The 72,089-nt window shown below is 39.8% G+C and overlaps 1 protein-coding gene and 1 pseudogene across 1 annotated transcript; both read left to right on the top strand.

The window, feature by feature from the left end:
* The first annotated feature begins 37,500 nt into the window (after nt 1–37,500).
* On the top strand, nt 37,501–41,961 carry LOC107762274 (transcriptional activator FHA1). The gene is made up of 3 exons (NM_001425752.1): nt 37,501–38,201; nt 39,773–39,930; nt 41,506–41,961. Exons 1-3 carry the CDS (start codon nt 37,583–37,585, stop codon nt 41,713–41,715), a joined length of 987 nt encoding a protein of 328 aa, NP_001412681.1. The 5' UTR covers nt 37,501–37,582; the 3' UTR covers nt 41,716–41,961.
* Nucleotides 41,962–45,864: 3,903 nt separating this feature from the next.
* On the top strand, nt 45,865–47,596 carry LOC107762271 (SKP1-like protein 11; annotated as a pseudogene).
* Nucleotides 47,597–72,089: the final 24,493 nt, after the last annotated feature.

Genomic DNA, 72,089 nt, shown 5'->3' with positions numbered 1-72,089 from the left:
AATGTTACACCACCCCGACAAAATGTACGTCGACCCTCTGCACATCCAGGTTCGTGATCAACACGCTTATTGCAACGCGGTGGAAGAGGAAGCAGATGGCAAGCCCTGGTTTCATGATATCAAGGAGTACCTCAAAATGGGGATATATCCGGAACAGGCCACTGGAGACCAAAAAAGAGCCCTTCGGCGTCTGTCGAATGGTTTCTTCCTCAGCGGAGGAGTTTTGTACAAAAGAACCCCGGACTTGGGATTGTTAAGATGTATAGACGCCGGTCAAGCCACGACGGTTATGGCAGAGGTACATGCTGGAGTTTGCGGGCCGCATATGAGCGGATATGTATTGGCAAGAAAGATCCTTCGAGCAGGGTATTACTGGCTCACCATGGAGCATGACTGTATCACTTTCGTGAGGAAATGCCATCAGTGTCAGATACATGGAGATCTGATTCATTCTCCGCCAACAGAGTTACATACGATGTCAGCACCCTGGCCGTTTGTTGCATGGGGCATGGATGTCATTGGGCCTATCGAGCCGCCGGCATCCAACGGCCATAGGTTCATTCTGGTGACCATCGATTACTTCACCAAATGGGTCGAAGCTAAAACCTTCAAGTCGGTAACTAAAAAGTCAGTGGTGGATTTTGTTCACTCCCATATCATCTGCAGATTTGGGATCCCAAAAGTGATCATTACAGACAATGGTGCAAATCTTAACAGCAGCTTGATGAGAGAGGTATGCCAACAATTCAAGATTACACACCGCAATTCCACCCCATATCGTCCCAAGGCGAATGGAGCAGTCGAAGCAGCCAATAAAAACATCAAGAAGATACTGCGAAAGATGGTGGAAGGACCTAGACAATGGCACGAGAGATTACCCTTTGCTTTGTTAGGTTATCGCATTACCGTCCGGACTTCCATAGGTGCGACTCCGTATTTGTTGGTGTACGGAACTGAGGCCGTAATACCAGCAGAGGTCGAAATTCTGTCCCTCCGAATTGTTGCGGAAGCCGAGATTGATGATGACGAATGGGTCAAAGCTCGATTGGAACAGTTGAGCTTGATAGACGAGAAAAGATTGGCAGCAGTATGCCATGGTCAGCTGTATCAGAAGAGAATGGCAAAGGCATACAATAAGAAGGTACGCCCCAGGAAGTTTGAAGTAGGGCAGCAAGTATTGAAGCGGATCCTCCCGCATCAGGTCGAGGCAAAAGGCAAGTTCGCCCCAAATTGGCAAGGGCCTTATATCGTGACCAGAGTGTTGTCCAACGGTGCTTTGTGTCTGACGGATATCGAGGGAAGATGTGTCGACATGGCTATCAATTCGGATGCAGTCAAAAGATATTATGCGTAATTTCTTTGATTATGACAATTATTGGTTCGTTTGTTTGTACTTGGTACTTATTGGATAATGAAATGACGGAGGCAATTCTTTCTTCTATCCAAACACTTTTTACCCTTGTTTCCCCCTTTTGAGCCTTAAGTTATTCTTTCATACCCCTCTTTTGGAATCACTAATGGAAAAGATATGAAAAAGAAAAAGAAAAAGAAAAGAAAATTTTTAAGAGAAAATGAAAAAAAAAGAGAAAAAAAAAGAGAAAAAAAAGAGATAAAAATCACAAGAAATACAAAACCGTTGGGAACTACGTTTGACCTGATTCCTCAAAGAGGATACGTAGGTGCCTCACGGCTCGGTCATAGTGTTCATAGTATGCATAGTGTACATAAGTGTGCATAGTGTGCACAGTGGGCGTAACGCACATAGATCAACATAGTGTAAAAATAAAAATCCCCCAAGCGAGAAAACTGGGGCAGAGGATATGTCTTAAAGTTTCAACAAAGGTTTGATTCCAAGAGTTGTAGTGGCTCACCCGTCAAAGTTATTTCAAATTCTTGATAGCCTTTCTTTTTACCCCACACCAAAAACCAACATCGATGTCCAAAAAAGACCTCCCGATCAACCTCCAAGAGGTGCCAAGTCAGGCAAATAAAGTCGAAAAATAATACGCTGATCCCCGGTAAAGAAGAGGATCATAAAACTGGAAATGAATCGATAGTCCAAAGGAATCTCCAGAAGAGAGGGTCATATCGACAGCACTCCAATTCTCCGCTGAAAAAATAAAATGAGAGAGTCTTGGCGGTGAAAACCTTCGCAGGCACCACAAGGCGGCGAAAGATGAGAGATATGAAACGAGAGAGTCTTATCGGTGAAAACCTTCACAGGCACCATAAGGCGCCGGGAGCTGAGAGAAAAGAGAGAGTCTCATTAGTGAAAACCCCTCGAAGGGCACTATGAGGCGACAAGACAGATCAACAAAAGGGTCCACGTTCGCAAATAAATGGACACCCATTTATCCCCAGCAAGTAAGGTCATCAGGCAAGTTGATTGATACAAATAGACTGGGTCGGGAATCTATGGTGCACGTCATGATCACAAGGACCAGTTATGTCATCCAGATAAGTTTTTCTCTTTTCCTTTTTCCACCAAGTATTGGTTCAGAAAGATTTTTCTCCTTTTCTATTTTTTTTCATTTTCTATCTAAGAATTCGTTTTGAAGAAGATTTTTCAAAGTTAACTACCATAGGCCGAAGGGGTACAGAAGCAAAATACGAAGGAGATAGGCCAAAGGCCGAGGCAATAAGACAAAAGGCGTCAGTTGCAAAACCAAAGGACGAATTGTGCAGAAAGTTAAGGGTGATGTAAAGAGAGCGGAAAAAGACAGGTGAAGGACTTGTGGACCAAATTCTGAGAAGGTTTCCCCGCAGAATGTCGATAAATCATGGACCCAAGTCCGAAATGGTCAAACGCCACAAAAAAGGGAAATTAATCTGATGCGAGATAACCCTAACAATCCTAAAGGTTATCCCCAGGCGATGCAATTCTATGCCTTGCAGATCTGGGAGGAAGTAAACTCCCAAAGGGAGTGGCTTCGGGATGGAAGCAGACTCCCACAGTTTGTTCTGTAAAGAGAAAAGCAGAAAAGGGGGATAAATGGAAAACCATCCCCATCAGACAGGTCACCCCCAGCAAGCAACGTTGTCCCCCAACCAGTGGTGGGGGCACAGAGCAAGAAAAGAAAACCGGAAAATTAACACTAGGATTAAAACTAACTAAATCCTTTTTGTCTGCTGCAGGAAAATAAAGGTTGATGATGGCAGCAGAACGCGATGCCAGAAAGGTCACCAAAACCGGGGCAGAAAATTTTCTGCCGTTGTCAAAAATTTTCTCGGAAGAACGAGGAAACAAATTCGAATACATTCATGTTCTAGGTCGCCCATTAGTATAATGCGGGAATACATTTCATGTTCAAGGTCGCCCACCAGTATAATGCGGGAATACATTCATGTTCTAGGTCGCCCACCAGTATAATGCGGGAATACATTCATGTTCTAGGTCGCCCACCAGTATAATGCGGGAATACATTCATGTTCTAGGTCGCCCACCAGTATAATGCGGGAATACATTCATGTTCTAGGTCGCCCACCAGTATAATGCGGGAATACATTCATGTTCTAGGTCGCCCACCAGTATAATGCGGGAATACATTCATGTTCTAGGTCGCCCACCAGTATAATGCGGGAATACATTCATGTTCTAGGTCGCCCACCAGTATAATGCGGGAATACATTCATGTTCTAGGTCGCCCACCAGTATAATGCGGGAATACATTCATGTTCTAGGTCGCCCACCAGTATAATGCGGGAATACATTCATGTTCTAGGTCGCCCACCAGTATAATGCGGGCATACATTTCATATCTTCACACTCAGGCGCCCACCTGTATAACAAGAGGAATACTTTTTAGTCTTATACTGCAGATTTTGAAATCAGTAACCCCGCTGGAAGGTAGAAGGTTACAACAGGAATCCCCAGCAGGAAACAATAAAAATCTCCAGCACCGGGAAGCAGAAGGTTGCAAACTCAAGTGCATGTGTCAAAAGGAAAGAAAGGATGCGTTTTGAAAAAAAAGCGGCTTGTGAACATCAAATCATGCCCGACATAGCAAATCTGATAAAGAGAGTCGTACCACCAGAGGAACCACTGAAAAGCTTGATGAAGAAAGCCATGTCCTCAGCGGACGAAGAAAAATGATGAGAGCTGGTATTCAGAAGACAAAGGACCAGTGTCGTCCCCAAATTCACGGAAGAAAAGCACCAAGGAAGCACAAGCCGACAAGAAAGCAAGGCAACATGAACAAGTTGAAGATAGACGAGATCCTATGATCCATAGTCTAGCCTAGCTTTTTGTTTTCTTTTTTAGCACAATGTAACAAGAAGATCGGTAAAGCAATAACAACATACAGCAGCATGTAACAACACACAACAACAGCGAACATGACAGTCACACGGTAGTCCCAGCTACCAAAACTTCCCGAACTACATTGACCTGATTCCTGTTCAGCCCAGGATATGTAGGAAACCTCTGAAGCAAAGGTTCGGTCAAATCTTTTTCAAAAAAAAAAACGCTTCACACGGAGTACACGGACAAGCAAAAATCGCTCACTTTATCTTTGCATGAAAACCCTTCGTGTCTTCGGGCAAAGAGGGGCAGTTGTAAGCACGTGATTTTTGCTTCACGGAAGTTACTCCAAAAGAAAAAGAAAATCAAAAAATATATGTTTTGTCCCTAATGGATTTTTATGTTAAATTGTGTGTTAATTATTATAGGTGTTAACTAATATGTGTGTAATTTTTATTTTTATTTTTTATTTTTACAATTTATTTAGGAATTTTGTTTAATTTTGGTTCTTAAAGAAAAAATGGTTGTGGAAAATTGGATTGGGCCCCAAAATGAGGCCCAAAACCAAAAACAAAGACCCAGTCCAAACCAGGCCTGCCCAGGCACGTCCCCAAAACGACGCCGCATAGGGCGTTTAATCTGAGCCATCCGTCCAGGCCAATCCAACGGCCCAGGACCCTTTTTAGCAACCCGTTTCCAAACCCGACCCAGTAACCGGTTAGAACCGACCCCCAACCAAGGCCAAATGGTGTCAATCCGTATTTAGTGAAAGATCCTGACCATCAATCTCGATTCATCCAACGGCCAGGATCTAATTGCCCATTACGTATATAAACCTAAACCTTTACCCAGCCCCCTATCCGAACACCCCCCTTTTATCGTCCCAAACACAAACCCAGACCTCCCGTTCCCAAACCCTAGCCGCCACCCTTCACCTTCACCGTAAAGCCGGCGGCAAGGACGCCGGTGACCACCCCCTTTACACCCTAGAACCACCTCAACCCCCTGAATCCAAATCCACCAACAGCTTGGCTCGAATCCTCCCCCACCTTCTCGAATCTTCATTTGAAGATTCGAGACAAAACTCGATCTACACCAAACCACCCCAAATGCATGCCAGGCACTCCCCCGACCTCCCTCGTGACCAAACCATGCTGGGTTTGGTCCGATTCTACCCACAAATCCAAAAAAATCAAATCTGGAAGAAATCGAACCCTAGAACACAAAGATTTTGTGGGGTCTGTTTAAATTTAAACAAGTTTGGGGTCTAGTAGACCCTAATCGAAGTGTTCTCGGTCGAGAACACCTCGGTTAGGATTTGTTCGACTTCAAACGGGCAAATCAAGCCCGGGCCTAGGGTCAGCTATGTTTAAAGCTTTTCAGGTTTGTTCATTTGTCCCTTTTATCGTCCATTTTGTTATTTAGATTAATTTATTAGAATGTTTAGTTGTTTGTCTAGTTCTGGGATTTCTGTTATCAGTTTGTTTCCCCGTCTCCATAAGACCTTTTGCTTGGTTGTTTGTTTATTCTGTTATGTGGTAGTATGTTTATTTCAATTCAGGATAACATCGTCGAATCAATAATGTCTGGTTTTTCTAATATCGTGCAAAAGTGTCAAAGAACAGTGTTATGCTTCGTTTTGTGTTGTTTGTTTGGTCGACTGCTTGTCCCATGTTATAATTAGTATAGCCGATTCGATAAACGTCGTCGATTAGTTTTCTATGCCTAAATGTTCAAATGTCCTGATTCCTGATAGCTTCATAGGATTTGATCAAACCAGTGTTGATTAGTTGGTTGCTTGAAAACTATCTGTGAATGGCTTGTTAGCTATAATACAATAGTTGGAATTCAGATAGGATAGTTGCTGAATTTGAACTCCCATAGGTTCAGAATTTCATTTTTGTTGAAGTTGGGATAAAACAGTAATGGTCAGGGGTGTTAAAAGGTTTGGTTTGGGGTTATAAAATCTTGAAATGCTTAAAGGCAAGATGAGCTGACGATGAGGTACTAAAACATTGATTCAACTAATGGAATTAATTAACCAATAGTGGAATTAATGACATATTAAGTGTCTTTAATGGCTGGAAATCGGAAAGGCATGGCAATTTGTATTTTTTTAATGAATTAGGGTCAATTGGATAGCATGTGCTGTCAGGAATACATTCCTGCTGCCCATGCTTGGTTTTAGTTTAATAAGTGATAAGGCATTTTAATAGTTTTGTCAGGGGAATCTCATGGGAGGTTTGGTTATTTTAAATAGTTGAGTGGAAAAACAGCAGGGATGGAGGGAATCTGAATGGTTTAACAGGTTTTAAATGATCTGAGGAAAACTATAAAAGGGGGACATTTTTTAGTCTGGAGAGAGGTTTTAAGTGGGAAAAACTGAAAGAAGGAAACATAAAGGAAATTTCAGAATATTGTAACCAAACACTGACCGAAACTGCATAAGAGTTTAAGTTAGTCAAGCTGTCTTTGCCAATTGTTGTTGGTTGTTTGCCGAGTTGTTTGAGATCATTGGATTGCTGTTGCTATTGCATTGAACATTCTGGTTTTCTCGGCTGTTCTACTACTCTGTTTTCTGGGATTGTTTGCTTGGTGCTCGACCACTTGTGAGCTTCATCATTGTGGCTGGTTGTTGTTGCTGTGTTGTTGCTGTTTGGTTGCCTGCTGCTGATACTTTTCTTCTTATCCTTCTTATTGTCCAAACATCCAGGTACACATTCTAAATTCATTGATGTAATGATGAGTTTGGAGCTGAATAAGAGCATAAGAAGTATTGCAGTCCAAACATTAGCATAGTTACCATTTTTCTGCTGCTTGTAGTTTAGAATACTTGTGTGTTCAACATGTAAAGTTCGGCTTTCAAACTATGTAACGAAACAGTTTTCAGTCCTATTTAGTTTGGTCTGGTAATCTATGGTTTGTATGTAAATCAGAAAGAAGCTAGCTGGATAGAAGTGATACTCGGCCAACAATGGTTTCACATAGGGTCTGTTAAAATGAATGCAGTGATCACATTTGTGTCACCTTAACTCATCAATAGATAATGTGTATTTCGAAGGCATACTAGGCAAATCTGGATTATAGCAAAAAGATAAAAATCGTGTAGCTAAACACGTGGTAATACCACTTGTAAGCACGTGATTTTTGCTTTACGAGCAATCGCTCCAAAAGAAAATAAAAATAGTGACAAATGATTTCGCGGTACAATTTTTCGAGTTTTCCGTGACATGTGTTGTTAGTCATTTATGGGTCTGTCCGTTTTGCATCTAGGCATTATCAAACAAAAATACAAAAAATGCCTGTCGTTAAAAGAAAATTCAAAAAATGTGTATGTGTGCATCGTTCGTTCTCAGCTGTGAGCTAACCATTTTTATTTTTATTTTTATTTTTTCATTTATGTGTGTTTATCGTTGTGGGTATCACTCAATATGTGTGTAGGTTTATTTTAATTTTTACATTGTTTTAGGAATTTTTGTTTAATTTGAAAAAAAAAGAGAAGGGAAAAGGAAAATCTGATTTGGGCCCCGAAACAAGGCCCAAAACCAAAGTACTGATCCAGTCCAAGACGAGCCTGCCAAACACGGACTCAAACGACGCCGTATCGGCGTCCCTACCAAAGCCGTTGATCTGATTCAAACGAACGGTCCAGATCAGGCTGTTCAACTCGCCTCAACGACGTCGTTTCAGGCAAGATGATCTAAGCCGTCCAACCCCATTGATCCAACGGATCCAGGCCCTCCTCTAAACCCGTCAACATGACCCGATCCATGCCCTTTACCCGGTCTAATGCGGGAATACATTTAAGTTCTAGGTCGCCCACCAGTATAATGCGGGAATACATTTAAGTTCTAGGTCGCCCACCAGTATAATGCGGGAATACTTTTAAGTTCTAGGTCGCCCACCAGTATAATGCGGGAATACTTTTAAGTTCTAGGTCGCCCACCAGTATAATGCGGGAATACTTTTAAGTTCTAGGTCGCCCACCAGTATAATGCGGGAATACATTTAAGTTCTAGGTCGCCCACCAGTATAATACGGGAATACTTTTAAGTTCTAGGTCGCCCACCAGTATAATGCGGGAATACTTTTAAGTTCTAGGTCGCCCACCAGTATAATGCGGGAATACATTTAAGTTCTAGGTCGCCCACCAGTATAATGCGGGAATACTTTTAAGTTCTAGGTCGCCCACCAGTATAATGCGGGAATACATTTAAGTTCTAGGTCGCCCACCAGTATAATACGGGAATACTTTTAAGTTCTAGGTCACCCACCAGTATAATGCGGAAATACTTTTAAGTTCTAGGTCGCCCACCAGTATAATGCGGGAATACATTTAAGTTCTAGGTCGCCCACCAGTATAATGCGGGAATACTTTTAAGTTCTAGGTCGCCCACCAGTATAATGCGGGAATACTTTTAAGTTCTAGGTCGCCCACCAGTATAATGCGGGAATACTTTTAAGTTCTAGGTCGCCCACCAGTATAATACGGGAATACTTTTAAGTTCTAGGTCGCCCACCAGTATAATGCGGGAATACTTTTAAGTTCTAGGTCGCCCACCAGTATAATGCGGGAATACTTTTAAGTTCTAGGTCGCCCACCAGTATAATGCGGGAATACTTTTAAGTTCTAGGTCGCCCACCAGTATAATGCGGGAATACTTTTAAGTTCTAGGTCGCCCACCAGTATAATGCGGGAATACTTTTAAGTTCTAGGTCGCCCACCAGTATAATGCGGGAATACATTTAAGTTCTAGGTCGCCCACCAGTATAATACGGGAATACTTTTAAGTTCTAGGTCGCCCACCAGTATAATGCGGGAATACTTTTAAGTTCTAGGTCGCCCACCAGTATAATGCGGGAATACATTTAAGTTCTAGGTCGCCCACCAGTATAATGCGGGAATACTTTTAAGTTCTAGGTCGCCCACCAGTATAATGCGGGAATACTTTTAAGTTCTAGGTCGCCCACCAGTATAATGCGGGAATACATTTAAGTTCTAGGTCGCCCACCAGTATAATGCGGGAATACTTTTAAGTTCTAGGTCGCCCACCAGTATAATGCGGGAATACTTTTAAGTTCTAGGTCGCCCACCAGTATAATGCGGGAATACTTTTAAGTTCTAGGTCGCCCACCAGTATAATGCGGGAATACTTTTAAGTTCTAGGTCGCCCACTAGTATAATGCGGGAATACTTTTAAGTTCTAGGTCGCCCACCAATATAATGCGGGAATACTTTTAAGTTCTAGGTCGCCCACCAGTATAATGCGGGAATACTTTTAAGTTCTAGGTCGCCCACCAGTATAATGCGGGAATACTTTTAAAGTCTAGGTCGCCCACCAGTATAATGCGGGAATACTTTTAAGTTCTAGGTCGCCCACCAGTATAATGCGGGAATACATTTAAGTTCTAGGTCGCCCACCAGTATAATGCGGGAATACATTTAAGTTCTAGGTCGTCCACCAGTATAATGCGGGAATACATTTAAGTTCTAGGTCGCCCACCAGTATAATGCGGGAATACTTTTAAGTTCTAGGTCGCCCACCAGTATAATGCGGGAATACATTTAAGTTCTAGGTCGCCCACCAGTATAATGCGGGAATACTTTTAAGTTCTAGGTCGCCCACCAGTATAATGCGGGAATACTTTTAAGTTCTAGGTCGCCCACCAGTATAATGCGGGAATACATTTAAGTTCTAGGTCGCCCACCAGTATAATGCGGGAATACTTTTAAGTTCTAGGTCGCCCACCAGTATAATGCGGGAATACTTTTAAGTTCTAGGTCGCCCACCAGTATAATTGCGGGAATACTTTTAAGTTCTAGGTCGCCCACCAGTATAATGCGGGAATACATTTAAGTTCTAGGTCGCCCACCAGTATAATGCGGGAATACATTTAAGTTCTAGGTCGCCCACCAGTATAATGCGGGAATACATTTAAGTTCTAGGTCACCCACCAGTATAATGCGGGAATACATTCAAGTTCTAGGTCGCCCACCTGTATAATGCGGGAATACATTCAGCTCTAGATTGTGGAATCAGTCACCCCACCTGAAGACGGAAGGGTACAACAGAGATCCCCAAACGGGAAACAATGAAATCCCAGCACCAAGAAGCAGACAACTGCAGAGGCAAGCGCACAATTCAAAAGGAAAAAGGAACGCGTCTCAAAAGAGCAGTTTGGGAACGTTGTAGCATGCCCAGTATAACGATGCTGATGAAGAAACATACCACTGAAGAAACCATTGGAAGATTTAAAGAAGAAAGCCGTATCCCCAGCGGATCAAGCAAAGTGATGAAAACTGGCATTCAAACGTCAGCAAAGGACCAACATCATCTCCCAAAGTCACAAGATAAAGGCATCGGAGGAAAGCGTTAGCCGACAAGAAAGCAAGGCAACAAGAACAAGTTGAAGATGGATGAGATTTCAGGATCCTCAGTTTAGCTTAGCTTCTTGTTTTCCTTTTAGAGCAATGTAATAGGGAGATCGGTTGAGCCGTAGCATCCTACAGCAGCATACAACAACGCACAACAACAGCAAACACTACAGTCACATGGTAGTCCCAGCTACCGAAGATTTCCCGAACTACATTGACCTGATTCCTGTTCAGCCCAGGATATGTAGGAAACCTCTGAAGCAAAGGTTCGGTCAAATCTTTTTCAAAAAATGCTTCACACGGAGTATTCGGACGGGCAAAAATCGCTCTCTTTATCTTTGCGCGAAAACCCTTCGTGTCTTCGGGCAAAGAGGGGCAGCTGTAGGCACGTGATTTTTGCTTTACGAGCAATCGCTCCAAAAGAAAATAAAAATAGTGACAAATGATTTCGCGGTACAATTTTTCGAGTTTTCCGTGACATGTGTTGTTAGTCATTTATGGGTCTGTCCGTTTTGCATCTAGGCATTATCAAACAAAAATACAAAAAATGCCTGTCGCTAATAATGTCGCATGACTAATTGAGCTTTGTCACTGACTGTATGCCCCAGTATTGTTTGAAATGGTTTGTTTGCACTATAAAACTGACTGAAAAGGTTCAGCCCAGGCAGTCTTGAGTTCGAACTTTCATCAGTTCAAAAAATGCCCTGATGCTGCAATAGGCAGGGGCAGTAATAATCAAGGTTGACAGGGGTATTCTGGGGTGTTAAAAAGAACAGAAGTAATTAGTTTAAGTGAGCTGACAAATGGGGTACTAAATTAGGATTAAACTAATGCCAATGGGGGACAAGATACAAGAGTATGGGTTTAAAAGGAATACTAAAATAAGCCCATAATCCTTGATTAAAGAATAAACCAGGCGTGGGGAACAAGAGGGGCTGGCATCAAGAGATGCTCAAGCATGGGTTTAACAGGGTAGGGGCACGCTGCAAGTTGCAGCATGGGGGCAGCTTAGCTGCACTTGGTCACTTTGGCTTATAAATAGGCCATTTGAGAACTGAAAAAGGGCTGGACTTTTAGTCTTCAGAAAAAGAGAAAACAAAAGGTGGGAATTTTTAGTCTAAAAGCAGAAACTTTTAGTCTGAAAGAAGGTTTACTGAGTTTAAAGAAAGCTGAAAAACATAAGTTAGTTTCCAAATAGATTATAACCAAACACCATCTGAAAGTTGAATAAGAATTCATATTGGTCAAGCTGCCTTGGCCAAGTTCTGTCAGCTGCACTGACTGAGCTGTTTGTTGGTTGCTGAACTGTTGTCATTTGCTGCATCGAACTTCTTTTACTTCTGGTGTTCATTACTCTTCGTCTGGAATTATTGGTTTGGCACTCGACTACTTGCTGGTTTCATTTATTCTGGGAATCATTGTTGGTTGTTCGTGGACTGTGGAAAACAATCTTGGTTGTTGGTTTGTTGCTGTGCTGTTGCTGTGTATCTGCTGCTGCTGTATTTACTGCATACTGCCCAGCTGATCATTCCTTTCTTCTTTTGTTCTCTATACCAGGTACACACCTAATACACTGTCAGATGTAATTGGAAATTGAGGATGAATACAAAAATGAGAAAACCTGAAGAATGTCTTTTATACGTAGATTGTTGCATTAAATATCATGTAATGTAGAATGATTTTTATTTTGGTTTGGATGCTGGAAGTAGCTTGCACGCCTAGTAGATGTTAATGCATGGTAATTGAATATCAGTTTGTATACGTATGCTGCTAGTTAAAAGTATTCTCAATAAATTAGTTTGCATCTCAAGTTTAGTTTACTTTGCCATATATGCTGTAATGTAGGCCAAAAATAGGAAAACTATCCACATGAGTTAAAGTTCTTTCCCCTTTCGCTAGTTTGTCACATATAAATTGATAAAGAACAAAGAATCAGTTCTAGGCCTCAACCTCAGGAAGGCCGAGCCCAAATCGAAAGAATCAGCTAGGCCTGTATCGGAAAGGCAGGGCCCAAGTCTGGCCATCTCGCATGAGCTAGTTTGGGCCCATAATTTGCGACTAGTTGTCCATAAGTGCAGTCACGTTTTATTATTCTGTAAAAGCATTTTAAATCCGGTTTTATAATCAATTAAGGCTATTTACCGCTTTCAATAGATAGAGACAAACACGACAAGAAACGTAGTTGCTATAGGACATCCTTAAAAAATAACAACGAGACGAGCCTCGATAAAAAATAAACAAAACGCAGATGCGGGGCCCTTGTTAAATGTATATTAGTAAAGCATTTAGCTTCCAGGACGGGTTGATTAGCAAATCTCACAACCCTCCTAAAATAACAATACGCTAGACTCTTTAGGACGCGCCTTAATAAATCTTACCTTCGTAAACTCGGGTGCACATTGATGTGACCCAAATCCAAATCCCAACGGAATCGAAATGTGTTTCTAATCACGGGTACATTGATTGTGACGTGGTTCGAGATGCGTGTCCATGACGTTGCAAATTCATTAAAAAAAATAGAATGAGATGAGTCTCGCCAAATAAAAATACAAATCGCGGGGCCCTCAGTAAATATTTGCTTTAAAAATTATTTGGACTTCGGGATGGACCATTTAGTAAAATTCCACGGTCTTACCCAAAATAAATACGCTAGTCGCTTTAGGCGCGTCTTAATAATTTATTTTTCTTAATTCGGGTGCACATTTATGTGACCCAAATCCAAATCTCAACCGAGTCGAGATATGTCAATAACCACGGGTGCATTGATGTAACGTGGTTCGAGACATGTTTTCACGACGTTGCAAGTCCTATAAAAATAATAGTGAATGATAAAAGCGGTTAAAAAGATAAAATTGGCACATAAGTTCACGTTTGTATAAAATCAAATAATCAAGCCAAATATAACAGTTGAGCGACCGTGCTAGAACCACGGAACTCGGGAATGCCTAACACCTTCTCCCGGGTTAACAGAATTCCTTATCTAGATTTCTGGTACGCAGACTGTAATATAGAGTCATTCTTTTCCTCGATTCGGGATTAAAATTGGTGACTTGGGACACCCTAAATCTCCCAAGTGGCGACTCTGAAATAATTAAACCAATCCCGTTTCGATTGTCCTTTAATTGGAAAAAACTCCCCCTGCGCCCCTCGGGCGCGGAAAAAGGAGGTGTGACAGCTCTGGCGACTCTGCTGGGGAGCTATACCCAGAACCACTGGTTCAGGGTTAGAAATTCGAGCTTAGATAATTGTTATTATTTGGCTTTATTTATTATCTGATTATTACATGTTTTGAGACTAATGTGCTAAATGCTGCTGTTACCGCTTTGATATTATTTGAAGTGTATATAAACTGTGCCGAAACCTTTCTCTTCTTACCTCCGGGGATGTGCTCACTAGTTGAGACTCCTTATTCTGTTAGTGTCATACCCTAAATAAAAGAGGCTCGGAAAGTTTCTAAGCCGGCTGGCCTTTTGGTTCCCGGAAAGGAGCTCCTTCCTCAACTCGAGTTGTCCGCTCGGGTACACTGTCTAGAACACCGACCCAGGTTTTGAACATAGAATAACGTGACTTCATGCCGGATCCCTAGTAGGAACGCTTATTTGCATCACGTTGCATATGACTTAGGGGACTCAACACAGGGGTTGGGTCCGTCTAGGACTAGCAAGCTGATATGAAAAGACCATTCTGGTGCATCCTATTGTTTTCCGTGTATTTATTTGTCTCATGCCCGCATGCTGACCGGTGTTTGAATATTTGGAATATTGTGAAAAAAAAGGAAATAACGGTTAGGAATTAATTGTTTATTGTTGAAAAAAAAGAAAAAAAAACAAATACTGTCAAAACTCTGCCAAAATTTTGAAAAGTCGTTGTTCTGTCTTTCAAAAAATAAAATATCAATAGAAATATATAGTTTGTCTTGTCATAAAAAATTAAAAAATTAAAATTAAAAAAAAAATATGTAAATAATAGTAAAAAAAGAGTCTTATTTTGTCTTAACTTTTATTATTTGTTGCAAATATATGTATATATATAAGTGAAAAATTCAAAAGTTTTTCTTTACTTCAAAATGTATATATATCTTTATTTGTGGCAAAAGTATTTGTCTTGCTAAAGGTCTAGAAAAGTCCTTTCAGGCTCCCAGTTTTCGAAACAAAAATCCAAAATATTTTCCGTTATTAACTTCTTTAGAAAGTTTTTTTTTTATATATATATATACGAAAATTCAAAATTCACAAAAAATCGCATATATTTTGTTTTTATCAGGATAAGTGTCGTCTGTTAAAATCTTATTAATAAATGTGCAGAATGAGCACGATGCCGAATGAACCCTTTTTAATCATGAGCAAAATTCCCCTCCAATTGCGGCTCTGGTGGAATGATTTGGGCAAAGAAGGTCATGACGAAATCAAGAAGTATCTGAAAGGCCTCACGAGTTTGTTGGATATCAGGCCACGAGGAGATATCATAAGGGCACTAATCCCCCACTGGGATCCTGCGCACAATGTCTTCCGTTTCTCAGATTTTGAACTTACCCCAACTTTAGAAGAAATAGCAGGGTATATCGGCAGCGCTGAGGCTCCTTTGAGGCACAAATATCTGATTGCTCCAAGAGCTGTAGCAATACACCGGTTCCTGGATTCCTTAAAGATAGTCAGAACAATCCATAACCCTGACTTGGCAAAAGGTTTTTGCAGCATGAGTTTCATATATCAAAGATATGGTCACATAGGAGGATTCGACAAGCCAGAAAACCAGTTGTGCAGCAAAGGTAATCGCCAAAAGTGGGAAGAACATAGACGGATTGCTTTCATGATAGCTTTCTTAGGACTACTAGTATTCCCAAGAAAAGACGGGAATATTGACATAAAGATAGCAGGGGTCGTTAGTACGTTGCTCACACAGAGTGATAGTACGTTGGCGCCCATGATAGTATCTGATATATTCCGGGCACTCACTTCTTGCAAAGCCGGAGGAAGCTTTTTCGAGGGTTGCAATTTGTTGTTGCAAATGTGGATGACCGAACACCTATGTCACCGAGCCCAGTTTCTGAGCCATGGATCCGCTGGAAAGACCTGCATAGAGGAGTTCTATACCAGAGTTAATGAAACCTACCTACCAGAAGGAGTCACAGCATGGACCTCATATTTCCATACCCTCAACGCCAGTCAAATACAGTGGGCGCTAGGATGGTTACCGATCGACGAAGTCATATACATGTCAGCAGCCAGGCCCCATTTTCTCTTAATGGGACTTAAGAGCATTCAACCATACGCGCCGCATCGGGTTTTAAGGCAACTTGGGAGGTATCAGATAGTGCCAAAAGACGAGGATCTGAGCATCCAGGTAATCGAGATCAGTCCCGACGGCCGGTTTCATGAAGCAAGGGTTCGTCAAATTTGGAGCCAATGTCAATACTTAGAAGCAAATACTTGTGTAATGAATCGGGCAAAAGGGGAAGTTTCGCCCGGGTATCAGGCCTGGTACAAAGGGGAGACATCACCTGGAAGACCGACCAAAAGACCTCACCTGCAAGAATTTGCCAAATCTTCACAAGAACAGTGGGGCTGGTTGGCCAAAGAGCAGGAATATCTTGTCAAAGTAGGCAAACTGAAGCAACAAATTCAGGATATGAAGTTTGAGTGCCAATTACAGTCTGCTGCCCACAAGGGAGAAAAGAACCAGTTAATCAGAGAAGGCGAGATCCTCAAAGCTCAGATCCGGAGAATGAAAAAAGAGGCTAATAGCCAGCTAAGAAGCCAGGCAGATAAAAGATTGATAGCAGGGTTAAAGGATCAGGTTGCGGAATGCCAGGAAGATTTGGAAAAAGCCAGGGCCAGCACGGCAAAATTGCGAACCAAGTGGGCAAAAGGTGTGATGGCTCGGAGGCAGCGCCTGCAACGAGTCATAAGGGAGTATGAACTGAGCATCGGGACATTAAGGGAAACGAATGCCTCTCTTCGAGAAAGGATCCTCAAGCAAACACGAGATGCCCAAGCCGACAGAAGGCAATGTTACGATGCAATGACCAGAATGGAAAGGCAAATGGAGATGTTCCAGGATCAGCTTGCCAACAATGCGCAAACACTGGGATTGAAGAACCAACAGATAAGGCATTTGTTCACAGAAAGGGACAACATCCGGGGAAAGATCGACAAGATTGGGCATTACATCCACATGAGATGCCTGGCATGCGAGCAAAAGCCTCGAAAGACCCTCCTTGTTTCCATCATGGGTTGCGTCCACCGAATCATGAATGAGTTGAAAAACCTGCAGAGGGACCTTGCACCAAGGGTCGCGGAAAGGCCGAATGATGCCTCGCGGGTCCCTAAGTTGGAAAATTAATCTTTGGTTGAGTCCTAATTATTTGGCTTTGTCGCTTTTCCATATGCTGTTTTCCTTTCTTTTAGTCAAAACGGGTTAAGAACTGTGGAGTCTGTACTATTGCTATTCCTCGCTTGATGTAATTTGTAATAGCAAAATTTTGAGAATGAATTTAATGATTTCACAAGAATTGTGTGTTTCTTTACTTTGAGGCAGAACTACGCCTGGTCTGATTCACGCGGGGACGTGATACGTAGGCAATCCCCATAAGATTCGACCGCTTTTAATAAATAAAGAAAAGAAAATGTAAATAAAATAAAACGCAGGGTTTCGCAAAATACTTTAAAAGAGACGAACGAACAAACCGGGATGACGCATGTGGTTTGAAGCAAAGCATGTAGAAACGGTTAACTGCCTAGGTGCATTGCATCCTCTATGTGTTATGATCAAATCTGTTAAGCTCCAATACTAACAAAGTTTGTTGTTGTCTGATACCAGACAGTTAGTTGTTAAAGAATTCTGGCAACACATTCATACCAAACCAGATCCAAAGGACCGATGGCAACAAGCATGACAACTTCAGAGAATAGTAATGAGGAAGAAAGGCCGATGAGCCAGTTGCTAAAAGAAGCAATGGAAAAAATTGAAAGGATGGGACTAGAGATGCATGCAATGCAGCTAGCCCTGGCCAAAACACAAAAGAGCCCTGAGACACTGGGACACATGCCGGAGTACCCTCACTCTGGCCCTTCCACAAGCCGCCCAAATCCCCTCTATCATCAAGAAAGAAGCCCTCATGATTCCCAAGCTCCACCACCCCATCAACCTCTCCCAACACCCAATATTCCCATTTTTGTGGGACCTACATCAGCCCCTTTGCAGCAAACGACCAGTGAGCCATTGTTTCAGGCTCACGATACACAATACTATCCCCCTGAGCCTACATTCCATGCACCCGAACCACAGGCTTACAATCCCCATCTGGAGGTACCGGCAGAGGTTGAGAAGCCGGTTAAGGCCCCTGAACAGGATGAAGTGTTGAGAAAGTTCAAAAGCCTGGAGCAATCCTTCAGGAACTTACACGGGCTGGGCAATCAAGTCAGCGTGGCATACAAAGATCTGTGCCCTTTCCCAGATGTCCAACTCCCGGCTGGGTTCAAGATGCCCAAGTTTGATTTATATGAAGGGCACGGTGATCCCATGGCACATTTGCGGGGATTCTGTAGCAAAATGAGAGGGGCAGGAGGCAAGGATGAGCTTTTGATAGCTTATTTCGGCCAAAGTCTGAGCGGATCTGCACTGGAATGGTATACCAGGCAGGATTTCAGCAGGTGGTACACGTGGGATGACCTGGCGCAGGCTTTTGCAGGTCATTTCCAATACAATCTGGAGATAGTCCCTGACCGTCTCACGTTATTGAGAACTGGGAAGAAACCCGGGGAAAGTTTTCGCGAGTTCGGGTTCCGCTGGAGAGAACAAGCAGCTAGGGTCGATCCTCCCATGAGAGAGGGAGAGATGGTAGACTACTTTTTGCAGACATTGGATCCAACCTACTTTGGTCACTTGGTGACAACGGTTGGAAAATCTTTCAACGAGGTAGTCAAAATAGGGGTCATGATAGAAGAAGGTTTGAGGTCGGACAAGATCTTAAACTATTCGGCACTTAAGGCCACAACCCAGGCTATTCAAAGCGGCACGGGAGGTGCGCTAAGAAGAAAGAAAGAAGAGGTTGCCACGATCGAGGCAGGCAGTTGGTCCAGGGCTGGCAGGCCGCACTACAACCAACCCAGGCCTCACAGGTCAAACTACCCATACAACCCACCACAAAATTTCTATCCACCTCGAGAACCACATTGTTCCGTACACCAAGCCCAGGTATACACTCAGCCTCCGGTTCGCCCACAATGGCGCGCACCGGCTCCCCAGAACATATATGCACCACCACAAAACACTTACCCTCCACCAAGGGCATATAGAAATCCTTCAGGGGCAGGTTTCCGGGGAAATCCAGATGCCAGAAATGATAGGTTGCGGAAGCAAAGAACCTTCACCGAACTGGGAGAAACCTACACCGCTGTGTTCCACAAGCTGCGGCAATTGGGTTTGGTTAGTCCTGTCCATACTCGGGAACCAAATCCCCCGCCTCAGAATTTGGATCGTTCAATCAGTTGTGAATACTGTTCAGGGATGCTCGGGCACGATACCGAGAAGTGCTGGAAGTTGAGGCATGCCATACAGGATCTTATTGACACCAATAAGATCGAGGTCCAGACACCGGAGGCTCCTAACATCAACCAAAACCCACTACCAGCGCACCACGAAACTCACATGATTGAGTTGGTGTGTGAGGGAGGAGAATTAAGAAAACCCTCACAAACAGTGATGATGATCCAAGCTGCCCCAAAAGAAGTCTTAACCAGTGGAGGAACAAATGTACAGTCGCAGGGAGAAGGCGTCAAGCCGGTAGTAATATGGGGGAAGAGCCCGTCCGTCATAGCAAGCAAACCCGAGCCAAGCAAGTTGGTAATACCAGGGATCCTGCCCACACCGGCAGTCATGTTGAAAGGGGTATGTGGAGAACGGGTGACCATAAAGCCGGTGGTCCAACTGCCAATGCTTGACAGCAGGGTTGTGCCCTGGAAATATGAAAAAGCAGTGGTGACGTACCAAGGAAAACAGGTGGAAGAAGTCAGTTGTGAAGCGCAAGGGCTGACTCGATCAGGTCGATGTTTTGCTCCGGTGGAGTTAAGAAAAACCAACCCAGTGGCAACCAAGAAGCCAGTGTCAGAAGAAGAGGCTGAAGACTTCCTGAGGAAGATGAAAGTACAAGACTATTCTGTGGTTGAGCAGCTGAGAAAAACACCTGCCCAGATCTCACTATTGGCATTACTCCATTCCGAGGAACATCGTCGGGCCCTGTTAAAGATATTGAACGAGGCCCATGTACCCAGTGAGATTTCTGTAAACCACCTGGAAACCATTGCCAGCAAGATTTTCGAGGTGAACAGAGTGACATTCTCAGATGATGACCTGCCGGTGGAAGGAACGGAGCACAATAAAGCTCTATACCTAGCTGTCAAATGTGAAGACTCGGTGGTAACTCGAGTATTGGTGGATAACGGCTCAAGCGCCAATATTTGTCCGTTATCCACCCTGGACCAGTTAAAGATTGACCGTGGAAGAATCCGGGAGAATAGCATCTGTGTCCGAGGGTTTGACGGAAACGGAACCGCCACTGTGGGGGATGTTGTACTTGAATTAACCATTGGTCCGGTCCTATTTACCATGGAATTCCAGGTGTTGGACGCCACGGTATCTTACAACTTGCTGTTAGGACGACCTTGGATTCATGCAGCTAAAGCGGTGCCTTCCACCCTACATCAGACAGTGAAGTTCGAGTGGGAAAGACAAGAGGTCGTGTTGCACGGCGAGGATACAACATGCACCATGGGCGGAACCATTGTGCCTTTCATAGAGACCACTGATGACAAGGGTCCCTGGGTCTACCAGATTCTCGATACAGGGTCGGCCAACAAAATTTCTGAAGGAGAAATCATCCCGCACCCTAGGGTGACTGCCGCAACAGTCATGATGGTATCAGAAATGCTGGGTAATGGGTTTGTGCCGGGAAAAGGCCTGGGAGTTGAACTTCAAGGGATAGTCCAACCTGTCTCCCTTCCTAAGAATCTGGAAACTTTCAGGTTGGGGTTCAAACCAACCGCAGCAGACAGGAAGCAAGCGCGAAAAATGAAGAAGAGGGTCTGGTCTCTGCCTAAACCAGTGCCACGCCTCTCAAGGTCTTTTGTTAAAGCTAGTGCCAAGGGGTCAGCGATCCCAAAGATTCGAGGACCTTTGATCGGCATAAGTGAAGACCTGAATCAGAGTTTTAAGAGACTATTCGCGGATGTCAGTATGGTGGAAGCTGGAGAGGGTTCCAGCAGAGCAGAGATACAATTCGTGGGGCCTGAGGCCAAGACCAACAATTGGACGGTTACTCCTCTTCCTGTCCGAGGGGAGTCTTGGTAGTAGGCTTTGATTAATGTTTTGTTTGTTTGTTTGTTTGTTTGATCGGATTATTCAAGGGTGTAATCCCAATTTTACTTTCGTTTTGTAAAAGTGTGAACCCTTTTTTTTATCCTGCAAATTTAATAAAGTTCTTTTCTTTTGTCCCATTTTAATTTCTTGTTTTGTTCTTTTTCTTTCTGAACAGTTCTCTTTTTACTGGTCCTAATGACATGGCATGCACAGCGGATCTTCGACCTAGTCTAATAAATCAATCTGAATCTGACTCAATAATGCAAGAGGTCGTTTGTGATAATGAATCCGAATGTGACGAAGGGGAAGCCTTCGAGGAAATAAACCGAGAACTGTGCCAATTTGAAGAGAAACCCAAGCCTAACCTAAATGACACTGAGGCTGTGAACCTAGGAGACGTTGATAACATCCAAGAGACCAAAATTAGCATCCACATTGAGCCGAATGTCAAAGCAGAATTGATCGAAACTCTCAGGGAATTCAAAGATGTTTTTGCATGGTCATATGATGATATGCCTGGATTGAGCACCTATTTAGTGGTTCACAAACTACCCACTGACCCGGCATACCCTCCGGTCAAGCAAAAACTAAGGAAATTTAAAACAGAAATGAGTGTGAAAATCAAAGAAGAAGTGATCAAGCAGTTGCAATCGAAGGTCATTCGGGTCACTCGATATCCCGAGTGGTTGGCCAATGTGGTACCAGTCCCAAAGAAGGATGGAAAAATCAGGGTGTGCGTTGATTACCGCAACCTCAACAAAGCAAGTCCCAAGGACAATTTTCCGCTGCCCAACATTCATATCTTAATCGACAATTGCGCAGGGCGCGAGATCGGATCCTTTGTGGATTGTTATGCGGGTTATCATCAGATCCTAATGGACGAGGAGGATGCTGAGAAGACAGCGTTTATTACGCCATGGGGCACCTACTGCTATCGGGTAATGCCGTTCGGGTTAAAGAACGCTGGGGCAACATACATGCGAGCAATGACTGCAGTGTTTCATGACATGATACACAAGGAGATTGAGGTGTACGTCGATGATGTGATCATCAAATCTTGGCGTCAGGAGGACCATGTAGCAGACCTAAGGAGATTTTTCCAAAGACTCCGGAGGTATGATATCAAGCTTAACCCGGCCAAATGCGCATTCGGGGTTCCATCAGGGAAGTTGCTAGGATTCATCGTCAGTCGACGGGGGATTGAGTTAGACCCATCCAAAATTGAATCCATCCGAGATTTGCCACCGCCAAGGAACAAAACAGAGGTAATGAGTTTGCTGGGCAGACTCAATTACATCAGCAGGTTCATCGCTCAACTCACAGCAACTTGCGAGCCCATATTTCGGTTGTTGAGAAAGGATGCTGCGGTAGGTTGGACAGCAGAGTGTTAGGAGGCCTTCGACCAAATCAAAGGGTATCTGTCTAATCCACCCGTATTGGTCCCGCCTAAGCCCGGGAAACCCCTAATCCTTTACCTGACAGTCTTGGAAAATTCATTTGGTTGTGTACTGGGGCAACATGATGACACAGGAAGGAAGGAGCAGGCCATCTACTATCTCAGTAAGAAATTTACAGTGCATGAGGTCAAGTACACTCAACTCGAGAAAACATGCTGCGCCCTAACTTGGGTAGCTCAGAAATTGAAGCACTACCTGTCTTCATATACTACGTATCTCATATCCCGTTTGGACCCATTGAAATATATATTTCAGAAACCTATGCCCACGGGAAGGTTGGCAAAATGGCAAATTCTGCTCACCGAGTTTGATATCGTCTATGTGACGAGGACAGCCATGAAAGCCCAGGCACTGGCAGACCATTTGGCAGAGAATCCCGTTGATGAAAAATACGAGCCCTTAAGAACGTATTTTCCTGACGAAGAGGTGATGCATACGAATGAGTTGGAATTACCCGAGGAACCGGGTTGGAAGCTTTTCTTCGATGGAGCTGCAAACGCAAAGGGGGTTGGAATAGGAGCAGTACTCATTTCTGAAACAGGACGGCATTATCCTGTTACGGCTCAACTACGCTTCTATTGCACCAACAATATGGCCGAGTATGAGGCTTGCATTCTAGGTCTGCGCCTGGCTGCTGACATGGATGTCCAAGACGTCTTGGTCTTGGGAGACTCGGACCTCTTGATACATCAAATTCAGGGAGAATGGGAAACACGAGATCTAAAACTCGTACCATACCGACAATGTTTGCATGATCTGAGCAAGCAATTTCGATCGGTAAAGTTCAAACACATCCCGAGAGTTCACAATGAGGTTGCGGATGCCTTAGCTACCTTAGCATCAATGCTGCACCACCCTAACAAAATGTATGTTGATCCTCTGCACATCCAAGTCCGTGATCAGCACGCCTACTGCAATGCCATAGAAGAAGAAGCGGATGGCGAACCCTGGTTTCATGATATCAAGGAATACCTCATGATGGGGATATATCCAGAACATGCCTCTGGAGACCAAAAAAGAGCCCTTTGGTGTTTGTCGAATGGTTTCTTCCTCAGTGGGGGAATATTGTACAAAAGAACCCCGGATCTGGGATTGTTGAGATGCATAGATGCCAGGAAGGCAACAACGGTTATGGCAGAAGTACATGCTGGAGTTTGTGGGCCACACATGAGTGGATATGTATTGGCAAGAAAAATCCTTCGAACAGGGTGTTATTGGCTCACCATGGAACGCGACTGTATCACTTTTGTGAGGAAATGCCATCAGTGCCAGATACATGGAGACTTGATTCACTCTCCGCCAACAGAGTTACATACGATGTCAGCACCCTGGCCGTTTGTAGCATGGGGCATGGATGTCATTGGGCCCATCGAGCCAGCAGCGTCCAACGGTCATAGGTTCATTCTAGTGACCATTGATTACTTCACCAAATGGGTTGAGGCTAAAACCTTCAAATCAGTAACTAAGAAGGCAGTGGTGGACTTTGTTCACTCCCATATCATCTACAGATTTGGGATCCCAAAAGTGATCATCACGGATAACGGTGCGAATCTTAATAGCAGTTTGATGAGAGAGGTATGCCAACAATTCAAGATTACGCACCGCAATTCCACCCCATATAGTCCTAAGGCAAATGGAGCAGTCGAAGCAGCCAATAAGAATATCAAGAAGATACTGCGAAAAATGGTGGAAGGGTCCAGACAATGGCACGAGAAATTACCCTTTGCTTTGTTGGGTTACCGCACTACCGTCCGGACTTCCATAGGCACAACTCCTTATTTGTTGGTGTATGGAACTGAGGCCGTGATACCAGCGGAGGTCGAAATTCCGTCCCTCCGAATTGTCGCTGAAGCCGGAATTGATGATGATGAATGGATCAAAGCTCGCTTGGAACAGTTGATCCTGATAGATGAGAAAATATTGGCAGCAGTGTGCCATGGTCAGCTGTACCAGAAGAGAATGGCAAGAGCGTATAATAAAAAGGTGCGCCCCAGGAAGTTTGAAGTAGGGCAGCAGGTATTGAAGAAGATCCTCCCGCATCAGGTCGAGGCAAAAGGCAAATTCGCCCCAAATTGGCAAGGGCCTTATATCGTGACCAGAGTCTTGGCCAATGGTGCTTTGTGTTTGACAGATGTCGAAGGTAGATGTGTCGACATGGCTATCAATTCAGATGCAGTCAAGAGATATTATGCGTGATTTCTTTAAATTATGGCAATTTTGGTTTATTTGTTTGTATTTGGCATTTGGTGAATAATGAGATGACGGAGGCAATTCTTTCTTCTATCCAAACACTTTTAACCCTCGCTTCCCCCTTTGAGCCTTAAGCAAATTCTTTCAATACCCCTCTTTTGGAATCACTAATGGAAAAGATACGAAAAAAAAGGAAAATAAAAGAAAAAGAAAGAAAATGAAAAGAAAGAAAAGAAAAATCAAGGAATATAAAACAGTGGGAACTACGTTTGACCTGATTCCTCAAAGAGGATACGTAGGCGCCTCACGGCTCGGTCATAGTATGCATCATAGCAAATATAGGATGCATAATGTACATAGTGTGCATAATAGGCACAGCGTGCGTAACGCACATAGCACAACATAAGAGTAAAAAATAAATTCCCCAAGCAAGAAAACTGGGGCAGAAGTTATGGTTTGATTCCAAAAGTTGTAGCACATCACCCATCAAATTATTTTCATTTTTCATAGCCTTTCTTTAACTCCACACCAAAACCAACATCAACGTCCCAAAGACCTCCCGATCAATGTTCAAGAGATGTCAAGTCAGGCAAATAAGACCGAGAATAATACACCAATCCCCAGCAAAGAAGAGGATCGTAAGACTGGAAATGAATTGATAGTCGAAGGAATCTCCAGAAGAGAGGGTCGTATCTACAACGCCCCGATTCCTCGAAAGAAATAAAATGAGAGAGTCTCATCGGTGAAAACCTTCGCAGGCACCGAGAGGCGATGTAAGATGAGGGATATGAAATGAGAGAGTCTTATTGGTGAAAACTCTCACAGGCACCATAAGGCGCCGGGAGATGAGAGAAAAGAGAGAGTCTCATTAGTGAAAACCCCTCGAAGGGCACTATGAGGCGACGAGACAGATCAGCGAAACTACCACATTCGAAACGGAAGGAACACTCATTTATCATCCCCAACAAGTCAAATCATCGGGCAAATCAATTGATACAAATAGACTGGGTCAGGAATCTATGGTGCACGCCATGATCATAGGGACCAGTTGTGTCCTCCAGATAAGTTCTTTTGATTGTCTCCTCCCACAAAAAATATTGGTTCAGAAAGATTTTCTCCTTTCCATATCTTTTATTTTTTTTCCTAAAATGTGTCTTGAAAGGATTTTTTTTTTTTAAAAAAAGCTTACTACCAGGAACCAAAGGGGAATTCATCTAGTGCAGGATAATACAAACAGTCTTAAAGGCCGGTCCCGGGCAATACAGTGATTGTGCCCGGAAATTTTGGAAGAAGTAAGCTCCAAAAGGGAGTGGTTTCGGGAGTTAGAAGCAGACTCCCACATCATATGTTTTAAAAGAAAGCAGAAAAGGGGATAAATTGAAAACCAATCCCCAGCAGGCTAGAGACCCCCAACAGGCAACTTTGCCTGCCAACCAATTATGGGGACAAAGAGCAAGAAAAGAGGAAGAGAGAAAAATTGCTCGCCAGAAAGGCACCCTCTACCACCACGATTAAAACTGACCAAATCCTTTTGTCTGTTGCAGGGGAACAGAGGATTGATGAGGGCAGCATGATGCAACGCCATGGAAGTCACCAAAAACCGGGGCAGAAAATTTTCTGCCGATTGTCGAAAATTTTCTCGGAAGAACGGGGAAACAATTTCAATACTTTTAAGTTCTAGGTCGCCCACCAGTATAATGCGGGAATACATTTAAGTTCTAGGTCGCCCACCAGTATAATACGGGAATACTTTTAAGTTCTAGGTCGCCCACCAGTATAATGCGGGAATACATTTAAGTTCTAGGTCGCCCACCAGTATAATGCGGGAATACTTTTAAGTTCTAGGTCGCCCACCAGTATAATGCGGGAATACATTTAAGTTCTAGGTCGCCCACCAGTATAATACGGGAATACTTTTAAGTTCTAGGTCACCCACCAGTATAATGCGGAAATACTTTTAAGTTCTAGGTCGCCCACCAGTATAATGCGGGAATACATTTAAGTTCTAGGTCGCCCACCAGTATAATGCGGGAATACTTTTAAGTTCTAGGTCGCCCACCAGTATAATGCGGGAATACTTTTAAGTTCTAGGTCGCCCACCAGTATAATGCGGGAATACTTTTAAGTTCTAGGTCGCCCACCAGTATAATACGGGAATACTTTTAAGTTCTAGGTCGCCCACCAGTATAATGCGGGAATACTTTTAAGTTCTAGGTCGCCCACCAGTATAATGCGGGAATACTTTTAAGTTCTAGGTCGCCCACCAGTATAATGCGGGAATACTTTTAAGTTCTAGGTCGCCCACCAGTATAATGCGGGAATACTTTTAAGTTCTAGGTCGCCCACCAGTATAATGCGGGAATACTTTTAAGTTCTAGGTCGCCCACCAGTATAATGCGGGAATACATTTAAGTTCTAGGTCGCCCACCAGTATAATACGGGAATACTTTTAAGTTCTAGGTCGCCCACCAGTATAATGCGGGAATACTTTTAAGTTCTAGGTCGCCCACCAGTATAATGCGGGAATACATTTAAGTTCTAGGTCGCCCACCAGTATAATGCGGGAATACTTTTAAGTTCTAGGTCGCCCACCAGTATAATGCGGGAATACTTTTAAGTTCTAGGTCGCCCACCAGTATAATGCGAAAATACTTTTAAGTTCTAGGTCGCCCACCAGTATAATGCGGGAATACTTTTAAGTTCTAGGTCGCCCACCAGTATAATGCGGGAATACTTTTAAGTTCTAGGTCGCCCACCAGTATAATGCGGGAATACTTTTAAGTTCTAGGTCGCCCACCAGTATAATGCGGGAATACTTTTAAGTTCTAGGTCGCCCACCAGTATAATGCGGGAATACTTTTAAGTTCTAGGTCGCCCACCAGTATAATGCGGGAATACATTTAAGTTCTAGGTCGCCCACCAGTATAATGCGGGAATACATTTAAGTTCTAGGTCGCCCACCAGTATAATGCGGGAATACATTTAAGTTCTAGGTCGCCCACCAGTATAATGCGGGAATACTTTTAAGTTCTAGGTCGCCCACCAGTATAATGCGGGAATACTTTTAAGTTCTAGGTCGCCCACCAGTATAATGCGGGAATACTTTTAAGTTCTAGGTCGCCCACCAGTATAATGCGGGAATACATTTAAGTTCTAGGTCGCCCACCAGTATAATACGGGAATACTTTTAAGTTCTAGGTCGCCCACCAGTATAATGCGGGAATACTTTTAAGTTCTAGGTCGCCCACCAGTATAATGCGGGAATACATTTAAGTTCTAGGTCGCCCACCAGTATAATGCGGGAATACTTTTAAGTTCTAGGTCGCCCACCAGTATAATGCGGGAATACATTTAAGTTCTAGGTCGCCCACCAGTATAATACGGGAATACTTTTAAGTTCTAGGTCACCCACCAGTATAATGCGGAAATACTTTTAAGTTCTAGGTCGCCCACCAGTATAATGCGGGAATACATTTAAGTTCTAGGTCGCCCACCAGTATAATGCGGGAATACTTTTAAGTTCTAGGTCGCCCACCAGTATAATGCGGGAATACTTTTAAGTTCTAGGTCGCCCACCAGTATAATGCGGGAATACTTTTAAGTTCTAGGTCGCCCACCAGTATAATACGGGAATACTTTTAAGTTCTAGGTCGCCCACCAGTATAATGCGGGAATACTTTTAAGTTCTAGGTCGCCCACCAGTATAATGCGGGAATACTTTTAAGTTCTAGGTCGCCCACCAGTATAATGCGGGAATACTTTTAAGTTCTAGGTCGCCCACCAGTATAATGCGGGAATACTTTTAAGTTCTAGGTCGCCCACCAGTATAATGCGGGAATACTTTTAAGTTCTAGGTCGCCCACCAGTATAATGCGGGAATACATTTAAGTTCTAGGTCGCCCACCAGTATAATACGGGAATACTTTTAAGTTCTAGGTCGCCCACCAGTATAATGCGGGAATACTTTTAAGTTCTAGGTCGCCCACCAGTATAATGCGGGAATACATTTAAGTTCTAGGTCGCCCACCAGTATAATGCGGGAATACTTTTAAGTTCTAGGTCGCCCACCAGTATAATGCGGGAATACATTTAAGTTCTAGGTCGCCCACCAGTATAATGCGGGAATACTTTTAAGTTCTAGGTCGCCCACCAGTATAATGCGGGAATACTTTTAAGTTCTAGGTCGCCCACCAGTATAATGCGGGAATACTTTTAAGTTCTAGGTCGCCCACCAGTATAATGCGGGAATACTTTTAAGTTCTAGGTCGCCCACCAGTATAATGCGGGAATACTTTTAAGTTCTAGGTCGCCCACCAGTATAATGCGGGAATACTTTTAAGTTCTAGGTCGCCCACCAGTATAATGCGGGAATACTTTTAAGTTCTAGGTCGCCCACCAGTATAATGCGGGAATACTTTTAAAGTCTAGGTCGCCCACCAGTATAATGCGGGAATACTTTTAAGTTCTAGGTCGCCCACCAGTATAATGCGGGAATACATTTAAGTTCTAGGTCGCCCACCAGTATAATGCGGGAATACATTTAAGTTCTAGGTCGTCCACCAGTATAATGCGGGAATACATTTAAGTTCTAGGTCGCCCACCAGTATAATGCGGGAATACTTTTAAGTTCTAGGTCGCCCACCAGTATAATGCGGGAATACATTTAAGTTCTAGGTCGCCCACCAGTATAATGCGGGAATACTTTTAAGTTCTAGGTCGCCCACCAGTATAATGCGAGAATACTTTTAAGTTCTAGGTCGCCCACCAGTATAATGCGGGAATACATTTAAGTTCTAGGTCGCCCACCAGTATAATGCGGGAATACTTTTAAGTTCTAGGTCGCCCACCAGTATAATGCGGGAATACTTTTAAGTTCTAGGTCGCCCACCAGTATAATTGCGGGAATACTTTTAAGTTCTAGGTCGCCCACCAGTATAATGCGGGAATACATTTAAGTTCTAGGTCGCCCACCAGTATAATGCGGGAATACATTTAAGTTCTAGGTCGCCCACCAGTATAATGCGGGAATACATTTAAGTTCTAGGTCACCCACCAGTATAATGCGGGAATACATTCAAGTTCTAGGTCGCCCACCTGTATAATGCGGGAATACATTCAGCTCTAGATTGTGGAATCAGTCACCCCACCTGAAGACGGAAGGGTACAACAGAGATCCCCAAACGGGAAACAATGAAATCCCAGCACCAAGAAGCAGACAACTGCAGAGGCAAGCGCACAATTCAAAAGGAAAAAGGAACGCGTCTCAAAAGAGCAGTTTGGGAACGTTGTAGCATGCCCAGTATAACGATGCTGATGAAGAAACATACCACTGAAGAAACCATTGGAAGATTTAAAGAAGAAAGCCGTATCCCCAGCGGATCAAGCAAAGTGATGAAAACTGGCATTCAAACGTCAGCAAAGGACCAACATCATCTCCCAAAGTCACAAGATAAAGGCATCGGAGGAAAGCGTTAGCCGACAAGAAAGCAAGGCAACAAGAACAAGTTGAAGATGGATGAGATTTCAGGATCCTCAGTTTAGCTTAGCTTCTTGTTTTCCTTTTAGAGCAATGTAATAGGGAGATCGGTTGAGCCGTAGCATCCTACAGCAGCATACAACAACGCACAACAACAGCAAACACTACAGTCACATGGTAGTCCCAGCTACCGAAGATTTCCCGAACTACATTGACCTGATTCCTGTTCAGCCCAGGATATGTAGGAAACCTCTGAAGCAAAGGTTCGGTCAAATCTTTTTCAAAAAATGCTTCACACGGAGTATTCGGACGGGCAAAAATCGCTCTCTTTATCTTTGCGCGAAAACCCTTCGTGTCTTCGGGCAAAGAGGGGCAGCTGTAGGCACGTGATTTTTGCTTTACGAGCAATCGCTCCAAAAGAAAATAAAAATAGTGACAAATGATTTCGCGGTACAATTTTTCGAGTTTTCCGTGACATGTGTTGTTAGTCATTTATGGGTCTGTCCGTTTTGCATCTAGGCATTATCAAACAAAAATACAAAAAATGCCTGTCGCTAATAATGTCGCATGACTAATTGAGCTTTGTCACTGACTGTATGCCCCAGTATTGTTTGAAATGGTTTGTTTGCACTATAAAACTGACTGAAAAGGTTCAGCCCAGGCAGTCTTGAGTTCGAACTTTCATCAGTTCAAAAAATGCCCTGATGCTGCAATAGGCAGGGGCAGTAATAATCAAGGTTGACAGGGGTATTCTGGGGTGTTAAAAAGAACAGAAGTAATTAGTTTAAGTGAGCTGACAAATGGGGTACTAAATTAGGATTAAACTAATGCCAATGGGGGGACAAGATACAAGAGTATGGGTTTAAAAGGAATACTAAAATAAGCCCATAATCCTTGATTAAAGAATAAACCAGGCGTGGGGAACAAGAGGGGCTGGCATCAAGAGATGCTCAAGCATGGGTTTAACAGGGTAGGGGCACGCTGCAAGTTGCAGCATGGGGGCAGCTTAGCTGCACTTGGTCACTTTGGCTTATAAATAGGCCATTTGAGAACTGAAAAAGGGCTGGACTTTTAGTCTTCAGAAAAAGAGAAAACAAAAGGTGGGAATTTTTAGTCTAAAAGCTGAAACTTTTAGTCTGAAAGAAGGTTTACTGAGTTTAAAGAAAGCTGAAAAACATAAGTTAGTTTCCAAATAGATTATAACCAAACACCATCTGAAAGTTGAATAAGAATTCATATTGGTCAAGCTGCCTTGGCCAAGTTCTGTCAGCTGCACTGACTGAGCTGTTTGTTGGTTGCTGAACTGTTGTCATTTGCTGCATCGAACTTCTTTTACTTCTGGTGTTCATTACTCTTCGTCTGGAATTATTGGTTTGGCACTCGACTACTTGCTGGTTTCATTTATTCTGGGAATCATTGTTGGTTGTTCGTGGACTGTGGAAAACAATCTTGGTTGTTGGTTTGTTGCTGTGATGTTGCTGTGTATCTGCTGCTGCTGTATTTACTGCATACTGCCCAGCTGATCATTCCTTTCTTCTTTTGTTCTCTATACCAGGTACACACCTAATACACTGTCAGATGTAATTGGAAATTGAGGATGAATACAAAAATGAGAAAACCTGAAGAATGTCTTTTATACGTAGATTGTTGCATTAAATATCATGTAATGTAGAATGATTTTTATTTTGGTTTGGATGCTGGAAGTAGCTTGCACGCCTAGTAGATGTCAATGCATGGTAATTGAATATCAGTTTGTATACGTATGCTGCTAGTTAAAAGTATTCTCAATAAATTAGTTTGCATCTCAGGTTTAGTTTACTTTGCCATATATGCTGTAATGTAGGCCAAAAATAGGAAAACTATCCACATGAGTTAAAGTTCTTTCCCCTTTCGCTAGTTTGTCACATATAAATTGATAAAGAACAAAGAATCAGTTCTAGGCCTCAACCTCAGGAAGGCCGAGCCCAAATCGAAAGAATCAGCTAGGCCTGTATCGGAAAGGCAGGGCCCAAGTCTGGCCATCTCGCATGAGCTAGTTTGGGCCCATAATTTGTGACTAGTTGTCCATAAGTGCAGTCACGTTTTATTATTCTGTAAAAGCATTTTAAATCCGGTTTTATAATCAATTAAGGCTATTTACCGCTTTCAATAGATAGAGACAAACACGACAAGAAACGTAGTTGCTATAGGACATCCTTAAAAAATAACAACGAGACGAGCCTCGATAAAAAATAAACAAAACGCAGATGCGGGGCCCTTGTTAAATGTATATTAGTAAAGCATTTAGCTTCCAGGACGGGTTGATTAGCAAATCTCACAACCCTCCTAAAATAACAATACGCTAGACTCTTTAGGACGCGCCTTAATAAATCTTACCTTCGTAAACTCGGGTGCACATTGATGTGACCCAAATCCAAATCCCAACGGAATCGAAATGTGTTTCTAATCACGGGTACATTGATTGTGACGTGGTTCGAGATGCGTGTCCATGACGTTGCAAATTCATTAAAAAAAATAGAATGAGATGAGCCTCGCCAAATAAAAATACAAATCGCGGGGCCCTCAGTAAATATTTGCTTTAAAAATTATTTGGACTTCGGGATGGACCGTTTAGTAAAATTCCACGGTCTTACCCAAAATAAATACGCTAGTCGCTTTAGGCGCGTCTTAATAATTTATTTTTCTTAATTCGGGTGCACATTTATGTGACCCAAATCCAAATCTCAACCGAGTCGAGATATGTCAATAACCACGGGTGCATTGATGTAACGTGGTTCGAGACATGTTTTCACGACGTTGCAAGTCCTATAAAAATAATAGTGAATGATAAAAGCGGTTAAAAAGATAAAATTGGCACATAAGTTCACGTTTGTATAAAATCAGATAATCAAGCCAAATATAACAGTTGAGCGACCGTGCTAGAACCACGGAACTCGGGAATGCCTAACACCTTCTCCCGGGTTAACAGAATTCCTTATCTAGATTTCTGGTACGCAGACTGTAATATAGAGTCATTCTTTTCCTCGATTCGGGATTAAAATTGGTGACTTGGGACACCCTAAATCTCCCAAGTGGCGACTCTGAAATAATTAAACCAATCCCGTTTCGATTGTCCTTTAATTGGAAAAAACTCCCTCTGCGCCCCTCGGGCGCGGAAAAAGGAGGTGTGACACCACTTAAGTTAGATAGGGTCAGTTTCAGTTGTTTCGTTTTTAAGTGTCAAGCATGTAAGGAATAATTAACTGAACCTCATACGTATGCCCGTCAATGAATAAGGTCGAATACGTCTAATTTCTTCGCCTAAAAATAATCTGCTTCGATATTATTGTGCGTCAATCTCATGTTTCAGTTTTCTTGAATAATAGAATATAGAACGAAAGCAATCCCTCTTTGTACAAACTCTGCTGCAATTTCTCGTTTGTGTCAGCCGTAAACCAATAACTAATAAGTTACGCCTTTTCAGCATGTAATTAATCGAGGTATTTTCTTTTTGTTTTTTTTAGAGACAAACTTAATAGAAAAATGTAGTTGCTGTAGGTTTATCTTTTAAAGTAAAAATGAGATGAGCCTCGCCAAAAATACAAAAAAATCGCGGGGCCCTCAGTAAATATTTGTTTTAAAATGGCTTAGACTTCGAGATGGACCGTTTAGTAAAATTCCACGGCCTTCCCAAAAATAATGATACGCTAGACACTTTAGGCGCGTATTTAATAATGTTATCTCCTTAAACTCGGGTGCACATTTATGTGACCCAAATCCAAATCTCAACGAAATCGAAATGTGTCTCTAATCACGGGTACATTGATTGTGACGTGGTCTGAGATGCACTTCCATGACGTTGCAAATTCTCTTTTAAAATGATGAACGAGACGAGCCTCGACAAACAAAATGCACAAGCTGCGGGGCCCTCTAAATGTATATATTAAAACACTTAGAATTCGGGACAGGCCGTTTAGCGAATTTTACGGCTTTCCCCAAAATAACAATACATTAGTTGCCTTAGGCACGCCTTTAATAATTTATCTTCCTAAACTCGGGTGCACATTTATGTGACTCAAATCCCAATCTCAACAGAGTTGAAACGTAGCTCTAACCACGGGTACATTGATCGTAACGTGGTTCGAGGTACGTTTTCCATGATGTTGCAATTCTTGATAAAAATAACAGTACATGATAAAAGCGGTTAAAAGATAAAATTTGCACATAAGTTCATATTTGTATAAAATCAGATAATCAAGCCGAATATAACAGTTGAGCGACCGTGCTAGAACCACGGAACTCGGGAATGCCTAACACCTTCTCCCGGGTTAACAAAATTCCTTATCCGGATTTCTGGTGCACAGACTGTAATATGGAGTCATTCTTTTCCTCGATTCGGGATTAAAATTGGTGACTTGGTACACCCTAAATCTCCCAAGTGGCGACTCTGAAATAAATAAACCAATCCCGTTTCGATTGTTCTTTAATTGGAAAAACTCCATTGTACCCACGTGGGTGCGGAAGACTCTGAAATAAATAAACAAATCTCGTTTCGATTGTCCTTTAATTTGAAAAAAACTCCCTTGTCCCCACGCGGGTGCGGAAAAAGGAGGTGTGACAATACGTTCCAGAAATGCAGGGGATTCCATCCTAACTTTAATAGTTGATGGTCTAATAATTAATTTTCCTTGAGAACATGCAACACAAGAGAATTGCTTAAATTGAAGAATCTTCTGATTCTTCATTGCATGTTCATGTGAATTCTCAATTATTTTACGCATCATATTAGAACCAGGATGACCTAACCGGTCATGCCAAATAATAAAATTATCTTGATTAGTAAACTTCTCGTTTACTATGGCATGTGTTTCAATCCTGCTAATACTTGTGTAGTATAAGCCGGAGGAAAGAGCAGATAACATTTCAAGCACATATTTCTTACCGGATATTATTGTAGTAATATAAAGATATTCAATCTTTTCATCATTTGTAGTCTCAATATGATAGCCATTTTGGCGAATATCTTTGAAACTTAATAAGTTTCTTTGAGATTTACTACAATATAGTGCTTCATCAATAGCCAAATTTGTTCCTCCTGGTAGTAATAAATTGGCTCTTCCAGAACCTTCAATTAATCTTGTACTATCGGATATTGTATTAACATTCGCTTCTTTCATTACCAAATAAGAGAAATATCTCTTATCTTTTAAAATAGTGTGTGTTGTAGCACTATCCAGAAGACATATATCATCTTTATTAATCTTGAGTCCAACTGAAGACTGAGGAATTTTCATATTCTTCATAAAAAAACACAAATAATACATCATAAGAAATATGAAAGACAAGCGGAAAAAAAACATTAAGAAATACATTAGGAATGTAGAAACTAGCAACACATGATGCATTAGGAAAATACACTCAAGAAAAATAAACTAGTTGCAAACATAAAAATAACAACTTTTATAGCTTCATTCCCCACTAAGATGATTAGTTCTTCAGTCAATATCCTCAAAGAAGTCTCCAACTTCTAAATGAGTAATATTTGGTAGGCCTTCAAAATCATCATCTTTATATGCAAGATGTGCCTTAGAATCATATTTATTTGAGGAACCTGCTTCATCATCATTATTTTGAAAGGTCAAGTGTGTCTCCACATTATTTTCTTTTTTCTTGAGGGAGGCTTGATAAAGTTTGACAAAATGTTCTAGCGTACGACAAATACGTGCCCAATGATCTCTCATACCACATCGGTGACACATACTAGCTTTACCTTTTGAATGATTAATTTGAGAACCCTTATTGTTCTCCAATTTATCTCCACCATAATGACGATAATTGTTTCGCCCCCTGCCACGTCCACGTTTACGACCATGATAATTATTTTGTTTTCTTTCAAACTTATCATATGTTGCTACAATATTCACTTCCGGAAATGGAGCTGACCCGGTGGGACGAGCTTCATGATTTTTCATTAATAGAGTATTATTCTGCTCAGCCACAAGTAGGCATGTGATTAACTCAGAATATTTCTTAAAACCTTTTTCACGGTATTGTTGTTGTAGCACCACATTTGAAGCGTGAAAAGTAGAAAATGTTTTTTCCAATAAGTCCTCATCTGTGATAGTGTCTCCACATAATTTTAATAGAGAACTTACTTTAAAGATAGCAGAATTATACTCACTTACGGTTTTAAAGTCTTGCAACCTTAAATGTACCCACTCATACCGAGCTTTCGGTAATACCGTAAGTTTTAGGTGGTCATATCGATCCTTCAAATTAATCCATAATTCAAGTGGATTTTTTGCGGTTAAATATTCAGTTTTTAACCCTTCATGTAGATGATGACGAAGGAAAATCATGGCCTTCGCTTTATCCTGATTTGATGCTTCATTTCCTTGTATAATAGTATTTCCAAGACCTTTAGCGTCAAGGTGAATTTCAGCATCAAGAACCCATGATAAATAGTTCCTTCCGGTGATGTCAAGTGCCACAAATTCAAGTTTTGATAAATTTGACATAGTAAAAACTATCATAAAAGATGAATAAGTTAGAGAAATAATTATAATAATAAACAATTAATGAAAACAAAACGATTAAGGTAAAAGAAATGAAAATAGAGCTATATCATGTTAACAATCTACTATTTCATTTTATTCTTGCCATAAAGTAGAAATTACATACTTGTTTCATTTCACTTTATATTATTGATATATATGTGTTAGTAGAATTGAACGTGACTAACATTATTTATATGTTCCAATAAATATAAAGTAATTAAAAAATTATTGTTTGTCAATTCATTTCTCATAGTTCTTCAAAATGTACTTAAACTATTTAAGATGCCCAAGCGCACATTAATCTGCAAACAGTGGGCATATGATATGTACTGCCATAAATAAGATGATTATAATGATACATACCTTAATAAAATATGGCTCAACTTAGCGGAAGTTAAGAATAAAATTAGAGCTTCGTGCTGATAACGTGTAATAAAATAAAAGTAATGCAGTAAAATGTAAATAAGAAGAGATAGAAAGAAGGGAGAAATGTTTTCTTCTTTCACTTTGGTGTATTTTTCCATTGCAATTACATGGCATTTTATAGGCATAAAAAGTAAAGATGATGGACATAAAGTAGGAAATTTAATATTTAAGTTATTCGCAACATGAACATCCAATCCAATGTAACATCTAATGTAGTATCCAAAGTAGTATCCAATGTACAAACTATTCATAACAATTAGTTGATTTGAATTCCATTTTTTTATAAACCATATATACTTGTTTGATAGTAGTTCAAACACAAAATTAACTACTTTCCAATAAATATTTTTTCTTAGTTTGTTTTTTCCACATAACCAAAAATATTTGCTAATTACCTTTTCAGGTTGTTTTTGGTTTGTATAAAAAAAAAAATTCCGGCATAAGAAAATCCCTACTAATAGGCATAGCCAAACACCTTTTACAGTCACTTTCTCAATCTCGCCGGAGAAAGGGAACTCCGATAATATGGGAAGCAGCAGCGGTAGCGACGTAGAAGCAGGATTCGCGAAGCTACAAGGCGAAGATTTCGAGTATTACATGCAAACGTACTCCATAATCCTCGGTCGGAACTCCAAAAAATCAACGGTCGACGTCGACTTATCATCACTCGGCGGCGGGATGAATATCTCCCGTCACCACGCGCGCATTTTTTACGACTTCCAACGACGCCGTTTTAACCTCGAAGTATTAGGCAAAAACGGGTGCTTCGTCGAAGGTGTACTTCACTTACCCGGTAACCCGCCGATCAAATTAGATTCACAGGACTTACTTCAGATCGGAGATAAAGAGTTTTATTTCCTCCTTCCTGTACGCAGTATCCTTGGTGGTGGGCCGCCTATTGGGCCTAAACAAAATGTGAATTATCCAGTGGCGGCCCATTATGGTGGGATAGGGAAAAAGGGGGGATTGTTTAGAGGGAGGGAGAGGGAGTATTATGATGAGGAGGAATATGATGATGATGACGATGATGATGATGGTACTGGAGGTAAAAAGATGAGGAGGTGTGATGGGGCTGAGGGTGGTGGTGGTTATGGATATGGTTCTTGTGGTTCCAGTGGAAAAGCTTCAATTTCTGGGCAATTAGGTCAGTAAGTTTTATCTGTTTTATGGTATAGATAGTAAGACCTCTCTGTGACGGCATTTCATTATAACAGACAGAGATTTGTTTTATGGTATTTAATCTTGGTTAATCATTATTTTCTTCCTAGCACATGTTAGAGGGCATTAGTTCTTTTTCTGTTTAAAATTGCACTTGTACCATGGTACTTTGCATTTGGATTTTTGTATTTTAATTCAGCTCCATTAAATTGAATTCTATGTTAACTTCTGTTTGTGGGATGATAATTGAGAATTGTGAAGTATCTGTTATGCTTGTAAATTGCTTAACACTAAAAAAGTCATCTTTTTGTTAGTGTATTGAGATTTTGGTATTCGATTGAACTACATTGAATTGAAATATATTTAACTTCTGTTTGTGGGAATGATAATTGAGGATTATGAAGGTTCTATTGTGCTCGTGAAGTACTAAGTTGTAAAAAGGTCATCTTTTGTTTAGTGTAAGGAGTTATTGACATTTCCACCGTGGAATACAGGTGTTTCCCTGAACAACTTTGTGTACAGAGATGCTTTTGCTCTGTTGAATTACTCTTTTGTCAATGACTGCAAGTGTAGAAGATTATATTTTATTTTCTTTTAAACCAGTTTGACCAGAATTCGCTCCGTAAACAGCAATGGTTTAGTTCCATGGCTTTAGCTCCTGCTGACAAATGCTCAAAGTGTGTACAGATTAAGATTCTGTTGTAGACTCTTTTTACAGCGCTTCGAGAGGCACAAAACGATTCAGCATGGCTTTGGACAGGTTTTGTGCTTAAATTAGTATTCAAAAACTGCTTCCCTGTGAAACGTACAAGTCATTTGTTCGACCTTTCCGTAAACTCGTTCCTTGAAATTAACCAAAGCATAAAAGTGGCTTGCTAAGACGGAAGCACCTCAGTCACCTCTAATGCCTACATGCGTAGAATATTTGATGCATAATCCACCTGGAATTTGGAAATCCTCTCTCTTACAATCTTCAAGCTTCAGGGATAGAAACTTCGTCGCGGATCATGTAACAGTAATTCATTTTTTTCTTTTGCCTTCTCTTTCCAGTAACCCCTCTGGTGATTGGTTTTCGTTTAGTGTTATTGTGTTGGACTCAATGGCTGTTTTGATTGTCCCAGACATATAAGCTGTCTTGCAACATTGGCTGTTTTAACTTGGGACTGAGGCATAGTCGTTTGACTGACAGTTATTTTCCATTTTGAGGTGTTTAAAGCATTGCTTGAACCCTACATATGCAGTGCGAATGATATCCGCGGCAGATTAGTAAATTCTTAAACATGGTTCTGACTTGTATGTTCTAATGATGTCATTAGGAAGAACGGCGGAAGTCTTAAAAAACTTTTTGTGATATTTAAGAATCATTGTACATATATTTAGGACATGATATGGGTACAAAATTTCATTTTTCTCCCCTTTGTATCCTGTACATTTCTATTCCAGTACCGGATTAGTCTTCCTTAAATGATTTACAAACTATAATTGTCAAGCATATATACTCAAAATCTGTTGGAAAAATCTGAAGTATGGAAGTTGTTTGGCTGAAACATGTTGCAGATAAGAAGACAGATGGAAGATTGCGTGTTGACGGAGATGCTGACAATCAGCAGCTCATGCAGTTAGAAGAAAAGGATGTCGTGTCATCTGTAGCTAATGTGCTTTCTGATCTCTGTGGTCCAGGAGAATGGATGCCAATGGAGAAGCTTCATGCTGAGGTAACTTTTGAAGCTATTTATCATATTATACAGAGACCAAAATTTTATTTGTCAAGCAAAGACTAAACTGTATGTCTATGTAAACAAACGAAAGAGGGAAAATTTTTTGCTGCTTTATTTGTCCCTCATTTTTTTCCGCCCTGAATTATCAGAACATGAAGTTAAATTTAGGTCAATGAAGTAATGTGAAAGCAGGACTGCCCACTCTCCTCCTTTGTGAGCTTCTTTTGCCCCTGAATACAATTTCGGTGCATAAGGTGGAACTTCCATTTTACATTCTCTGTTGTTTTTCCCGAATGCTAGAATAGCAGTATGAGTACATCTTCCTTGTCTTAATATTTTGGGCATAGAGAGTACTGGTTAGGTGTTAGGTATTTTGTCTTGCCATGAAGTTACCTCAGGTTTGTAAATTTATACAGTTCACCTTAATTTTCATCTGACAATAGTGGATATTTATCACACTTTCGGATCAATCTTTTGTGACTTGACAAGGCTTAAATCTGTCATTTCTTGATATTTCCTAACACCAATGCCTTTTCGTGGTGAATTTTTTTAGAAAAGAGCTTCTCCTGCCTGGTAAGGCTATGAAATTCTCCAGCTTCAAGTTTGATTGAAATAAGCTGGATGCTTTCCTACTTCTGTCATATGTACTCCTTTCCCTTTCGTCCCACTCCATATTTTCCTTTCTTTTTTTGGTTTTGGAAGGGTGGACTGGTTTTTTGTGTTTATTCAGAGGACGAGAAGGGGTAGATACGCCCTGGTTGACTTTTTCTCTTCATCCTCTTGATATTCACGTGGCTACTTCTTTCATTATCTTTTCTGTTGATTTTCTTATCATCCACTTGAAATTTAAGTGGCTATCTCTTTCATTATCTCTCTGTTGATTTTCTATTTCTTTCATTATCTTTTCTGTTTTCTCTCTGCTGCTCCCTGATCACCTCTCTCCGGAATATCAATGACCTTAACGGTAGGAGTTAATCTGACATTAATCTATCCAATAGAAAATAGAGATTCGTATATGATTCTATTTCAGAAATTTGTCATCTTTTAGGTACCCTTGAGTGAGGTTTCAGTTTTCTTTAATTAGTTCTTCTGAATACCTGAAGAACAGATCTTATACATAGCTCTTGTGTCAAGTAAACTGCTGATTCTGTACCCGCTTTTTTTTTTCCTGTGTCGCGCGCACACTGCAGACCAGTTTAAACAATAGATCTTTTTCAGCTATCAATTAAAAAAAGAAGAAATTTGTGGACTGTGGTTATATGCTTTCATTCTTGTTTTATGCTGTTTCATTATGAAGGGCCTCGGGTGGGTCTGGAAGAACATATCTTCATGTCATGTGAAGTGACGGTTCTCAAGCGCAAATCTAATATTGACAGTCTTGTCTCATCTAAAATGGATCCAAAACGATACTCTTTTATCTTAACTTTAGTGTATGAGATACTATTACTGCTTAATTTCTCATTGTAGTATTTGGATAATTCCTTCCCCGTTTCTGAGTCGTAGGCAGTAGAATTTATCTGTCTTTGTTTGAGAATTGGACTTTTTGCTGATAGCCAGCTGCTGTATTTACAGTTGGTTGAACACTATGGCAATACGTGGCACCATAGTCGTGTGAGGAGATATCTGACATCAGAGGACTATCCCAGCCCAGAAGCCAAAACGAAGCCATGGTATGGATTGTTGATGCTGTTAAGGAAATATCCAGAGCATTTTGTCATCAATACGCGGTCCAAGGGACGGGTGACTTTGGAGTTTGTTTCTCTTGTCTCACTGATTTCTTGAGAACTAGTAACAATTTTTAGCCGTGAAGTTGTAATTGAGCTTCAAGTCAATAGTGTGAAACATGTGGCCTGAAACACTTTCCATCTAGCATCTTTTGCCTCTATTGGGATTTGAACTCTGGTCTTCCATTGTCCATTCCAGCTTTATGGAACGGTTAGTCACACGCTCGAGTGCTCAAACGTTAATGATATGTACTTCCTTTAGGTCTCAAATATTTACCTTTTCCAGCCCATTTTGTGGTTGTGTTCTACTTTACAAGATGAAATTATCTCCAAAATATCTCAATAACTTTTGCCCCGTAAGCATTTTTCACTTTCTATGCTTATTCAAAACTCGCTGTTGTTCCTGTGTTTCTTTTCATTTTTCATTGAGCCGAGGGCCTCCGAAAACAGCTTCTCTACCTCCACGAGGTAGTGGTAAGGTCTGCGTACATACTACCTTTCCAGATCCCACTTATGGGATTTCACTGGGTATATTCTATTTGTTGTATGTTTATTCAAATCAATACCGAAACAATTGAAGGATATATCTATTACTTATAATTATTAACTTGAGCTATATTTGCGTAGACTTGTACAAGTTCCTTCTTTTCAACGCAAGTCGTTGTAAAATACATGTTTTTTATTCTTGTTTCACTCTGCAAATGTAGTAACACGGTCATTAGAGATTGAGACAGTAATTGTTATCTTGTTTCACTCTGCTAATGATAGTATATAAAGAAGGGCAGTATTGGCTATAATTGATTTTGATTCGAAAAATCGCTTCAATTCACATTTCACACTACGCCAATTTCTTTCTATAGAGAATCTTTCGATGGAGAACAGTGTACTCCAAATACATTGGACCACTGATCTTCAAATAACGAATATTAGCCAAAATATAATAATTATTGAAAGTAGATGGGTGCAAAGTTTCCTGCAATTGACCTGGCATATGGCAACTACAAGCAAAGAAAAATAATTCTATATTATACTAGTTATATTAGTACTAATTAATTGGTGAAAACTAAGAAGAAATCAACAAATAAATATCGGGGCTTTTGTTCAATATTTCTCAATAGGAAAATGACACTGCCGCTCCTAAAATAATAGCCGAAAAAATATATATTTTTTGTATATACATTATATTCTGTATGTTACATACAAAAGTTATACAAATTTTATATACTTTTTCGGCTACCGAATATAAATAGTTTCTGGCACATGCTAAAAGTGATTAGGGATTTTTACCTTCCTATACCATATATGAAACCTTAGTACCCTCAATGTTTAAGGTTTGTGTTTATTACATTTCAGCATACCAAATTACCATTTATATACCATAATTAATTTAGAGGTATAATTAATTGGCAGTTTCTTACTCCTTAATTAAAGGTGTCCATATATCCCACGTTTCTCTCTCCCCTTAATTACTAAGATCTGACCAGCCCGTTTTCCCCCTCCCATTTCTTTCTCTTCTCCGTTTCTATTTCTCGTTTCTTTCTTATTCTACTCTGTTTTGCTTTTTAATCCATTTTTATAAACATAAAAAAAGTATACTAAATAAGTTGTTGGCTAGGTGATGAATCTCATTTTACCTAGTAATTCATGTAATAATTGCTAAAATTGTAGTAGCTAAATGAAGCTATTTTGCCAGCATAAGTTGACGGAAGCTGTGTTGATTTGATAGCTGTACACAGTACACTTGTGGGTGGTTCTTCAATTACCGGAAAAAAATATCGAAGAGTACATGGTCAGCACCACCGTCGCTGCTCCTTTTTACCATCGCTATTGGAGATTTCAGAAGGTGTGTTGCTTGTGGTAGACTTGTAGGTAGTCGTCCGATTGCCAGAAAAGTTACCGGAGTCGGAAAAGTTCAATGTACCAATCCAATAAATGGTGACGATTTTTGTAGATGAAGAGCAAATTTTGTTGTCAATATTTTTTTTTCACATAAGATTGTAGTTTAATTGTAGTATAAATGTAGTAATTTTGTAGAAATTGTAGATAAATTGTAGAAAAATTAGAAAAATTGTAGACTGTTTTTTGCAGAAGATTTTGTAGAAGCTTTAGTCGTTTTGGATTTGTGAAAACAGAAAACAATGCATCTACAAACATAATACAAATAATCTACAATTTATCTACAAGATATCTACAAACTGGATACATTGAATTTTAATATCCCAATTCTCATTTCAATTGTAGCATAATTGACTTTTTCGACATAATTGTAGAAGATTTGTAGAAGTTTTAGTCTTCCCAATCTACAATTTATCTACAATTTCTGGAAATATGTCTTCTTCTTCTTCTTCTTCTTCTTCTTCTTCTTCTTCTTCGAGTTTCAATCTGAAATTCAGTCAAAACCAAGTCTAATCTTCACCAAAACTCCTCAAAATTGAGATATAAACTCCTAAACTTATTCCGAATTATTTACAATAACACCCAATCCAAACAAATAATGATTTTTGAAAACCCAAATTTGAATTCAAAGCTTTCAAGCTTTTTAATGGCTATCAATGGTGGAAAATATATGGAAGAACAGATTTTTTCAACTTTGAGTTGTTGAAACTCGAAAATTTGAATTGTTCGTTCTTTTTTTTTCTCGAGAATTTGAATTGTAGTTCTGGAGAAAAATACACAGATGAGAAATCTCCTTTCCCTTTTTAAAAATTGAATTTAATGTATAATCAATTAACACAAAGATTCTCTCCTTAATTTTAGCGTGTTTTAGGGAATATTCTGCCCTTTTAATGCCTAATAGTCGAATGGTATATAAATTGTAGTTAAAGTATGGACTGGACGAGTAATTAACAAACTATGCACATTTAGGGTAATAAGAAAAATCCCAAGTGATAATACCCCGTTCTCAATTAACTTGGCCCATATGGTCTCAAACTGTAGGCCCATTACCACTTATCCCCTCAATGTAAAACTGAACAAACCCAAATGACCGATTATCTCTAGAGAAGGTTTTAGAGGAGCTGAGCTTGAGCAAACAGGAGATTAGGGTTTTGTGTACTCCATCATTTGCCTCTGACCAACGACGATGATTTACGACGTTAATTCTCCGCTTTTCCGCTCCTTCCTCAGCCAGAAAGGAGGCGCCTCCGACAAAAGGTACATTTTAATTTTCTCGTTAACCTTAAATTCATCAATGTTTTATGCTTTTTATTCGCATTTTCTCTAAAATGGAAGACTTCTTGTCCAAACTAGCGAGCGTTATATTTCATGCCAGTTCCTTTTGCTTGTTTCCTTTTATGGTGTGCTATGGGCAAACTTTGCATAAATTTTATATATAAATATCTCAATTAGCTCAGCTCTGCTGTATGGCAGTGATGAGTTGTTTCAAGTGTTTAACCAGTAGAAAATGTGCTAGCTAGGCAATTTTGTGAATGTTTTCGTATTCACAACAATATGATGCAGTCAACATTTTTTTCGTTTTCACAAATATTCAGTGGAGAAACATATTTGATTATGGCTTGTTTTACGGCCTACCTTAGTTGGTGTTAAGAAGCTGAAGCATTCTCAGCCGAAATGATGAGGGATATTCCTACAGAATTTCATGTACCTGATGTCGAAGAATCTCATGATGTCTAACTGGATACATCTCTGTTCGCTCTGCTTTATTGCATGACAGTGATGAGTTATTAAGTGTTTGACCAGTAGAAAATATGTTTGACAGGAAATTGTGTGAATGTTCTTTCATATTCACAACTATATGATGCCCTGACTATTATTTTCATGCTTTGTCAATATACTTCCTTGTAACTGCTAAGTGTTTGTAAGACTGAAATTTTGATTCAGCTTCAGAAATAAAGCAATGAGAAAACATGTTTGATTGTGGCTTATTTGGTGGCCTATTCAGTTGGTATTAATGTTCTTAAGAAGCTGAAGCAATCCCAATCAAGATGATGAGAGATTTTCTTACTAAATGTCATTTATTTGAGCACAAAGCATCTCATGATTGGTTTTAACATGATTTTGGATCTAATGTTGATCTGTAAATATTATCGTTAGGCGAGCTGCTGCTTGTGGCAACTCAGTTCCTCAATTATTAAAATATCAGATAGTGTCTAAGATGGCATATAGTGCTTCTAATGGGTTTTTAGTGCAGTGAAAGAATATAGAAGCTTTTGTAAATGGTATTTTCTTTTCTTTAGGGATAAAAAGAATGGTCTTTTCTTTTCTGAATGTTCTCGTTACTCAAGCTGCTGCTTGTGGCAAGTCAGCTCTTCAATTATTAAAACATTCAGATGAAGTGTCTCAGATGGTTTATAGTGCTTGTTAATGGGCTTTACGTGCAACAAAAGAATTATTATGAAATTTCCTTAATGTTTTTTTTTCTTTCCTATTGTTCTTGTTAGTCAAGCTGCTTCTTGTGGAGATCTCCAATTATCAAAACCATTAGGGAATCCTGAAGATTGCTTGTTGAGCTCGTTAATGAGTTTTAAGTGCAACAAGAGAATTGTCGAGGTCTTTCATAAGTGGCTCTTTGTTTGGTGCTCCATCTCCTATCTTTATTTAGTGTAGTTTTTATGTCAACTTGGTGTGGTTCCGTCCCTCACCCCAAACTAGGGGAGATCCCTTCCTTGGCACGTCGTCATAGTCAAGGCCATTTCACTTGTTTGCAATATTGTATTATATATATATATATATATATATATATATATATATATATATATATATATATATATATATATATATATTCCCTGGGTACTTCCATCAAATTATAGGGTTAAAATTTGATGATATCAGGTTATAATTTATAAAACCTTCATCTTTTAGGCTCTTGTAGTTATTTCCTTATGTCTTTTCGTCATGTTCACTCTGGTCTCTCCATGGTGAATACTCTGATGTGTCTGCACATTTTAATGCTAACTGCATGTTGATCTTGATATAACGGCAGCGCCTCTAATACTTTGTCTAATTGTCTAGGAAAACTGAAGAGCAGAGGCCCAAGGAACAGAGGCCAAAAGCAAGTGATAACAAGCCTGTTATGAATGAGTGAGAGTTGCCAGATGTGAACTTATTTAGATTATTTGAAATGTTGTTAAGCAACTCTTTTAAAGATGTTGAGCACGCAATTGTCATTTGAATAGATCTATCTCTTAAGTTTTTTGATCATTGACTTCTATTGGTCTTAATCTATACAAGCTTTTAAGTATGCTGCCTTTGCGTTTTCTTTACTTTTTTTTCAAGGGTTTCTCTTCCTCTCAATTCCTCCGTGGCATCGTCATCAGCAACAACTACTGAGCAGAATATTCTGATCTTGAAATCATCCGGCGGTGATGAATTTGAGATGAAAGAATCTATCGCTGTTCAATCCGTAACCATCAAAAACATGGTGGAAGATGGTTACAGCATAATCCCACTCCTAAATGTCAATACCTGAACCCTAACCAAAATTATCGAGTACATGAAGAAGCACAGTGATGACAAGATGAATCTGAATGAAGAAGATATCAAAAACTTTGAGAAGAAGGATCTGAATGAAAAAGATATCAAAAATTTCGACAAGGAATTCGTGAACACTAGCTTCAAATACCTGTTTGAAGTTCTATTTGCTGCTAATTACCTTAACATTAAGGGCTTATTTGAGTTTTTATGTGAGACGATTGCTGATAGAATTAAGAACAAGTCGGTGAAGGTTGTTAGGAAGATATTTAATGTCACAAATGATTACACCGAAGAGGAAGAGGCAAAGGTTTATGAGGAAAATAAGTGGGCCTTTGAAGGAGAACGTGACAAACCTGTTGATTAGTTTGTGTTTGTGATCTTTGGGGGTAGTAATTAGTTTCTGGAAACATATCTGGTGGTTATGGTATCTAGTTAAGTGTTATGTAGTTCAGTTCTGACAAATGGTATATATAATTCTCTAACAAATAGAAGAGTGCTAGCAAAAATGTAAACGAGCGTTGTATCGCATGCCAGCTCCTTTTGCTTGTTTCCTTTTTGGTGCGCTACAGTGATGAGTTGTTAAGTGTTTAACAAGCAGAGGAATGTTTGACAGGCTATTATGTGAATGTTTTCGTATTAACTATACGATGCCCAAGAAATATCGGGAGAGATGATCAGGTAGGACATGACGAGACTTCAGAATTCCGTGGACATGACCTTTGATAGGAAGGTGTAGAGGTCGAATATTAGGGTTCTAGGTTAGGAAGTAGTAGAGTACTTTTCTACTTCGTTCCGAACGAGAGGCTAGTCTGATAGGGTTGTGTCCTAGACTGCAAGTTGTTATTGTTGTGTCCACACTATTCTTCCACTTTTCATAGTACCGACTACCGAGCCTTATGTGTTATTGTTATTGCTTTTTATCTATTTTCTGGTACTTATGATGTTATTATTTTTATGATTTTTGTTTATGATACTGATATATTGTCTTTTTTATCTTCTTGAGCCGAGGGTCTATCGGAAACAGTCTCTCTACTCCTTGGGGTAGGGGTAAGGTTTGCGTACACGCTGCCCTCCCAGGACCCAAAAAAGGTGTTAGAGCGCGTTCTGCATTTGATATTTGAATATATCATCACACTATAACCGGAGAGAATTTAGATCAAAATTTCACCTAATTAGGAGGAGTAATAAAGTGACAATCATAAAGATTCCAACCAGGGTTAGGTAAGTTTCGACAAAAATAGCAAATTATGGTGGGTAGAAGAGTTAAAATTCCTAAGGAAAATGAGGATGCCTTCAATTGTTAGTTCGTGACTTTTCTTATTTTTCTAAGTCACCTTTATTTTTATTTTACACATAGTTTATGGGGAGCGAGGAATTCAACTGAATAATGATCATTTGGCTGGTTTTTTCTGGAGTCGTTGATTGTTAATCATTCCCTTATTTCATGATACTATTAGTGGGCGTTTGGATATAAGAATTGTAAAATTCCAAAAAAGGATAAATTTTTTTTTAAAGTGAATATGGTATTTGAAATTTTTAGTTGTGTTTGGATATGAATATAATTTTGGGTTGTTTTTGAAGTTTTTTGAGTGAAAATTTTGAAAAATAAGTTTTTGGAGTTTTTCAAATTTTCGAAAATTTCCAAAATGCATTTTCAATTGAAAATTTTATGAACAAACGCTGATTTCGGAAAAAAGGAAAAAATTTCTTATGTCCAAACGGGCTCTTAGTATAATATTTTGTGTTAGCGTATATGAGTTATAGCCTGTTTGGCCAAGCTTATTTTTGGCCAAGCTTCGGGAAGGAAAAAAATTGCTTTTGAGGAGAAGCAGAAAAAAATAACTTCTTTCCAAAAATACTTTTTTGAGAAGTACTTTTGAGAAAAATACACTTAGAAGCAGTTTTTTAAAGCTTGGTCAAACACTAATTGCTGCTCAGAAGAACTTTTCAAACTAATTAGCCAAACACAAACTGCTCCTCACCAAAAATACTTTTGAGAAAAACACTTTTGAAAAAAAAACTTCTCAAAATAACTTGATTTTTGCAGCTTGGCCAAACAGGCTATTAGTTTCTTTTATAGGTTTGACATGATTCCACTATTACTGAAATTTTACCACTTATAGGTGATTATTTACTTCGTTCGTCTCAACTTATGCAATATAAATTTTATTTCAATAAACTTAAGAAATTTATATCTATATTTATAAAAATTAAGAAATTTAACTCTTGAAATTCTTAAGAAATTTATATCTATATTTATAAAAATTAAGAAATTTAACTCTTGAAATATAACAAAAGAGGTATATTTTTTTCCCAAGTCATAATATGCACTTAGTAGTATATTCAGAGTTGACGTCTACATAATTAATTTTTAAATATTCTACACTTATATAAAAAATTTAAATCGCACAGCGACGCAAACAGATGTTTTTTAAGAGAGTAAACTCAATCCTTTTTCCTTTATTCACGCCGCATTTACCATCACAATAATACATTTCTTCCTTTGTTTGCCCTATCAAGACAGAAGACCACAAGATTCTTCTTTTACTTCTTCTCCCCCATTTCTCCTCCATCTTCCATTTTTCAACCCCCCCCCCCCCCCCCCCGCCCACCACCACTCCCTCTTCTACTCCACTAGTTTTGAGAAAAAAATACGTCTGAGCTGTATTTATATAGCAGTTTTACTACTTCTACAAAGTCTCAAATTTCAAGTCTTCCCTCTGACTTGTTCTTCTTTTGTCCCTTCATTTTCTCTAGCCCTATTTACTTCATTCTCTTCTTTCCACAACTTCTAAAAATCCTATCTTTATTCTCCCCTCTCTTCATTATAACTTCCCTTTTGCTCCTTTCCCTCATCCTATACTCCCAACTCTTTTTCCCCAGATTTTTTTTTGAATCAGGCAAGTTTAGTATTTTGCACTCTGCATACCACTCTTTAGTACAAAGTTTAAGGTTTCAGATTGATAATGAAAGTGCCTCGCTTCATCTTATTGTGCTGAGGGTCTATCGAAAACAGTCTCTCTACCTCTTCGGACTAGGGGTAAGGTCTGCATATACACTACCCTCCGCAGACCCGACTTGTGAGATTTCACTGAGTTGTTGTTGTTGTATTGATAATGAAAGTGAGGATCTTTATTGTTTTGAGCATTTTGCAGCCTACAATATCATGTTTGGTACGTCTATGATCAGTTTTCTAGGAACCCCAACTGAATTCTTGGACTGTAAATCAGCTGAGGAAAGTGAAAGTCCAATTCTTGATTCTTCAGGTTATAATAAGAGATAAATTGGGAGAAAATTGAGTTGAAATGGGGAGTACTAAGGGTACCATGGATAAGAAGATATTAGTAGACTTCTTGAAAGAATTGGATGAGTTTGAAAATATAAATTGGAGTTATACAGTTGAAGAGAAAAAAATTGAGCCAAAGGGCAGAAAAATCTATAAAGCAAAAGACTGGAAAAGGACATTGGCATGCAAATTTTATGAGGAAAGGGAAAATGTTAGTGATAGAAGTGGTGAAGGAATGGATTTATTATGGGAAAAGTATGAAATGGAAGCCATAAATTACAATACAAAAAGAGATAATAGTAATACAAAGAAGAAGATGAAGAGAAAAGGAGAGCTTAATGGCTATTTTAAAGAGGAGAAAAAAGAGGTGAATGAGCAAATTGAGCAATTGTGTTGCTTACAGGCACTAAAATTCTCAGCTGGGAAAGTGAATTTGGGAATAGGAAGGGCTAATCTTGTAAGGATTTCTAAAGCAATTAAAGGATTTGGATGGCTATATCATGTAAACAAGAATAACAAGAAAGTGCATTGTGGAGATAGATTTTAGTGTAGTAATATTACTTTACTTTCTATGAATAAAACTAGCAGCTAAAAGGAATTGTTTGTAGTACTACTATATATTTCTCCATTGTAACTTCTTGTCATTTTGACATATTGTAGCTACATGACAAGAAATAATCACAAATTTTATTGCATTGTAGCAAATTTTATTGGCAATAACTGCGTCTGAGTCTCAAACAAATATATATGAATTCCCTTTGACCATGTCGCTTCATTTAATCTCTCATTTATGGTCTTTATTGTGAGGATTCATTACAAATTCACTACTCTTATGTTATCTGTCAACCTCCTGCAACTCTCATCTTTTATCCGGGATTAGAAACAAGCAATATAAGTGAAACAACATACTTCGTCTGTCTCAATTTAGATGACACATTTTCCTTATTAGTTCGTTCAAAAGAAGAATGACACATTGCTATAATTAGAAATAGTTCACTTTAAACATTTTAATTTACCCAGTTTACCCTTAATGAGAAGCTATTGAAACCACACAAATGTCATGATCCCACAAATCTTATTTCCTTTAAGCTTTTAAGATCATTAAAAATCTTCTTTCTTTTTTCCCTCAAATTTCTTGCCGAGTCAAACTACCCATCTAAATTTGAAATGCAGGGAGTAGTTTTTTTGGGTGGTATGGAAAGAAATAAAACTACAGAAAAATTATTATGATCCCAAGACAATATAGTTTTACATATAGAAGCAATAGTGATGCAATGGAGATTTGGCAATTAGGCTTAAAACAAGATAGTAGTAAACAATACTTATATAAAACAGTAAAACGGCATTAGCTCTTCCTTTCCCAAAACAAGATTATCATGCTGATACAAATTACTCCATTTATTTGGAATAGGCCTTAGCCTGCACTGCAAAAAACAAAACAAAAAACTAATATCGTGTTGATGAAAATCAAAGAAAATTTGTAACACTATTATCTTCTGTACAAATCTTAATGACTAATTAATGTCCTCTTCTATATCATTCTCACTTACATTTACTGGTATCTTCATCTCTAACAATAGACAATAGTGTTAATCTATTTACTACGAATATACATATCAGAACAGCCTTTACCTTCATTTGTAGGAGCATCAGTTTTGAGGTTGGTAATCTTCATCATTCTCAATTACATCTACTGGTATATTCATATGTAGCTTTAAGTATCTCTTCTTGAACGGTAAAAGATTTGTGCGTATTCGACTCCTCCGTCCAATATTAATATCCTAAATCAAGAAAATGATCATTTTCAACTCACCCTTTAATTTAAGACACAGTATATATGATCAAGAAATTAAAAAAAATACTCTAGTTTTTATAGAATTAAGTTAGAGAATTTTACTTGAACTGATGATGAAGCGATAATCGGAATCTCATATAATGTGCTCCTTGGTTTTCTTGGTACATCCATCTGAGGTAATCTATCCAAAAGTCCCTGCTGTTTATTTTCATCTTCTTTTCCAGAATTTGACTCCATTTTTTGCTTATTTTTGCCTTTATCTTTATCAGACATCTTGAGTTTCTTGATTCTGGGGTTGAAGCTCTTATGAATAAGATGATGAAGAAATGAATTAGACGCAGAAAGCAAGAAAGAAAAAGAGAGGGAAATGGGACGTTAATTTGAAATATTTATAAGTAACAACTTTTGTAGACTGTAGTTTTTTTTTTTTTTTTTTTGATTGCATGCTGAGTTATGAACATACGATCACCTATTTATAATTTCACTCAACGAACCGTTTTGCTTTCATTTTTATTGATTTATTTGTAGTTTTATTTTGAACTCATTTTGGAAAAAAAAAAGTTCACCTATGGTAAACACATGAGTCCATTACTCAAATAACCACTTAATTATTTAAAATTATGGACTAAAGTTACTTTTCTTCATTTGTAATATGAAAGTCACTCAATTATTTCTATTGCACATAAATAATCACTCAACCGAAATTGTCAAATTTTTTGGTGGAAAAATATAACGTGGTAGTCCATATGGATTTTTTTTTACCAAATAAAATAATCAACACCTAAACAAAACACACAAAATAATCACTCATACACCCAACTTAAACCGCCAACAATAAAAATTCATCCGCTAAATAAATTCAAATGCTAAAACACATTACTATTGCAAATGCATCTCTAAAGCAATTTTTTTTATGGTTTCACTCTAGTTCTTAATCAAATACCCATTATTATTTTATAAAAAGTATAAAAAAAATTGTGAAAAGAAGAATACAGGTCATTGAAAAAAAAACACAAGTCACTCTGGTCTTTAGTCCTTAACCTCGTACCTAGTATTATTTTATAAAACTAGAGTAAAAACATAAAAAAAGAAGAATGCATTTACAACATGGATGTGTTTTAGCGTTTTGGTTTTATTTAGTGATAGATTTTTATTTTTAGTGGGTCGAGTTGGGTGTATAGTTGAATTTTCTATGTTTTGTTTGGGTGTTAATTGTTTTATTTGGTCCAAAAATATAAAAAGTCCACGTGGACTGCCACATCATATTTTTTCATAAAAAAGTTTGATAATTCCGATTGAGTGACCATCTGTGTGCAATCGGAATAGTTGAGTGGCTTTCTTGTTACAAACGAAAGAAAAGTGACTTTAATCTATAATTTTGAATAGTTGGGTATTCATCTAAGTAATGAACTCGTAAACATATACTATATTGTATTTACTATTCGTAGCTATACTTTCATAAAAATACCATTCGTAGCTATATTGGAATTTTATAGCAAATTCACGTGTAGTACTGAAACAAGAAATCAATAGTTTTAAACTGAAACAAGAGACCAACAAGTTCTCGCATCTCAATTGGTTAGAGTGCTCGCTTAGTAAGCGGTGGTCTTGAGTTTGACTCTCAATGAGATCCTTCTATTTTTCTGTATCTATGTATTTTACCTGGGTTGTATTCGCTGCACAAACGAATACAGTCGATACAATCATTTGTATACACCCATGCATTTCGTCTTGGTTGTATTCGTTGCGCGAACGAATATAGTTGACATGTGTTATATTCATTGCGCATCTGAATATAAGTGATACAAGGTGGTAACAATTAAATAATAGCTGCAAATTACGTATGGTAATTAGGCTCTAAATTGAAGTGCTTTATGAAAATTTCTCTATTTTTTTCCGTTGTTGTTTCTATTGCTTTTATCATAATTTAACCAATGGTAAAGAATACGTACATTTTTTTTTGTTTTATTTATCATAGTTTACCATTTGTAAAGAATACGTACATTTTTTCTGTTTTATTCTTTTGGGAGGCCAGGGGAAGGCAATGTTTAGTGAGAACCTAACAATGGCATAGTTATATCAATAAAATAGTAACTTATTTCTTTATTTAATTGTCTTAGAGCCCGTTTGGGCATAAGAAAATTTTCCTTTTTTTCAATTTTTTCTTTTTTAAAATAGTGTTTGGTTATTAAAATCTTACAATTTTTCCAATCTTAGTTGAAAATACATTTTCAAATTTGAAAAATTGGTGAGAACCAGCTTTTCAATTGAAAATGAGAAGGTTGCTAGTTTTTAGTTGTAAAATATGTTGAAAAAAAGACATTCAAATATGTAGCAAAAATTGTAATCAAACACAACTTCATCTTCAATTTAAATTTTAGTAAATTTCAAATTTGAAACAAAATTTTGGAATTCATGTCCAAACGCCTACTTAATAGTCACAAATAAAAATGATATCCTGCTACCTAATTTTTTTATGGGGGTGAGAGACAAAATATCTCTTTTGATTTTTGATATCATGATGATCGAATGTGTTAACAAGAAATTATGCTAGATCTAAAATTACATGAAGGATAATTATATCAAGGTATCATATTTTCTTGGAATTCATACAAATTTAACGAAAAAAAGAACATAACGAAAACGAAGTCCGAAATAGGTAGCATCAACTAATTGAATATAAGTATTTTTGTCTCAATTTACGTGATACGTTTCAAATTTTGAGACTTAAACTTCTTAATTTTGACCTAGGGGTGTACAAAGGAAATTGACAAACCGCACCAACTCGATAATCCGCGTCAAACCGAGAAAAAAAACCCAACTATGGTTTGTTTTGATTTGGTTTGGTGTTGGAAAAATGTACCCGACCATAATTGGTTTAGTTTGGTTTTAACTAAAGAAAGTCAAACCGAAACCAAACCGAAACCAAACCAACACGAAATTACATATATAGAAATTTTAGATATATTTAATATATAAATATATTTATTGTGATGTAATTTATAAATATTTCTCAAACTTTTTCATAATTTTATCTTTTAAGGTATAATTTCAATGTTGGACTTAGAACTTTTGAATGTTCCAATAATTTTTATAGCCATTAATATTAATAACTTAAATAATGCTAACAAAAGCCCAAACCAAAATCAAATCAATACTAATGCTAACAAAAGACATTTTATTCAACACTACGAACGACAATGTATTAAATATCTATCTTTTGTTTTGCAATAATTTAGATGAAGATACATAATCTATTTTTATTTTTGCTTTAGCGTTTAGTCATGTAATTAATACTCCCTTATTAGTCTACTTATTTTAGCATGACTTAGTACTTTTAGATTATGTTTATTTTTAGTATGCCTTTTTAATTAGCAATATTTATATTACATAATTTAATTGTCCTTATTATTGAATATTTTAGGATAATGCCATGACACATCTCATATTTTGTATTATTTTCTTGGAAAATACCTTATATAGTTGTATCTTACTAGGATTGAAGAAATCTCTTGAGCACAAGTATATATTTTGTGCTACAAAGATTTTACCGGAAAAAAACCGAAAAATCCGAATAACCCGAAAACGCAAGAAAAACCGAGATTGAAAAATTCGAGTTTTATTGGATTGATTTGGTCTTTAGATTTAATAACCCGACACAATTGGTTTGGTTTGGTAATTGAAAAATTCGAACCAATCCGACCTATGTACACCCTTATTTTGACCGTGGATTCAGAATAGAATTCTGTAAGTTTTCAAAATAGAATTTACATATATAAAAACTACATGAAAAATATTATAAGTCACAGTAATTAATTATTTAAAATATTTAAAAATTATATAAAAAAATTACTATAAAAAATTGTTTAAATCTCGAAATTCGAGATGCATCACAATTAGAATCACATATTACGGAGGGAGTACTGCACTGCCCTTAAGTTGGATGTTTGATATGGGTTATGTCTGTTTGATTAACAATTGCCTGCTGGTATAGAGAGTATGTAAAAAGTTTAGAGAATTCCTAGTTTTAAGAAGGCAAAATACATAAAAGAGACATTTAAAGTTGGTTTCAAATGTCTATTTCACACTTCAATTTACTCATTGATCAAGTAAACATTTTAACTTAGCATAGGTGTGTCTCGTGTACACCCCCTTCTGGTAAGCTTATAGCGTGAGTTACAATTACATATCTTACACGAAAAAGTGGCAAATAAAAAATTAACACGTGTAATTTTTGTAAAAAGGTAAAAAGAAAAAGACATCTAATTTTAAAAAAAATAAAAACATTAGAAAATCTTATTTACCGTCTCTTTCACTACCCACCCTCTTTCTTCTGATTTTCACCGAATCTTATAACCCTCATTTTCTATTCAATTTCACTTCATTTTTTAGAAAATTCATCATCTCTATTCAATCTCATTTCCATTATTTTTTGAAAATTCATCATTTGTTTCAATAATTCATCGAAATGTTGCATCATCATCTAATTACTCGTCGCCATTCTCATTTCCATCGCCACCATATAATGAAAATCGGTGGTGATTGTAAGCACGTGATTTTTGCCCTATGAAAAGAATTACTCCCAAAAAATTCAAAATAAAACAATTTTCCTTTGTGTGCAATTTTTGTTATTTTTGTGGTATTTTTGTATAATTATTTGTATTTTTATGAGTGCATGTTTATTTGTTTTAATTAATAAAAATATAAAATATATCACATTTTCATTTAGTATTTAATTAAGTTTGTTTTACAAAAAAATGAAAGTAACAAAAATAGAAATATTTTGCATTGTTAGCATTTAATGTCAAATTAAGCAATTTTATTTTTATTGGTGTTTAATTATGTATGATAATTTTTTGTTGTTAGGAGTTTAATTAGTATTTTTGGAGTCAATTTAGTTTGTAACTCAATTTAGAATTTTAGTTTTATCAAAAATAAAAAAAATAAAAAAAAAAGAAAGAAAAGAGGGCTACAAGACGTTAATATTTGAATTGAGTCTAATATAGCTATTTTGACCATTTTATCTTATTTCGCCGCAAAAGAAAAATTTGTGGGATTATACTGGGTTGTTGTTGTTGTTGTTGTCGCCACAAAAGAAAAATTACAAAAAATATATATGTAAATTTTAGTTTATGTATTTCTCATAAACTTGAAAAAATACAAAAATTGTACCTTACTTTTGTACTTTATATAATTTCGAAAATTACCAAAAAATATAGTTCTATTAATGTTTTGTAGTCCTTTTAATTTTGAAAAATACAAAATAATAAAAAAAAATATAGTACTTTATATTTTATCTTTATATAAAAAACGAAAATTACAAAAATAGTTTTATTAATATTTTGTAGCTATTTTAATCTTGAAAAAATATTTAAAAAGATATAGTTTTGTCTTAAATATTAGTCTTTTGGTAGTTATTTTGATTACATAATTAGTTGAGCAATGTCGTGTTCTTATTTCTCGGGTCCGGGCAAAAGAATAATATTCGCGTTCAAACTACCCGTTTTTAGGCCTAATTTTCGGGCTTAGCCCATAATAATCCGAGTCCACCACGCGTGGGGAACACGGACGGAACCCGACATACGGGAAACTCCACCACGCGTGGGGGACACAAGTCTTGAACCCCACCACGCATGGGGGTCCATTTTTCTTTGCACCCATACAAAATACACTGACTACTTTTGGAAAACAGGGGGATTTTAAAAAACGGACTTTGGACAGATTTTAAAAACGGAGGGAGCACTGTTCATGTATCTTCTTCCTAAAAGAACCCTAGAAAAAACCCTACTGTCAAAAAAAAACCACCAACCCCCGACGCCGGAACCATCACCCTCTCACTGAGCTCCCTCACGTCCAAACAAACACCAGCAAACAACCATTCCTCGCCACCAGCTCCCTCTCCGTCTCAACACCACCACCAAACAGACCCTTCCACCTCCAGCCATAACCAGTCGCACCCCCCCAAACACCTGAAACACCAACACCACAAACCACCAGCTCCGGCTGCGTCGTCACTGCCCAAACGACCTATCCAGCAACGCCAGTCCGTCAGCTTCCTCCACCGTGTCCAGCCTCCATCAAGCAGCGACTGCTGCTGCTTTACCGGCGTCGCGCTGCCCCGTCGACCTACTGTCGCTACATTTCTTCCCCCTTCTTCGACCACTGTCCAAACAGGCCCGTCAGCAGCCCCCCTGTCGTCGACCTTACTGCTGTCGTCGTTGTTTCATATTTCGCGAGCAGCTGTTGGTTGTTGCGATTCTGCCTTACCGAGTTTTGTTGCTGCTATCCCCCTCACGATCACCACCCTCGTCCCTCCATTTGCGTCGCCAGTCCAAAAGGTTCAGCTGCTGCTTCGTCCTTTTTCAACGTCCGCGAAACGGTTCGTTCGACCTCCAATAGTTCAACTCCGAGTTTGACTTGGATTCGTTCAAGTTTTAGATTTTTCTTTCAAGATTATTTAGTTCTTTTGATTTATTTTCCATTAGGGTTTTTGGTTTTAAGTGTTTGTTTGTAATCTTGTTTTGTTCGTTCTATTTTTCGGATTATTGAATCTTTGTTTAAAGTGTTTATTTTTGTAAATCTTGTCTTGTTCGTTAGTTCTCCTTCTTCTTCAAGACCTTTTATTTGGTCAAGGTTTTTCTTCTGTTTGTTTGAGTGTGCGTTATAAGCTACCTTCGATTTGAACAACTTCGTCGAATAGTTAGTTTATGACTGCTTTGTTTGGACGAATACAGCATGAATCACTCCGTTGGTCTGTTTTGATGCTTGAATCATTCGTGTGAATTTGACTTAAGGATTGGTTGTAGTTGTGTAGTGATTTGGTGTAGTTGTAAATCAGAGAGGTTTAAATACATATTGCTAAGAGTGAGGGCAAGACAATAATAATAGGGGATTCTTCAGGGGTATTTGTTGGGTGTTAAAAGATTTAAAATGATTAGTGTTAGTAGCCTGCCAGTTAATATTCAGTGTATAATTAATGAATTATTTAATGAAAAGGGAATTAGTAGTGCAGAATACACCCTGTCTGGTATCTTTAAGGGTGGAAAATCAGAAAATAAGCATGAGATTAATGATAAAAGTGTATAGATGCACATGAGAGGGAATATACAGGCTGAAAGTGAAAAGCTTTGAATAAATAATGTTTAGTTCTAGCCTATAAATAAGGGGAGTTGATATAGAGAAAAAAGACTGGGGAAAAAAAAGGATTGAGACTAGAAGTTGAGAGAACAGAAATTTTCAGAACTTAAAAGTGAGAGATAGACTAATTTTTCAGAACTAAAATCAGTCTTTGAGAGCTAAAAATTGAAAGTGAGGTTCTTTTCTTTACTGCTGAAATCAGAACTTTGTTACTGCCATCTGTTGGATTGCGTTTAGTACTACTGATTTTCAGTCAAGCTTTCTGGGGTTTTTAGTTTGGTTCTGACCATTGTTACATTGGTTATTGCTGTTTTGTTGCTGTTATTTGCTGTGGGATACTGTTGCTGTGCTACTGCTGTACATTGTTGCTCCTGACCTCTTTTCTCTATTTGTAGTTCGAATTCCAGGTACACATTCGAATCTTGTAGTGATAAAGCTTTGAAGTTGAAATGCAGCAATAAAATCGAACCGCTTCAATAAAGCAGATAGTAGACAATCTGGTCTATTTAGTTTTTTTATGAACTGTTTTATTTTTTATTTTTTTTATTTTTTGTATAATTGGATTGAAAAGAGAAGGAATCGTATTAATGGTCATGCGCTGATATAACATGAACCTTTCAATTTTATTAGATTAATGGGGTAAATCATGATAAGTAGCATATCTCTAGTTAGTTGTTTGTTTCCATGCATATATTCAAGTAGTCCATAAATGAGATAGAGTACTTAGTCAAAACCCAATTAGTATTTCGTTTAGATGGTTAAAACTAATTTCCATTAGTCCTCTTAAGTGATTATACTCTCATCAGTATTGGCAGTAATTCATGTTACAAATAATCTCACATAGATAGATTGTGGACTTGATAAAAATGTAAAAATAAGTTGGTTGGGTAGTGTCAACATTATAGCTCCAATAATAATAATAAAAGTAAATAAATAAATAAATAAATAAAGGTCGTAGTCGATAATTTTATGTATTAATAATTAAGTATACTTACACTAATGTAGAGTAGTTTCAATAAAGTATAGTTAAATTGCGAATCCATTAGGGTTAATGAATTAGTCTATAGCTTTGATCATTTAGTTAACCTCACCACAGTTAAAAATGGCTAATTGTAGTAACGTTAGTCAATCTTGTACGTATTTTATATACATAATTCCATTTTTAGTAATATTAGCTTATGGAATAAGGCGCGAAACAATTTTTCATTTTTACAAGTTCAAGTATAATTTTCGTTAGCATCTGTTGTAATCTATTAATTAAATAAGTTACGGTTTTTTTTAGCATGTAATTAACTAAGATTTTTCTTTATTTAGAGACAAATAAAAATAGAAATGTAGTTACTTTCCTTTTAAAAATAAATAAATAAATAAGTGAGACGAGCTTCGTCAAATAAAAAAAATAATAATAAAAAATTTGCAGGACCCTCAGTAAAGGTTTAAGATTTTTTTTTTAGTCGGGAGGGGTCGTTTAGCAAATTTCACGGCCCTACCCAAAATAATAATACGCTAGTCGCTTTAGGCGCGTATTTAATAATGTTATCTCCTTAAACTCGGGTGCACATTTATGTGACCCAAATCCAAATCTCAACGAAATCGAAATGTGTCTCTAATCACGGGTACATTGATTGTGACGTGGTCTGAGATGCATTTCCATGACGTTGAGAATTCTTTTTAATAATGAATGAGACGAGCCTCGACAAACAAAAAATGCACAAGCTGCGGGGCCCTCTAAATGTATATATTAAAATACTTAGAATTCGAGGACAGGCCGTTTAGCGAATTTTACGGCCTTCCCCAAAATAACAAGACACTAGTTGCTTTAGGCGCGCCTTTAATAATTTATTTTCCTTAACTCGGGTGCACATTTATGTGACCCAAATCCAAATCTCAACCGAGTCGAGATATGCCAAACAACTACGAGTGCATTGATGTAACGTGGTTCGAGATATGTTTCCACGACGTTGCAATTCTCGTAAAATAATAACAATAAGTAAGAAAGCGGTAAAAAGATAAAATTTTGCACATAAGTTCATATTTGTATAAAATCAGATAATCAAGCCGAATATAACAGTTGAGCGACCGTGCTAGAACCACGGAACTCGGGAATGCCTAACACCTTCTCCCGGGTTAACAAAATTACTTATCCGGATTTCTGGTGCACAGACTGTAATATGGAGTCATTCTTTTCCTCGATTCGGGATTAAAATTGGTGACTTGGGACACCCTAAATCTCCCAAGTGGCGACTCTGAAATAAATAAACAAATCCCGTTTCGATTGTCCTTTAATTGGAAAAACTCCCTTGCACCCTCGCGGGGGCGGAAAAAGGAGGTGTGACAGCTCTGACGACTCTGCTGGGGATTTGGAGTGTTGCCGGTATGACTCTCTGCTGGAGATTAGAGTCCTTTCTGCTGTGGAACAGAATGTTATGTTCGTTGGTAAGACTCTCATTTGTCTGACTTGGCCTCTTTTACTGGTGGGCGACCTAGAACATGAATGTATTCCCGCATTTTACTGGTGGGCGACCTAGAACAGAAAGTATTCCCGCATTTTACTGGTGGGCGACCTAGAACAGAAAGTATTCCCGCATTATACTGGTGGGCGACCTAGAACATGAATGTATTCCCGCATTTTACTGGTGGGCGACCTAGAACAGAAAGTATTCCCGCATTTTACTGGTGGGCGACCTAGAACATGAATGTATTCCCGCATTTTACTGGTGGGCGACCTAGAACAGAAAGTATTCCCGCATTTTACTGGTGGGCGACCTAGAACAGAAAGTATTCCCGCATTATACTGGTGGGCGACCTAGAACATGAATGTATTCCCGCATTATACTGGTGGGCGACCTAGAACAGAAAGTATTCTCGCATTTTACTGGTGGGCGACCTAGAACAGAAAGTATTCCCGCATTTTACTGGTGGGCGACCTAGAACAGAATGTATTCCCGCATTTTACTGGTGGGTGACCTAGAACATGAAAGTATTCCCGCATTTTACTGGTGGGCGACCTAGAGCAGAAATATATTCCCGCATTATACTGGTGGGCGACCTAGAACAGAAATGTATTCCCGCATTATACTGGTGGGCGACCTAGAACAGAAATGTATTCCCGCATTATACTGGTGGGCGACCTAGAACAGAAATGTATTCCCGCATTATACTAGTGGGCGACTCAACACAGGGGTTGGGCCCGTCTAGGAGTAGCAACCTGGAACAAAAAAAAAAGACCATTATGTGGCATTTTATCTGTTATCGCATTAATTTGCTTCAAATTTGCATGTTGACCGGCGGGTGATAATAGGAATTTTGAAAACATAAATAAATAAATAAATAAATAAAAAGAAATAAAAATAAAATAAAAATAAAAAATAAAAAAATTTCAAAAGCAATGTTCAAATATTTTTCATTTTGAGAAAACCCGTGATTTAGATAAATTTCTTACCCGAACTATGTCGGTTTGATTCCCACCGGATGTGAGATACGTAGGCAACCCTTATCGGGTCCAACTCCCCGATTTTGTTTTACCAATAATTATATATATACATATATATATACCCATGTATGTATATACACATATTATTTCTTTCAAAAAACAAAAAAAAAATGTTTGGAGTCAAAATAAAAAAAATTAAAAAATTTTCCTTGTCTAAAATCACCTTAATAAATGTGCAGAATGAGCACAAGTAGGAGTTCATCTGAGGCCATTATAAACAAAGTTCCTCTAGGCTTACGCATGTGGTGGAACGACTTGGGAGGATCAGGGCAAGATACGGTCAAAATATACTTGGGAAATTTGGTTGGATTGCTGGACATCGATCCACGAGGGGACGTTATCAGGGCTCTAATTTCATTTTGGGACTCGGCTCACAACGTATTTCACTTCTCAGATTTCGAACTCACCCCGACACTGGAGGAGTTGGCAGGGTACATCGGATGTCCTAACATCCCTATGAAAGAGCAGTATCTCATTGCACCAAGGACCGTAACCATACACAAATTCCTGGACATCGTAAAGATCCGCAGAACGGTACATAACCCAGAGTTATCAAAAGGGTTTTGTAGTTTTGCATTTCTGTACGACAGGTACGGTCATCTGGGAGGGTTCAACAATCCCGAGAATAAGATTTGCAGTGGGGAAAGCCGTTTGAAATGGGAATGGCATAGATGTATTGCTTTCATGATAGCCTTTCTAGGTTTTCTGGTGTTCCCTAGAAAGGATGGGAAAAATAACATACAAATTGCTGGGGTCGTCAGCACTTTGCTCAAGCAAGAAAACAACACTCTAGCACCAATGATAATAGCAGATATTTTCCGCGCACTCACTATTTGCAAAACCGGAGGGGTTTTCTTCGAAGGATGTAACATACTACTGCAAATGTGGATGATAGAGCATCTATGTCATCGCCCTCAATTGCTGAAATATGGGTCATCACAAAAGACTTGTATAGAAGAGTTTCCCACTAGGATCGACGGTTTCAGATTGCCGGAAGGGGTCACCGAATGGGTCACGCTGCTGCGCTCTATTTCAGCAAACCAGATAGAGTGGGCATTCGAATGGTTACCCATAGAGGAAGTCATACACATGTCAGCCACCAAATCTTACTTACTGTTGATGGGTCTCTAAAGTATCCAGCCCTACGCACCATGCAGAGTATTGAGACAGTTGGGACGATACCAAATAATCCCAAAAGAAGAGGATCTCAGTAGTCAGGTGATCGAAATCGGGCCTGGTGGGCAGTTCCCTGAGGCGGTCGTTCGGCGAATCTGGAATGAATGTCAAACCCTGAAGGTAGATACTTGTGTACGAGACAGGGCCAAGGGCGAAGTGTCTCCAAAATACCTCATGTGGTACCGAAGAGAGCTTGAGCACCAGAGACCAACTAAGAGAGCTCACATCCAAGACTTTGAGGAATCATCACATGCACAATGGGGCTGGTTAAAAATAGAGGAAGGTTACCGAGCTGAAATCGGGAAGCTAAAACAAGAAGTTGGAAAGCTTGTATTTGAGAACAACGTGCAAATCGCCTCCGAGCGGGTTGAGAAGAACAAGTTAGCCCAAGAAAACCAGACACTAAAGGCCCGCATTCGCCAAGCCAGTAAGAGTAACATCGACCGACAGAAGCGTCGCTCCGACGAAAGATTTATAGCAAGTTTGAGAAATCAGGTCATCCAAAGCCAAAGAAAATTAGAACAATCAGAAGCTTGCGTAGCAAGGATGAAGGTCAGATGGGCAAAATGCACAATGGCCTGGAGGCAGCGTCTGCAACAGGTCATAAGGGACTATGAAATGAGCATCAGGATATTAAGGAAAACGAACTCCACTCTTCATGATCGGATCATCAAACAAGCACGAGATGCCCAGGCCGACAAAAGACACTGTTACGATACAATGACCTGCATGGAAAGACAAATGGAGTTGTTCCAGGATCGACTTGCCGACAATGCTCAGGCACTGGGATTGAAGAACCGACAAATCAGGCAATTGTTTATTGAAAGGGACAACATTCGAGGAAGGATCGACGAAATTGGGCATTATATCTACATGAAATGCCTAGCATGTGAGCAAATACCTCGGAAGACCCTCCTTGTTTCCATCATGGGCTGCGTCCACCGGATTATGAACGAGTTGAAGAGCTTGCAGAGGGACCTCACACCAAGGGCCGCGGAAAGGCTGAATGATGCCTCGCGGGCCACTAAGTTGGAAAATTAATCTTTGGTCGAATCCCGTTTATTTGGCTTTGTGGCTGTCCCATATGTTGTTTTCTTTTCTTTCAGCCAAATCAATTTAAAAACTGTGGAGTCTGTACTATTGCTATTCTTTTGTTTGAAGTAATTTGTAATAGCAAATTTTGATGATGAATTCAATGATTCAAAAAAAGAATTTTGTGTGTCTTTACTTTGTGGTAGAACTACGCCTGGTCTGATTCGCGCGGGGACGTGATACGTAGGCAATCCCCATAAGATTCGACCGCCTTTAATAAAGAAAAAAAGAGTAAAAAGGAGAGAAAGAAAATACAAAAATAAAATAAAATACAGGGTTTCCCAAAGTACTTTAAAAAGGACAAATGAGCAAGCCGGGATGACGCATGTTGTTTGAAGTAAAGCATGTAGAAACGGTTAACTGCCTAGGAGCATTGCATCCTCTATGTGTTGTTATCAAATCTGTTAAACTCTAACGCTAATAAAGTTTGTTGTTGTCTGAATCCAGACAGTTAGTTGTTAAAGAATTCTGGCAACACACCCTTACCAAACCAGATCCAAAGCACCAGTAGCAACAAGCATGACTACTTCAGAGAATAGTACCGAGGGAGAAAGGCCGATGAGCTAGTTGTTAAAGGAAGCGATGGAAAAGATTGAAAGGATGGGACTAGATATGAATGCAATGCAACTAGCTTTAGCCAAAGCACAAAAGAGCCCTGAGCCACTGGGGCACATGCCGGAATACCATCCCTCCGGCCCTTCAACAAGCCTCACGAATCCCCGTTATCATCAAGAAAGAAGCCCCCACGATTCCCAAGCTCCACCACCGCATCAACCTCTCCCAACACCAAATGTTCCCACTTTTGTGGGACCCACATCAGCCACCCTGCAGAGAACGACCAGCGAGCCATTGTTTTAGGCTCCCGATACGCAATACTATCCCCCTGAGCCTACCTTCCATGCCCCCGAACCACATGCCTACAATCCGCATTTAGAGGTACCGGTAGAAATTGAAAAGCCGGTAAAAGCCCCAGAACAAGATGAGGTATTGAGGAAATTCAAAAGCCTAGAGCAGTCCTTCAGGAACCTGCACGGATTGGGCAACCAGGTCAGCGTGGCCTACAAAGATCTATGCCCTTTCCCGGATGTCCAACTCCCGGTTGGTTTCAAGATGCCTAAGTTTGATCTATATGAAGGGCACGGTGATCCCATGGCGCATTTGCGGGGATTCTGTAGCAAAATGAGAGGGGCAGGCGGCAAGGATGAGCTGCTGATAGCTTATTTCGGCCAAAGTTTGAGCAGATCGGCATTAGAATAGTATACCAGGCAGGATTCCAGCAGATGGTACACTTGGGATGATCTGGCGCAGGCTTTCGCAGGTCATTTCCAATACAATCTCGAGATAGTCCCTGACCGTCTCACATTATTGAGGATTGGGAAGAAGCCCGGAGAAAGTTTTCGCGAGTACGGGTTCCGCTGGAGAGAGCAAGCGGCCAGAGTCGATCCTCCCATGAGAGAGGGAGAGATGGTGGACTACTTCTTGCAAACACTGGATCCAACCTACTTTGGTCACTTGGTGACAACGGTTGGAAAATCCTTCAACGAGGTAGTGAAGATAGGGGTCATGATAGAAGAGGGTCTGAGGTCTGACAAAATCCTGAATTACTCGGCACTCAAGGCCACAACCCAGGCTATTCAGAGCGGCACGAGAGGTGCGCTGGGAAGAAGGAAGAAAGAAGAAATTGCCACGATTGAGGCAAGCAGTTGGCCCAGGTCTGGAAAACCCCACTACAACCAACCCAGGCCCCACAGGCCAAACTACCCATACTGCCCAACACAGCACTATTACCCACCTCGAGAACCACATTTCTCCATACACCAAGCCCAGACATACACTCAGCCTCCGGTTCGCCCGCAATGGCGTGCGCCGGCTCCCCAGAACACATATGCACCACCACAAAACACCTATCCTCCACCGAGGGCATATAGAAACCCTCCAGGGGCAGGCTTTCGGGGAAATCCGGATGCTAGGAATGACAGGCTGCGGAAACACAGAACTTTCACCGAGTTGGGAGAAACCTACACCGCTTTGTTCCATAAATTGAGGCAATTGGGTTTGGTTAGTCCTGTCCAGACTCGAGAACCAAATCCCCGACCCCAGAATTTGGACCGATCAGTAAGCTGTGAGTACTGCTCAGGGATGCTGGGGCATGATACCGAAAAGTGTTGGAAGTTGAGGCATGCCATACAGGATCTTATTGATACCAATAAGATCAAGGTCCAGACACCGGAGGCTCCTAACATCAACCAGAACCCACTGCCAGCGCACCACGAGACTCACATGATTGAGTTGGTGTATGAGGGAGGAGAGTTGAGAAAACCCTCACAAACAGTGATGATGATCCAGGCCGCTCCGAAAGAAGGACCGACCAGTGGAGGAACGGGGGTACAGTCCCAGGGAGAAGGCATCAAGCCGGTAGTGATATTGGGAAAGAGCCCGTCCGCCATAACAAGCAAACCCGAGCCAAACAAGTTGGTAATATCAGGGGCTCCGCCCACACCTGCGGTTGTGTTGAAAGGGGTATACAGGGAACTGGTCACCATAAAGCCTGTAGTTCAGTTGCCGATGATTGATAGCAAGGCTGTGCCTTGGAAATACGAGAAGGCAGTGGTGATGTACAAAGGAAAACAAGTGGAGGAAGTTAGTTGTGAAGCACAAGGGCTGACTCGATCAGGTCGGTGTTTTGCTCCGGTGGAGCTGAGAAGAACCAACCCCGCTACAACCAAGAAACCTGTGTCCAAAGAAGAGGCTGAGGAGTTCTTGAGGAAGATGAAAGTACAGGACTACTCTGTGGTCGAACAGCTGAGGAAAACACCGGCCCAGATCTCGCTGCTGTCATTACTAATCCATTCTGAGGAGCATCGTCGGGCCCTGATGAAAATATTAAACGAAGCTCATGTACCCAACGAGATTTCTGTAAACCACCTGGAAACCATTGCCAACAAGATTTTCGAGGTGAACAGGGTAACATTCTCAGATGATGATTCTGCCAGTGGAAGATACGGAGCACAATAAAGCTCTCTACCTAATTGTCAAATGCGAAAACTCGGTAGTTGCTCGGGTATTGGTGGATAACAGTTCGAGTGCCAATATTTGTCCATTATCCACTCTGAACCAGTTAAAGATCGACCATGGAAGAATCCACAAGAATAGCATCTGTGTCTGGGGATTTGACGGAAATGGAACAGCCACTGTGGGGGATGTTGTGCTTGAATTGACCATCGGTCCGGTCCAGTTTACCATGGAATTCCAGGTATTAGAAGCCACAGTATCTTATAACATGCTGCTAGGACGACCATGGATCCACGCAGCCAAAGCAGTGCCTTCCACCCTACATCAGATGGTCAAGTTCGAGTGGGATAGACAAGAGGTCGTACTACACGGCGAGGACACGTCATGCACCATGGGTGGCGCCATTGTACCATTCATAGAGACTGATGATGACAAAGGTCCTTGGGTCTACCAGATTTTCGATACAATGTCGGCAAACAAGATTTCTGAGGGTGAGATCCTTCAGTACCCTAGGGTAGCTTCCGCAACAATCATGATGGTCTCGGAAATGCTGGGCAACGGGTTCGTGCCGGGAAAAGGCCTGGGAGTTGAGCTTCAGGGTATTGTCCAACTTGTCTCCCTACCCAAGAACTTGGAAAACTTTGGTTTGGGGTTCAAACCAACCGCGGCAGATAAGAAGCAAGCGCGAAAAATGAAGAAGAGAGTTTGGTTTCTGCCCAAGCCGGTGCCACGTCTCTCAAGGTCTTTTGTCAGAACAAGCGCCAAGGGGCCGCCAGTCCCAAATATTCTAGGACCATTGATTGGTATGGATGGGGACCTGAATCAGAGTTTCGAGAGGCTATTCGCTGATGTCAGTATGGTAGAAGCTGGAGAGAGTTCCAGCAGGGCGGAGATACAATTTGTGGGGCCTGAGGCCAAGACCAACAATTGGACGGTTACTCCTCTTCCTGTCCGAGGGGAGTCTTGGTAGTAGGCTTTGATTTATGTTTTTTGTTTGTTTTGTTTTGTTCGGATTATTCCAGGGCAAATTTTACTTTTGTTTTGTAAAAGTGTGAACCCTTTTATCCCGCAAGTTTAATAAAGTTCTCTTCTTTTGTCTCATTTTAATTTTGTCTTGTTCTTTTTCTTTCTGAACAATTCTCTTTTTACTGGTTCTAATGACATGGCATGCACAGCGGATCTTCGACCTAGTCTAATAAATCAATCTGCATCCGACTTAATGATACAAGAGGTCGTTTGTGACGATGAGTCTGAATATGACGAAGATAAAGCCTTCGAAGAGATAAACCAAGAACTGTGCCAATTTGAAGAAAAACCCAAATCTAACCTAAATGACACTGAGGCTGTGAATCTAGGAGACGCTGATAATGTTAGAGAAACCAAAATCAGCATCCACATTGAGCCAAATGTCAGGGAAGAATTGATCAAAACCCTCGTGGAATTCAAAGATGTTTTTGCATGGTCATATGATGATATGCCGGGATTAAGCACCAATTTAGTGGTTCACAAATTGCCCACTGACCCGGCATACCCTCCGGTCAAGCAAAAGCTAAGGAAATTTAAAACAGAAATGAGCGTAAAGATCAAAGAAGAGGTGATTAAGCAGTTGCAGGCGAAGGTCATTCGGGTCACTCGATATCCCGAGTGGTTGGCCAATGTGGTACCAGTTCCAAAGAAGGATGGGAAAATCAGGGTGTGCGTCGACTACCGCAACCTCAACAAAGCAAGTCCCAAGGACAATTTTCCATTGCCCAACATCCATATCCTGATCGATAATTGTGCTGGGCGCGAGATCGGATCCTTTGTAGATTGCTATGCAGGTTATAATCAGATCCTAATGGACGAGGAAGATGCGGAAAAGACAGCATTTATCACGCCATAGGGAACTTACTGCTATCGGGTAATGCCGTTCGGACTGAAGAATGCCGGGGCAACGTACATGCGAGCAATGACTGCTGTGTTTCACGACATGATACACAAAGAAATTGAGGTGTACGTAGATGATATGATCATAAAGTCTTGGCGTCAGGAAGACCATGTAGCAGACCTAAGGAGATTCTTCCAAAGACTCCGAAGGTATGATATCAAGCTTAACCCGGCCAAATGCGCATTCGGGGTTCCATAAGGAAAGCTGTTAGGATTCATCGTCAGTCGACGGGGTATTGAGCTGGACCCATCTAAGATCGAATCCATCCTTGCCACCGTCAAAGTACAAAACAGAGGTAATGAGTCTGTTGGGTAGACTCAATTACATCAGCAGGTTCATCGCTCAACTCACAGCAACTTGTGAGCCTATATTTCGGCTGCTGAAAAAGGATGCTGCGGTAAGTTGGACAGCAGAGTGTCAAGAGGCTTTCGACCAAATCAAGGGGTATCTGTCTAATCCACCCGTGTTGGTCCCGCCTAAGCCAGGGAAGCCCTTAATTATTTATCTGACGGTCCTGGAAAATTCCTTTGGTTGTGTACTGGGGCAACACGATGACACAGGAAGGAAGGAGCAGGCCATTTACTATCTTAGCAAGAAATTCACAGTATATGAGGTCAAGTACACTCAACTCGAGAAAACATGCTGCTCCCTAACTTGGGTAGCTCAGAAGTTGAAACACTACCTGTCCTCGTATACTACTTATCTCATATCCCGTTTGGACCCATTGAAGTATATCTTTCAGAAACCTATGCCCACAGGGAGGTTGGCAAAATGGCAAATTCTGCTCACAGAGTTCGATATCGTCTATGTGACGAGGACAGCCATGAAAGCCCAAGCGCTGGCCGACCATTTGGCAGAGAATCCCATTGATGAAAAATACGAGCCTTTAAGAACGTATTTTCCCGACGAAGAAGTGATGCATACAAGTGAGCTGGCGTTACCCGAGGAACCGGGTTGGAAGCTTTTCTTCGATGGAGCTGCAAACGCGAAAGAGGTTGGAATAGGAGCAGTACTCATTTCTGAAACAGGACGCCATTATCCTGTTACGGCTCAACTATGCTTCTATTGCACCAATAATATGGCCGAGTATGAAGCTTGCATTTTGGGTCTGCGATTGGCTGCGGACATGGATGTCCAAGACGTTTTGGTCTTGGGAGACTCGGACCTTTTGGTACATCAGATTCAGGGTGAATGGGAAACACGGGACTTGAAACTCATACCTTATCGACAATGCTTGCACGATCTGAGCAAGCAATTTCGATCGGTGAAATTCAAACATATCCTGAGAGTTCATAACGAGGTTGCGGATGCATTGGCCACCTTAGCATCAATGTTGCACCACCCTGACAAAATGTATGTTGACCCTCTGCACATCCAGGTTCGTGATCAGCACGCTTATTGCAATGCGGTGGAATATGAAGCAGATGGCGAGCCTTGGTTTCATGATATCAAGGAGTACCTCAGAATGGGGATATATCCGGAATAGGTCACTAGAGACCAAAATAGAGCCCTTCGGCGTTTGTCGAATGGTTTCTTCCTCAATGGAGGAGTTTTGTACAAAAGAACCCCGGATTTGGGATTGTTAAGATGTATAGACGCCGGTCAAGCCAGGACGGTCATGGCAGAGGTACATGCTGGAGTTTGCGGGCCACATATGAGCGGATATGTATTGGCAAGGAAGATCCTTCGAGCAGGGTATTATTGGCTTACCATGGAGCATGACTGTATCTCTTTCGTGAGAAAATGCCATCAATGTCAGATACATGGAGATCTGATTCATTCTCCGCCAACAGAGTTACATACGATGTCAGCACCCTGGCCGTTTGTGGCATGGGGCATGGATGTCATTGGACCTATCGAGCCGGCAGCATCCAACGGTCATAGGTTCATTCTAGTAACCATTGACTACTTCACCAAATGGGTTGAGGCTAAAACCTTCAAGTCGGTAACTAAAAAGGCAGTGGTGGATTTTGTGCACTCCCATATCATCTGCAGATTTGGGATCCCAAAAGTAATCATCACGGATAATGGTGCAAATCTTAACAGCAGCCTGATGAGAGAGGTATGCCAACAATTTAAGA

This window comes from Nicotiana tabacum, chromosome 8, assembly GCF_000715075.1.
Source record: "Nicotiana tabacum cultivar K326 chromosome 8, ASM71507v2, whole genome shotgun sequence".
Classification (NCBI taxonomy): domain Eukaryota; kingdom Viridiplantae; phylum Streptophyta; class Magnoliopsida; order Solanales; family Solanaceae; genus Nicotiana; species Nicotiana tabacum.
Note: the sequence above shows the minus strand (reverse complement) of the source record. Positions and strands in the feature narration are given on the sequence as shown.

Excerpts from the sequence above, each read along its gene's own strand:
- LOC107762274 (NM_001425752.1), top strand. The coding sequence starts at position 37,583 with ATGGGAAGCAGCAGCGGTAGCGACGTAGAAGCAGGATTCGCGAAGCTA. Across the intron at positions 38,202-39,772 it reads TTCAATTTCTGGGCAATTAG|ATAAGAAGACAGATGGAAGA; the intron begins GTCAGTAAGTTT and ends AACATGTTGCAG. Across the intron at positions 39,931-41,505 it reads TGGAGAAGCTTCATGCTGAG|TTGGTTGAACACTATGGCAA; the intron begins GTAACTTTTGAA and ends CTGTATTTACAG.